This window comes from Heteronotia binoei, chromosome 13 (assembly GCF_032191835.1).
Source record: "Heteronotia binoei isolate CCM8104 ecotype False Entrance Well chromosome 13, APGP_CSIRO_Hbin_v1, whole genome shotgun sequence".
Lineage (NCBI taxonomy): Eukaryota > Metazoa > Chordata > Lepidosauria > Squamata > Gekkonidae > Heteronotia > Heteronotia binoei.
Genome location: NC_083235.1, coordinates 34372213 through 34443841, shown reverse-complemented (window position 1 = coordinate 34443841; position 71629 = coordinate 34372213). Strand labels below are relative to the sequence as shown.

The 71629-nt window shown below is 43.4% G+C and overlaps 3 protein-coding genes across 3 annotated transcripts in view; all 3 read left to right on the top strand.

Moving 5' to 3' along the window:
- LOC132581038 (keratin, type II cytoskeletal 1-like) overlaps positions 1-5089 on the top strand; it is a 19371-nt gene extending 14282 nt beyond the window's left edge. The window contains exons 5-7 of the mRNA XM_060252075.1: positions 1419-1583; positions 3209-3334; positions 4865-5089. Of these exons, the coding sequence (XP_060108058.1) occupies positions 1419-1583; positions 3209-3334; positions 4865-5089 (516 nt within the window). The remainder of the gene's footprint in view (positions 1-1418; positions 1584-3208; positions 3335-4864) is intronic.
- Positions 5090-18032: 12943 nt separating this feature from the next.
- On the top strand, positions 18033-51990 carry LOC132581762 (keratin, type II cytoskeletal cochleal-like). Its single transcript, XM_060253168.1, has 9 exons — positions 18033-18593; positions 19947-20167; positions 32777-32837; positions 36257-36352; positions 43528-43692; positions 45256-45381; positions 47453-47673; positions 50531-50565; positions 51356-51990. The coding sequence occupies exons 1-9, from the start codon at positions 18033-18035 to the stop codon at positions 51703-51705; spliced, it is 1836 nt and encodes a 611-aa protein (XP_060109151.1). The 3' UTR covers positions 51706-51990.
- Positions 51991-55887: 3897 nt separating this feature from the next.
- LOC132581772 (keratin, type II cytoskeletal 6A-like) lies at positions 55888-71429 on the top strand. Its single transcript, XM_060253179.1, has 9 exons — positions 55888-56585; positions 58577-58791; positions 62274-62334; positions 62720-62815; positions 65011-65175; positions 65934-66059; positions 69361-69581; positions 70651-70685; positions 70801-71429. The coding sequence occupies exons 1-9, from the start codon at positions 56010-56012 to the stop codon at positions 71115-71117; spliced, it is 1812 nt and encodes a 603-aa protein (XP_060109162.1). The 5' UTR covers positions 55888-56009; the 3' UTR covers positions 71118-71429.
- Positions 71430-71629: the final 200 nt, after the last annotated feature.

Sequence of the window (71629 nt, the reverse complement as noted above, 5' to 3'; positions counted from 1 at the left end):
TAGGGGTTGCAGACAGATAGTAGGTGTGAAGATACTAGTATTAATAATGAGACAGGAAACCTAGGTCTCATTTCCATCCAGGAGGATTCAGTCCAGGAGGATGCAAATAATAAATGGACATAAATCTGACATTAGAAACCACAACATTGAGTTGCTGACCTAAGAGTAGCAGTACTTTTGCAAAGGAATTTCAAAGGGAGGTTAGAAAGACAGACTGCTGAATTACAACTGACATAGAAACTCAAGGCAATGTATCCTCCTGGATTGAACTGAGAGCTAGTTTTCCTGTCTCACTACCAATATGTGCTATTATTACTTGGCATCTGAAATCACTCTACTCTGCAAGCTATAATCAAGTGTTCTAATTCCTAATCAGAGTCTTTTTGAAAGAAAATAAATCCAGATAAGAACAGTGAAATCAAAACTTTCCAGAATAAGCCTAAATAATTTCATCAATGTACATTGTACTTGTCAGAAGAATCCATCCATCTACCCACCCTTCCTCCTTCTGAAGAAGTGTGCTTGCACACAAAAGCTTATACCTGGAATAAAACATTGTTGGTCTTGAAGCTCCAACTTCATGAGTCTCCAACTTCGTTTTCTCTCTTTCTCTCTCCTCCCCCTCCCTTTTCCCCCCAAAAGAGGAGAAGCAGCTCCAGAGAAGGAAGCAGAAACTGTATGTGTGTGAGAGAAAGACAGAGAGGCTTGTCTTTGTATCTCTCTGGCAGGAAGCAGCTATGTTCTCTGTGTGCCTCTGTGTGTTAGAGAGATGGGAGGGAGAGAGGCAGGAAGCAGGAAACAAAGAGCCACTGAGGGTGCTGGTGGGGTGGGGGGGGAAGCAAGCTACCCTATGGCTGTAGAAGCAGCCCTGGAAAAGGAAGCAGGAGAAAGAAGTTGCTTGGGTTTTGAATGTGAGCCCTGCTTGGGCTGGATCTGTCCCATGGGCTGTATGTGTGACACCCCTGGTTTATAGGATCCTGTGTGAACTGGGAGACAGGAAAGGTGGCAATCAATAGCCTGATCTCATAAGAGACTGCCAAAGAAGGCAATGACAAATCACTCCTGTTTCTCACTTGCCTTGAAAGCCCCTTGCAGGAGTCTTTATAAGTCAGTTGTGTCTTGACAGTATATACATATGTACGTGTGAACTGGTTCAAATTCTTTGGAACATTTACAAAGTGTTTCCTTAACTGTGCATTTTTAGCCTGGCAGGTAAGCCTTTGGGAAATTTTTCACCACAAAAAGGACAAATGTGTCATGAACTGTGAATTACCACATTATGTTCATTTACACATCAGTTGCTCAAAATGAAGGCTAAATGAGGAAATTAGCCTTCATTCTCTACCTCATAACAGGTAGCTGATGCAGTCTCCATTGCTGTGTGCTAAGATCTGACTCAACTTCTGTGCCATCTGCAGGAAATTGCGGCATTGAATCGTCAACTCTATGACACATCCGTTGTTCTCAATATGAACAATAGCCGTCGCCTGAACATGGACAGCCTCATTAAGAGCATTGAATGCTGGTATCAGACCATTGCACAGAGGAGCAAAGAAGAAGCTAATCTCTTCTATCAGAACCAGGTATGAACAAGGGACATGGAATGGGTTGTGATACTGAAAACTCTCCAATCCTGCCATTCCCAATATCAGTCTTTAAAAGAAAAAAGTAGGAGGCAAAGAGGATACTAACCAAGCAGATTTAAACAAATTGTACTAAAATAAAATAAATGCTCTAAAATAAATTCAAGCCAAATAACACTATATTTAATTCCTGTATCTTGTCTAGTAAATGTTATTGTTTCTTAGCAGCTAAATTCATTCATTTTTCTGTCTGGGGTTCTATATATAGTGAAGTTACAGCTTTCCATTGTTGCAGGAAAAGATGTTTGGCAATAACAGCAGTCCTTAAAACCCAAAATTTCTGTCCCTATGAGAATTCCCACGCGAGCTCTCCCAACAGTTAAGGGCTAGAGAAGACAACGGGTTTATGAGTGTGATGTTCCTGTTTGGTAGAAAATGTTTTATATAGCATATTTTAAAAAAAATAAACATTAAAATAAAACTTAATAACTAGAAAACATAGGAGTTTAGAGCCTAGACTTTTCTATGTATTTTTAGTCTGCTGTCTTTTGTTTTCAGTATTTCTAATTAAGCTGAAAATTGCCCACATTTTTCATTAAACTAGGGCTGCCAAGCCCCCGGTCTGGGCGGGGATTCCCCTGCCCGGGAGGTTCCCAACCTCCCCCAACATCGCCAGTGCAATGATGTCACCTGGAAGTGATGTCATCACGCTGGCGACATCGTGCGGCAGCCACTCTAGGCATTTCTGGGGAAACTCTACAGTTTTCCTGGATGGTGTAGCCATTTGGGAGGGGAAACTCTATGTACAATAGGTACATTAAACCCTATATTAAACATATTTTTCTCATCTCATCTTTTTGTCTAAACAACAACAACAACAATGAGGATGATGATAATAATGACAATGATAATGAGGAGGAGGGCAAAGGTTAGTGTGAGGATGGACATGGGTGGAGGCCCCGAGTAAGCCCAGCAGAGGCTTTCCTTCCATGGAGGGTCTTCCAAAATAACAGAGTTGAATGTTTACAGATACAATAGACAGTATGGCACTTCCCTGTCTGCTCGTTCCACCTTTCCTGGCTGACCCAGCTCCCCTCAGCCATGGTCCTAAGGGTCCTCCCCAACCAATAGAAGCTGAGATGTCCAATGAGGCTCATCCAATGGCATTGGTGTCTGACCAAACATGCCCCACAAGGCAGTCAGTGGCCTTAGTCTTTTCTTTCTTCTACCTGCCCAGATCCCCCTTTAGACTATATTGTGCTCCTTGCAGGAAGACAGGGGCCCCTGGACTCCTCTCTGCCACAGTTCGTAGCTTTAAACTGGCATTGCGGGATTGTGGTGACTACCTATGGCAAAATAATACATGTTTTTAAGAAGATGGTTTTTATTGTGCATTGTGCATGGCTTGAATTTATTTATTCCCAGGCACTTCAGTGCTCATGGAGATGTCAGTGTGGAAGATGTTTGCTTGATTGGGAGCAGAGCCCTTGCTCAGTGGATCATGATCTTCCACTTCAACAGACAGATTTTCTGTGGCCATGAGGTAGAGCCTCTAATCTACTGGACTTTCACTGACACGAAGCAGAAATATGTTTCTGATCTTCCATCTTGTTTCTGTACATTAGATTCAGAACCTTCAGAATCAAAGTTGCCAATTCCATGAGAACCTCAAAAGAAACAACTCTGAAATTGCAGAGCTGAACAGGATGACCCAAGTATTGCAGTGCCAGGTGGATAATGAGAAGAAAAAGGTAGGTAGCTCCTTGGTTTGAGTCAGTCCTCTTGGCCTCAAAGATATTTGCTTTGGCAGTCTGAAAGAGCAAAACAAACAACTGTAATTGAAGGTAATTGGAGATAACTCACAAATCTAGCAGACAGTTCATCAAAATGAGAACTGGGCACATTAGATATGGAGTCCTTTATCTGGATGGTCCAGGCTAGTCCCATCTCAGAAGTTAAGCAGAGTTAATCAGAAGTTAAGCCTGATTAGCATTTGGATAAGAGACTACCAAGGAAATGCATAGTTACTATGAAGAAATGGGCAATGACAAACCACTTCACTTGTTGAGAAACCCTATGGGATCTCCAAAAATCATCTGCAACTTAACAGCACTCTCCAGCCCTTTCCACCAGCTTTCCACCACAGATGTGGAGTAACAGGATACAATTGTAAATAGCTTTAATGAGGGGAAGATATTGCAAACAAAACTAATTGATCTTCAACAGCATCACTGATGGTTACCCCAATGGAACAAATAGCAGCCTTCTGGGGCATTTCAGGTCCAAACAGTGACATGGGGCCAAAGCATCACCCTTGCCTCCTTTATGCGACAGTAGCATTGACAATGGCCTCCTACACACCTCTAACTCTGTTCTTCTGCACACCAGATTTTAGCAGAGGAAAAAGCATCTGGGAATTTTAGTCACATAATTTCCAGTGTCTCATCTATATCTGTCCTTACCATGGAGCATTTGTTCCTAAAAGGAATTGTACAGCATAGGCTTTCAAGCTTTCTACTTTCAAGGAATCCTTTCCATACCACAATATTTGCCATCCTGAGAATGCTGGCCATGAAATCTCTCAAGATTGAAGAGGATTCTGAGGTGTACCCTTGGTTTTTTTCAGGATACAGGCCAGGCTTTCTGTGCATGATGGCTGCTGTGCATAAACTCATTGGGCATTTTTGCACTGACCTTAATCAGCAGCGACGCCCCTCTTCACCACGCAGGATCGGCGCGGATTTCGCACTAATTGCCGCGGAGCACCCGGAAGAGCCGGAAAGTCCCGCGGCTTTTGCAGCGCAAACGGAAACCGCCAAAAACCAGTTTCCATTTGCACCGCAAAAGCCGCGGGACTTTCCGGCTCTTCCGGGTGCTCCGCGGCAATTAGTGCGAAATCCGCGCCGATCCTGCGCGGTGAAGAGGGGGTCGCTGCTGATTAAGGTCAGTGCGAAAACGCCCATTGTGAACACCCACATTCAATTCCCCTCTCCTCATTCTGCAGTCCTAGTTGGAACTGAATCCCCATGTATTTTTGCATGTGAGCTTCCATATCCAACAGCTGCATATTTCAGAGGGAAGATTAACAGTGGGCAGACAAGCTGTCTTTTAGGGAACCCAATTGTTGATTTCTTCCTTGAAGAAATTCAAGGAATTCACACTGGATCACTTTGTAAAAACCAAAAAGACACACATTTCGTTGGGATGTAGTTTAAGGTTGGGTCCAAGCATATTTGGAGGAATTTAGTATTCATTTTAGAAATGTAATCCATTTTCCACAGGTTGCTTCTCTACGTACTGCCATTAGCACCACTGAACAACATGGTGCCTGTGCTGTTAAAGAGGCCCAGGCTAATTTCACGGAGCTTCAGACTACCCTGCAGAATTCCAAAGACAAACTGGCTGCCCTCTTGCGGGATTACCATGACCTCATGAATACCAAACTGGCCCTTGATATTGAGATTGCCACCTACAAGACAATGCTGGAGGGTGAAGAGAAGAGGTGAATTTAATACATTGCTGCACCCAGACAGGGCACATGGCATTAAAAGGCTGCCAAAGCATTGATCTCAAGCCCAAATTGATTTACCTGTTTCTATGTACTACTTTTACAGATGAAAGAGGGTTAATTCACTTCTGGGTGATGTTTTCTGGCATGTGTAGAGTTAACTCATTAACATACTTCACCTAGCACTTGATAGGAAGCATCATTAGCTTTTAGCGACAACATAGTAATGCTCCTGTTTTAAGCAGATCAGGATTGCAATGTAAACACATTTACCATGGCTTTGAGCATCCATCTCAAATTCATCTTTCTGAACCTGTTTACTTGTCAAATAATCTTTCAGCCAAGACTGGATCAGTTTCAGTCTCACCTGAACCATAAATTGAGTGGAGAAGATTATAGCATTTGAAGAAGTGAGCTCTGACTCATGAAAGGTCATGGTGCAATACATATTCTTCATTTTTAAGATGCCACTGCACTTCTATTTTATTTAGATATCCTTAAACAAGACACTGGGTGTGATCAGACACTGGATATGATCTGCCATAGCCTCCCCCACCCCCAGATTTAATGTGCACATGCACATATCTGTCCCTTGTGGTGGGCTCATCCTTACCCTGTTGTAGAACAAGTTGCAGCCACATTAAATAGCTACAAGTACTTTCTGTGGCAAAGTTCTCAAAAGTTTCTAGCATGCTTCAATGATGTGCTCATGGCCATCTAAATAGCCTGGGCCTGCAATGCACTTGTGGCACACATGCAGGAGCATTTGGGAATGCTCCTCTGTTGCATGTGCGGCCTGTGCCCCTCCGAGGAGCAGAGTGGGAGGCCATGGTGCAACTCAACAAGCACCAGCTTTTTCCAAGCTGGGAGGCCACCACAGCAACTTTCTAGTGTGATCCCACCCATGGTCTCTCAGTCCTTTCCTTACTCTCCATTAGTAATATGGAAATGACTGAAGCTGCTAAAAGATGGGGACTAGGGAGGCAACATTCTGAGGGTCCTGGTCAAGATTGGAACCCCCATCACTTTTGATTTAAGGCTAAAATAAATTGAACATAAGAAGAACCCTGTTGGATCAGACCACCGGTCCATCTAGTTTAACATCCAATCTCACACAGTGGCCAGCCAGTTCCTCTGGAGGGCCAATAACAGGGCACACAGACCAAGGCCTTCCCCTGCTGCTGCCTCCTGGCGCTGGGATGCAGTGGTTTACTGCCTCTGAATATGGAGGTTGCTTTTAGTCACTGTGGCTAGTAGCCATAGATAGACCTATCCTCCAGGAATCTGTTGTGCTGCATCCATAACTACAACAGACTATGAAATAACCAACTTTTTCATTTTTCTTCTCTTGTAGAATATGTACAGGACATCCTATGAATATGGGTAAGTAACTCATTGATTCCTCATAGCATCGCTTTCTGTATTCTGAAAGATTCCCACCAATAATGTTATAACCCTACAGATCAGATGACTAATTGATACAGCAATTGAAAACTGAACTACAAAATGTTCATCTTTAAATCTGTAAAGAGTTCAGTACCACCTTTAAGAAGACTAACAACTTTTATTGTAGCATAAGCTTTCTTTTTAAAAAATTATTTTTAATTAATTAAAACATGAAAGAGAAAGCAATACATAAAGAAATATCAATGCCTCATACTCCATTGAGGGGTTCATACAGATTCTACTAAAGTTAAGGACGTAAGAATGGTAAATATAAAGTATATCATTCAACACAGTGCATATCAACATATGTTAAATGTAACAATGATATAATTCCTTTGGGATTTCCTTCTGATTAGATAGATAGGTTAGAACTGGTAACCAAATTTTCTTAAATGGAAGAAGGGCTCCAGCTGATATTGTCTGATTCAAATTAAAAGTCTAGCTAGAACATAGTGATTCCATAATTGTGTATACCACCTCTGATTGTAGCATAAGCTTTCAAGAAACACAGCTCTCTTTATCAGATGCATGGAGGATATGTAAAAACTGGCCAGAGGTGGTAAGGGGAGGGCAAAGTGGATGCAGGAAATGAGTGCCATGTAAATGCAAAGCAGTTGCAAAAGTCATGAAAAGGTAGCTAATATTACAATAACATCTGTTAATCTTAAAGGTTATTGTTACTGGACTCTACTGCTTTGCAGCAACAGACTAACATGGCTAACTCCTCTGGATCTTTAAATCTACAATCTTTAAACACTCTTAATTAAAAAAAACCCCACTGGATTTAGTGGGATTTATTTCTGAGTACAGTATTGCACTCCAAAGCATTGGTCCTAGAACCTTTCCCTAGGTGTAAGTCTCATAGAACTCAATGGGACTTACTTCTGAATAAACACACACAGAATTGGGTGTAAATGCATGATTAATTGCTTGTAATTGTAAGAATTATGGACTGCATGTACACTTCTCTTACAGCTATGGTCAACAATGGTTGTAGAATTTGCTGTATGAAACAATAATCTAAAATGGAAGTGGACATTGCAAGCCGGTTCGGAATCTGGATTTTGCTTGTAGAACCTGACAGAAGCAATTCAAGAAGAGGAGCAGCATGTGACCAGCATTGTTGCTACAGTATTTTGTTTAGCGTGGTTAGCTGTGCAGATCAGGACTGAAATTCATTAGGCATTTACTGTTATTAATCACAAGACAATATAGTGCCAAAGAGTCGATGGAAAGAAATTTTCTTCTCTGCAAAATCAGAGGATGCATTTGCGCATGCATGTTCCTGGCCTTCGTACACGATGCGACAAAACACTGCACACAGAGCTGCTGTTCCACCTTGAATCACAGTGTTTTTTGGTGGGGACAATCCACACATTTGGCATAGTATAAGATCTCAAGTGATGCATAACTTCTGTGTTGAATGAGCCCTTAGAACCATGTCAGGAATCATACATTGCAGTTAAAAGCCATCCCAGCTATAACCCTACAACATCTGGAAACCATACAACAACAACAAGAAGACCGCAGATTTATAACCTGCCCTTCTCTCTGAATCAGAGTTTCAGAGCGGCTTACTATCTCCTTTATCTCCTTCCCCCACTGTGAGGTGGGTGGGGCTGAGAGAGTTCTCACAGAAGCTGCCCTTTCAAGGACAGCTCTGCAAGAACTATGGCTGACCCAAGGCCATTCCAGCAGCTGCAAGTGGAGGAATGGGGAATCAAGCCTGGTTCTCCCAGATAAGAGTCCACGCACTTAACCACTACACCAAACTGGCTCCCCAGTTACACTTAATGAGGCTTCTGAGAATCCTCTCTGTAAATAAATACAATACATAAAAAATTAAACTAAGCCCCTTGTCTTTTTGCTGAAATTTCCATGGAAGAGTACTATGGGGATTTAGAATTTTAGAATCCTAAATATTCGTGATTGATGAAATATACCAAACATGCCTTCATTCAGTGATACGAGTCCTGTGCAGCGAAAAATGATTCCTGACTTTGCAAAAAGATATTACTTGCTTCTCCAGTTGTTCAGAATTTGTCAGGGCCTGGAAATCTCTCAGAATTACTACTGATCTACAGACTACAGAGATCTGTTCCCCTGGAGAAAAGTGCTGCTTTGGAGCATCGACTTTGCACAGCATTATACAGTACTGAGATCCCTGCCCTCCTCAAACCATGCCCTCACTAGACCCCACCTCCAAATCTCTAGCAATTTACCAACCCGGATCTGGCAATAGACTTGCCAATTCCCAGGTCCCAGCAGGGGATCCCCCCTGGTTTTGCAGGCTCCTTCCTGCCCTGGCCAGCTGGCCAACAGGGGGAAGCTGCACCCCAACAGCCACCATGTGCCTTTCCACTTCCGACGGTTTAAGAAGACACTTAGAAAGGCTTGCTTTTTAGATGCTGTGTCTGTGCCTTTACAACTAGGAGCCAGGTTGAATGGGGGTGGGGTGAGCTGGCAGAACAACATGGTTGCTCCAGGTGACCTGTGAAACTGTAAGAAAGGAAGGGAAGCAGCCCAGCCCCTCTGTTTGTTTTATAATCTTTTCAGAAGTTATTTGCATAGTAAACGGTAAACTAGAACCTTCAGGTTCCCTGTGTTAGTATGAAGAACTTGTAACTTCAGCAACTCATGAGTAATGATCTGGAGTCTGAACACTATACTTCTGTTGATACGGCCCAAAATCACATTTACCTTTTTAGCTACTGTATCACACTGCTGATTCATGTTCAGTGTATGGTCCATCAAAACTCCTAGATCCTTTTCACACATACTATTGCCAACACAAGTCTCCATCCTATAATTATGCATTGGATTTTTCCTACCTAAATGCAGAACTTTACATTTATCCTCATTAAAATTCATTTTGTTTGTTTTAGTGTTTTCCAGCCTATCACAATCAATCCGTACCCTGACTCTGTCTTCTACCATATTTGCTACCCCTCCCAATTTAGTATCAAATTTAATAAGCATTCTCTCTATTCCTTTATCCAAATCATTTATAAAGATGAACAAAACAGATCCCAGGACAGATCCTTGAGGCACTCCACTTGTCACATCTCGCCAAGAAGGTGAGGAACTATTAACTTTATACTCCAATGCCACAAGAGCTTTAAAAACAGATGACAAGGATCAAAGCTGTTATAACTCAAGCACTGTCCAGGTATAGGACACTCCGAAGAACTGATTTCTGTAGTCTGGAGACGAGCTGTAGTTCTGGGGAGTCCCTAGTTCCTACCTGGAGACTGGTATCCCTAATTCCTAGGCAATTGCAATCAGCATGTAAGTCACTTCAGGTCCCCATAAATGAAGTGAAATTTAGGGCTTATCAGTGCAATCCTAAAGACAGTCAACTGGCTTTTAAGGATGTAGCTCTATTTAGGATTGTGCTATATATAATGAGCCAACCTGGATATCTCCCATTGATGAAATTGTCCACTCTTTCAGACCTGTGCATTATACACATACCTTGCACACAGTGAACTGCATAAGGGGCTAGTGTGGGAGCTGAAGTATGTATTTCTTCTGTTTTGGTAGCCATCAGTCACACCCTTAATCTCATTATGTTTGATATGTGATCAGAACTCATTGACCTGCTCACAGATATTTTACTTTCCTTGGAAGGTTAATATAGCATAGGGAAATATACAGAATTGGCTCATAGCAAGTCCCAGTGTTGCTCCATCTCTCCAAATAACGAAAATCCTGATGGGCAGTGGCCCTCCAGTTTCCCAGATCTACATCCTTTTTCTTAGTCCAGTACTCTGACATCTTTCTAGAAGAATATATGGGACTATCAGGACATAGAGCCTGCGCATCCTTGTCTTTATTATCAGAAGAATCGCATTTGTTCACCTCTGGTTTACCTGTAGTTGCCTGTGGCTAGCAGTCTCTCCAGCAACCTTGGGGCTGCCCTGTCCAGAAACTACAGTTGCTATAGAATGCTGTTGCAAGAACTGATTGGAATAGATTGTAGGGACCATGTCACACAGTCGTGTTCCATCTACACTGGCTCCCAGTTTGCTTCCAGGTCCAATTCAAGGTGCTGATATTGACCTTTAAATTCCTATATGACCTGGGGCCAGCATACCTCCCCTATGAATGTATTTGCCTGCTCCAATCATCTTTGGAGGTCCTGCTTCAGGTGTTTCTTCCATCTAAGGCTAGATGGAAGGCAACAGTGTTCCCTCTAAAATGAGTTAGTGTGAGCTAGCTTGCAGATTTTTAGCCTCCAACTCACACATTTTTGTCTTAGCTCAGGAAAAATGGCCCCAGAGCACAATAGTTTATGCAGTAGCTCACAACTTTCATGCTAGTAGGTCACAACTTTAATACTAGTAGCTCACAAAGTAGAATTTTTGCTCACAAGACTCTGCAGTTTAGAGGGAACAGAAGGCAATCCAAGAAAGAGCCATCTTGGTCTCAGTGCCAAGACTTTGAAAATCCCTCCCCAGAAAGACTCACCTGTCTTCTGTTGTTGTTTTCCTCCAGTGGGAAGACTTTTTTGTTTCATTTAGCATACCCCAAATAACTGTTATGGTGTTACGTGTGGGTTTATATGTTTTTACTGTTTTAATTTATATATGCATGTGTAATGTGCAGTCAAGTTGTGGCTGATTTATGGTGACCCCATAGAGTCTTCAAGGCAAAAGACTAACAGAGGTGGTTTGCCATTGCTTTCCTCTGCATAGTGACCAAGGATTTCCTTGGTGGTCTCCCATCCAAATACTAATGAGGACCAATTCTGCTTAGCTTCCAAGATCTGAAGAGATCAGGTTAGTCTGTGCCATCCACATGAGGACATTATAAGGCTGTTTTAATTATGAAATGTTTTGATGTTCGCCTCATTGGGGACCCTATTTGGCTGGAAAGATGGCATAGAAATTGTTAAATAAATAATCCCCCAGCCTGCTGAGTGTTATGGCTGATCTGCACATCACATGGTACACGTGAAGGACATGTCAACAAGCATGCAATTTGTGGCCCATGCTGTCTATTTTAGGTGTGTTTGGGGCCGGATTCAAACTGGGACAGGGGCACATGTGCAGAAGGGTCTTCAGTTTTCTCACCTCCTTTCAATTTCCACAACCTGAAATGGCCCAGAGGAGCCATTCTTAATCTGGATTGAGCTCTTGCATGTGTAGGAATCATTACAAGCATGGACCACAAATATAGCAACTAACTCTCTAAATTCACTTCATGAACATGTGTCTTCCACATGGACTGTGTAATGTGTGAATTGATCCTCAGGAGGAAGACAAAGTTATCTATACCTGTTATGCAGGAGTTAAAGGCAGAGAAATGCTGTCTACACACACAGAGAGACAGAGAGAAAGAGAGAGAGAGAGGCTCAACAGTTCTTTTGTCAGTGCACAGAAAACATCTTGTGGTTCTCTGCTGTAGTTCTTCAGTTCATGTAGAAAGCCCTGAGGGAGATTAAATAGATCGTTCAGTAAAGGCATGAAAATCCCTTTGAGCCTGGCATGTTGTTGCATGGATACTTGTGGTGTTTTGTGGAATGCAAACGTCTTTCAAATATGAGTTCCCGGAAGACCAAACCCTTCAAAATACTGTATACACTTTTCTCTCTTTCCCATGTTGCTCACAAATAAGAAATTATTTTCACCAAAAACACTTTGAAGTTTGCCTTAGCTTATGTGTGGCAAATGTCATCATGGATGCCACATGCACAATGTGTTTGCAGCATGCCTGGGTGGAAGCAGTAGCAGATGTGACCTTGCCATGGCAGAGACCCAGGGTTTTTTTTTGTAGCAGCAACTCCTTTGCTGAGTAATAGGAAGCAGAGAGTGAGTATAAATGGGCAGTCTTCGCAGTGGAGGACGGTAAGTAGTGGGGTGCCGCAGGGCTCGGTACTGGGTCCCATGCTCTTTAACTTGTTCATAAATGATTTAGAGTTGGGAGTGAGCAGTGAAGTGGCCAAGTTTGCGGATGACACTAAATTGTTCAGGGTGGTGAGAACCAGAGAGGATTGTGAGGAACTCCAAAGGGATCTGTTGAGGCTGGGTGAGTGGGCGTCAACGTGGCAGATGCAGTTCAGTGTGGCCAAGTGCAAAGTAATGCACATTGGGGCCAAGAATCCCAGCTACAAATACAAGTTGATGGGGTGTGAACTGGCAGAGACTGACCAAGAGAGAGATCTTGGGGTCGTGGTAGATAACTCACTGAAAATGTCAAGACAGTGTGTGTTTGCAATAAAAAAGGCCAACGCCATGCTGGGAATTATTAGGAAGGGAATTGAAAACAAATCAGCCAGTATCATAATGCCCCTCTATAAATCGATGGTGCGGTCTCATTTAGAGTACTGTGTGCAGTTCTGGTCGCTGCACCTCAAAAAGGATATTATAGCATTGGAGAAAGTCCAGAGAAGGGCAACTAGAATGATTAAAGGGCTGGAGCACTTTCCCTATGAAGAAAGGTTGAAACGCTTGGGACTCTTTAGCTTGGAGAAACGTCGACTGCGGGGTGACATGATAGAGGTTTACAAGATAATGCATGGGATGGAGAAAGTAGAGAAAGAGGTACTTTTCTCCCTTTCTCATAATACAAGAACTCATGGGCATTCAATGAAATTGCTGAGCAGACAGGTTAAAACGGATAAAAGGAAGTACTTCTTCACTCAAAGGGTGATTAACATGTGGAATTCACTGCCACAGGAGGTGGTGGTGGCTACAAGTATAGCCACCTTCAAGAGAGGTTTAGATAAAAATATGGAGCACAGTTTCCATCAGTGGCTATTAGCCACAGTGTGTGTGTATATATAAAATTTTTTGCCACTGTGTGACACAGAGTGTTGGACTGGATGGGCCGTTGGCCTGATCCAACATGGCTTCTCTTATGTTCTTATTAGGCCACACACCACTGATGTAGCCAATCCTCCAAGAGTTTACAGTAGGCCCTGGAATAAGAGCCCTGTAAACTCTTGGAGGATTAGCTACATCAGGGGTGTATGGCCTAATATGGAAAGGAGATCCTGCTACAAAAAAAAAAGCCCTGCACAGACCTATAGGCCTACTGGTGTCTTAGTGAAGACTGCCACTAGAGCCAAACATACAGAATGGATTCTGGATTAGTTGTGATTGTGAATGTGTGGCAGTGCAAAGTGGTAAACATTTGGGCAGGTTGTGGCTAGTATTTGGTGTTTTCTGGAGAGGCAAAAGGCCCTGGATCAGCCCAGATTCACTGATGGCATATGGTGATTCCTATGACCTGATTTACTTTGGCTTGAATATTTGCTTCCCAACACTTCCTCTTGCTTACTTCTGATAAGCAGTTGTGGTTGGATCTCCTGTCTCCTCTCCCTGACTGTCAGCAGAAGCCAGCTTCCAATAGGATGGAGAAAGATACATTCTTAGTTGAGATCATGAGAAACTTGATGGGCTTAAAACTGGTTCTGAATGATGCTGGGGAATAGTGAAGCCAGTGATCAAAACCAGTTTACATTTGTGACACAAAAGCCGTGGGGCTTTGCGGCTCTTCCGGGTTCTGCGGAGCAGTTGGTGCGAAATCCGCGCAGACGCTGCGCGGTGAAGAGGGACGTCGCTCCAGAGTAAGGTCAGTGGGAAAACGACCTATGAAACAGACATTCTCTTCCCTTGAGCTGTGTGGTTTCCAGACAGATCTGGTTACACCAAAGAGTTCATTTCCTTTCTACATAAATTAAAGCCCAAGAAATGTGCATTCACTCCTGTGCTTTCAGGCACCTAATTAGCAAGTCATTTCTGGAATCCCTTCAACCCCTTTGCAGCTAAACATTCGCATGCCCACATTCCAGCATGAGAGATCTTCATGTCGGAGCAGGCTACCATGTGTGTGGCTGATGCACATTCTATTTTATCACAGTGCTCATCTAGACCACTGGTAACTGACGGGCCACATCTATTGATGCTCATTCTGTGCTATTAGTAACTGTTATACACCACAAGTCAAGTATGATGACAGCTGGATCAGAGCCAATCAGGTGAAATGTATCTAGTCTTTGAACAAATTTAGGAGTAATCATTTAGCTTGGTTAAGAAACATTTATATTTAAATTGGGTGGTTTGAGAATGCACCCTGAACCATTGAACTGACTGCAATTTATTTGAGGTTACAATAAAATTACAACACAGTTGCTGGGAAATAGGTTGATTTGAATTTAGTGGAACTCTTTTTTGAATGAGTGAATTTCAAGCTCTACTTAATGACTGCATCATCAGGCAAAGACCATAGCAGAAAAGTAAAGAATGGTTTGAATCCAGTGTTTTGTTTTGGTTTTTTGGCTGTCAAATTGTGCTAATATGACCCCATAGGGTTTTCAAGGCAAGAGGTGTTTGCCTTGTCTGACTCTGCATAGGAACTCTGGTATCCCATGGTGATCAGCCATTCAAGTACTAACCAGGCTATCTCTGCTTAGCTCCCAATATCTGATGAAATCGGGCTAGCCTTGGCTATCCAGGTCAGGGCAGGTTTGATGATCAATTTTCACCAATGGAATTAAGGGGGACAGGTGATTTTTTGCCAGTTTCCCCTCTTCCATGGCAGATCCCCAATTCTGTTGTGGTATTTCTCAGAATCTCCTTTCCCATAGAAACATCATTTTGGGAAGCATTCAGAGCTACAGCAGAACAGGGGGAGCAAGAAATTCCTGTTCTGATGGAAATCCATCAGTAGAAATCATCCCTGGATCCACATATAACATTGGACTTAACTAATAGGTGCTGGCTGTTATTTTGATTATTCTGCTTGTATTTCTCATTCTTTGATGCGTTGCTTGCAACAGGCTTTTGTTTGTGTTTTACTACAGTATTTGTTTCTGTAGTATTTTTAATTGGCTTTCATTGCTGAATTGTTTGAAAGTTAGTAAACAAATACTTTTAGATCCATAAATGACAAAGAATAGGCAAAGCACAAGACACGATTGGATTAGAAGCTAGGACCCCACATTTATCAAGGACTGTCTCATCCCATATCTCTGGTGTGCCATTTGTGGTCTTCAGGTAGCAACCTGAGAATTGTCTTCTCACTTGGGGTCACCAGTCTGGTATAAATCAGAGACTGGCCCTTTTCTATTATAGCTCCCACTCTGTGGAATGGGATCCCTGAAGAGAGGCTGGGGACACTAGAAATTTTTAGGTGGTGCCAGGGCTTTTTTTTTTTTAATAGCAGGAACTCCTTTGCATATTAGGCCCCACACCCCTTATATAGCCAATTCTCCAAGACCTTACATGGCTTTTAGTACAGGGCCTACTGTAAACTCCTGGAGGATTGGCTACATCGGGGATGTGTGGCCTAATATGCAAAAGAATCCCTGCTACAAAAAAAGCCCTGGGAGGTGCTATAAGCTTATTTTATTGGTCAAGGCTTTCAATGGATATTTGTTAGGTGGAGAGGGGGATCATTGGGGGTTTTATTATTCTGTAAGTTTTAAATGGTAATTTGTAAGCCACACCAGGCCATTAAGAAATGTAGGATAGAAATATTTCTGTGCATAAATACGGAAAGACAGCATAGTTAACATAACAGGGTCAAGTAGGGAGAACAGGTCTCCTGCTTCTGTCCCTGCCTCTGGCCCCCCTTGCTGTCCAATGCAATAGTGGGAGAAATTAGGGGAAACTATGTTGTAGAATAAGAAGTGATGCCAGATGTCACAGTGATACTCTGGCAATCTCCCCAGACTCTATGATGAAACAATAGATGTTATGGGGAGGAGTTGCTAAAGTGTCATGGTAATACCATGATGTCACTTCCAGTTATGGAACTAGAAGCAATGCCTGGCCCCATCCCCAAAAGCTAGTCTTGAGCATAATGTTGCCATTCACCGGAGTTAATCAGAGGGTGGGAAATTGCTATAGTTCTGCTTCTCCAAGCACCCCCCTCAAACCCCCAGCAATCTTTTTTCATGGTTCTAAACACCTCAGATGTTTTAACCTTTTCTTATAGGGATGGTGACCTAGCCCCTCAACTCTTTTAGTTGCCTTGTTTCCTCTATCTTTTTCAGCAATCTAATTAACACATTTTAGCTGTTGAATGACTGCAAATGACAACATGACATTATGAACCAACAAACCATAATATACAAATTAATACTGACACCAAAGCTCCCCCCCAGTTTTCTTATCAGTGAAACTGTAACTTTCCTTAAATGCCAAAACCTGCTGGCAAGATTATGAAGACTTTGATAGCAAAGTGAGTCTCTGAACCATCTACATAGGAGGAGATGGGAAGGAACAAAATTTGCATCAGCAGCCAGAAGGGAGACCTGAGCATCTGATGCTATCTTCTTGTGCAACATTTGAGGGTGGGGGGATGAAGCCATATAAGGGGCAGTATGTGCCCCACCCCCTTCTTTTTTTGACCACCAACAAGGGAGACATTCACTCCTCTCGTTAATTCAGAGGGGGCATTAGCTGGTCACCCACTGTGAGCAATGCTCCCTCTAAGCTGTGAAGTCTTGTGAGCAAAAATTCTACTTTGTGAACTACTGGCATTAAAGTTGTGAGCTACTGTATAAATTAGCTTGCTCTGGGGCCATTTTTCCTGAGCTAAGACAAAAAAGTGTGAGCTGGAGGCTTAAAAACTGTGAGCTAGCTCACACTAACTCAGTTTAGAGGGAACACTGATTGTGGGGCTGAGTAGGAATTTTTCCCCATCAGATTGGCACTAGCCTGGGTATTTCGCCTTCTGTATTCTGAAAAGAGCAACAGGCCATCCACCAGTTTCAGTGATGCCTAGTCATTGATATTTCATGTTGTCAGCAGCAGTGTGGGATAGGTTGATTGAATGGTACACAGTACACCTTAGGTGAGCACCCTGGGGCATCATTTGGGTGGTGAAGGGTTAACTCTCAGACCAGGCCTGGGACCTTGGTGACAGGAAGCCTCAACCCATAGATTCTGTGACTAGTGAGATAGGAAGCAGCACACACCTCCCTCAAACATCATGAAGGCTTGGCAAGAAGGAACTTGAGCTGTAGGTATGTGACAGCTCGCAGCTTGGAGCCAGGGTGATCTTACACATAAATCCAGGGATGCATAAACAAGAGAAGGCCTAACTCTTCTGCATCCCATCAATGTCCCACACTGCGTCTGGGTTTGGAATGGGGTTTTGGCCTGTAGGCACCGCAGATCCCCTTTGATCAATATCAACAAATAAATAAACTTGGCTCTTTTATTACCCAACAAAAGGTGTTGTCTGTCCTTATTCCAGGTCTGAATGCAAACTGTAGGGGTTAAAGACTCTGGCAATACATACGCAGATCACTCTCTGTAGGTGTGTGTTGTGTTCAATTAACATTAAACAAGTCCAATTAGACACCTGCCTCCCAGGTATGTCAAAAGCATGAATGCGCTAAATTGATTGCCTGATTCCAGATGCAGCCAAGCCCAGGTTCCCCCTAGGATAAAAGAGGCCAGACTCTGGCACTCTCCTACCCAAGTTCTGCTCTTTAGGTTTCTTCCTCCGTAGCATCTTCTCAGAGGACGACCGTCAAGATGATTCGGCAGTCCTACCACATTAGAACAGGGGGTGAAGGCGGTGGCAAGGGTTTCAGCGCATTCTCTGCCATCACCCCAACTGCCAACCGAGCAGCTTTCAGCTCAATATCTCCTGCGCAAGCAGGTGGTGGTGGCAGCTTGGGAAGGATCCATATTGGTACTGGTGGTGGAGGTGGTTTTGCCAGTAGGAGTCTTTACAATCTTGGTGACACTAGGAAAATGTCCATCAGCAAAGGTAGCAGCCTGCGCAGTGGACTCTGTGGTGGAGGATATGGTTTTGCCAGTGTATCTGGTAGCGGTTTTGGTTTGGGTGGTGGTCCCAGGGGTGGATTTGGTGTTGGAAGTGGGGGGATGGGGTATAGTTTTGGTGGGGGACTCGGTGCTCCTAGAAATTCCATAAGCTTTGGTAGCAGTGGTACCATCCAAGAAGTGACTGTTAACCAGAGCCTCCTTGCACCCCTGAAACTGGAAATTGATCCAAACATCCAACAGGTGCGAAAAGAGGAGAAGGAACAGATGAAGTCCCTCAACAACAAATTTGCCTCTTTCATTGACAAGGTAAGAGTTCCTTCAAAAATTGTAAACAAATATGGGAGAGAGAGAAGTGATGTGATTTTAGTGATATATGTGGGGATAAAGAAAGGCAGATAAAGGATGCTATGGAATTTCATGACAATTCTGGTTCAAGTTTCTTTCATATTTTATCCACACTCAGCTCAAAACTTCAGACATCTTTTCCCCCAAATACACTATACAATTTGATATTGCCTATTTCTGCGTCAGTTGCATACAGATGGTGTACAGAAGGTTCCAAATAATATATAAATGCTATTAAAGAAGTATAATGCCAAAAATAACAAAAATGACAAATTTGCCAAAGAAATCAGGCAGGACCAACATGGTCTATCAAACCATACATAACATTTATATGCACACACACACACACACACACACACACACACACACACACACACACATATATATATATATATATATATATATATATATATATATATATATATATATATATATATATATATATATATATATATATATATATACACACTTTTGTTGCTCACCCAAATAGACAAATGTACATTAAGACAAATAGAGAAGACATGTAAAAGAACTGGGGGGGGGGGGGAGCTTTTTAAAAAGTATTTAAAAAGGAGACATTTCCTCTCCTCCCTGCTTTCTGATGGCCCTAAAGCAGGGGGAGAGCCTCCAAACTGGGGAATCCCCTGCTCCCATCTGGGGATTGGCAACCCTAATGGAGACTGATTCCCATAGGATACAATGGAAAATTGATCTAGGGCTCTGGGGGGGCCCTGTTTTTTGAGGTAAAGCCACCAATTTTTCAGCACAGCATCTGGTGCCTCTCCTCAAAACACTCCCCTCCCTCTCATGTTTCAAAAAGATTAGACTGGGGAGTCCAGTTCTATAAGCCCCAAAAGGTGTCCCTATCCTTCATTATTCCAAATGGAGAGAAGGCATTTAAAAGAAGCACGGTCCCTTTAAATGTGATAGCCAGAACTTCCTTCAGAGTTCAGTTATGTTTGTCACACCCTTGCTCCTAGCTCCACTCCCAAAGTCCCCTGATATTTCCTGAGTTGGACCTGGCAACCCTAGATCACTGCCTCCTGCCTTGTTTGAAGAGGTGCTGGGGGAAATTAATCCATGGCTTTACTGCCATGAATGCTTCTGCTCATGAACATTGCCTGTTTAAAAATGTCTCTTCTTAGAAGGCACCAGAGCTTAATCACAACGTTTCAGTGCAGAAGGTCCTAGGTTCAGTCCCTGCAATTTCCAGGTAAAGAATCCCAGGTAGCAGTGCTCAGAGATCCACTGCCAGTTGAAATATACAATATTGGTCTGACTCAGTATAAGATACCTTCATATACCATGTTTCAGGTCCGTTTTCTGGAACAGCAGAATAAAGTTCTGGAAACCAAGTGGACCCTCTTGCAAGATCAAGGCTGGAAATCTGGTGCCGGCAAGATCAACCTTGACCCACTCTTTGAGGCCTACATCAGCAATCTAAAGAAGCACCTAAGTAGCTTCATCAATCAGAGGGGGAGACTGGATGGTGAACTGAAGAACATGCAGGAGCTTGTTGAAGACTTTAAAGTGAAGTAAGTGAATATTTCAAAGCTGGGAGCCAGAACTCTACTGTCACAGGTATGGGAGAGGTACGGCAACAGAGGTCATATTAATGTCCATGTGAAGGTGCCACATATGGCAATGATAATATCCACCATAGTGGGTCTCATTAAAATGGTAAAGCCTTTACAGAGTCCTCCTAACTTGTGGCAGATTTATACAGGAGTGCTGTTAAAGGCTGCTTTCAGATGACCAGTTTAAGCCGACATAGGCACTGCCCCCAGACAGATTAAAAAATCAAGTTCAAACATGCACATTTGCCTCCCATCCCGCTCCCGCACTCACCCTGTCCTCTGATGTCTCTAAGGTGGCTCAAAAAACTACCATTTCAAAAGTGGTAGCAAATCCTTCTGTCACGCATCATGTCTTTCCAGGCATCAGAATGCAGGAGTGCACAAGCAAGGCAGATTGGTGGTGTTTTTTTATTGTAAAAAAATAGCCACCAAGGGCATGAGCGCTTGAGCACATATGCACATGACCACTAAAATGAATCAGAAAAAAAGAAACCCAAACCAAGCTACGGCAATGGTGTGTAACAATCATCTGACTGCATCAAAGTGCCCCCCATGCGGGATATAGGTGACTCAGTCAGGAACGTCTGAACGGCATTCTGCTGCTCCATTTTGGGGCGACACAGTTTCAGGTGCCTCTGGTGCATGTGAAGCTGGCCATCTGTATCCAGCCAAAGACTTAACAATATTTATTTCAGTTTGGACATTCATGAGTCCGAGTTCACTTCCTGTCCTCTCACGCAGAGAATAGTTCCTCCATCGTGTGTGTGTAGCTGCGGTCACTCACACTAAATAATCCACCTTCAGTCTGCTTTCAGTGCATTATCCAACTGGGTTTTACTGTGTGAACTGGCAGAATCCAGTTGGAAAGTACATTGAAAGTCAACTGAAAGTGCATTATTTAATGTGATATTAGCCTATATGTTAAGTGCCCTCAAGCAACTTCTGACTTATGGCGACCCTATGAATTAATGTCCTCCAAAATGTCCTATCATTAACAGGCATTCTCAGGTCTTGCAAACTGAAGGCAGTGGCTGCCTTGATGGAGTCAATTCATCTCATGCTGAGACTTCCTCTTTTCCTGCTGCTTTCAACTCTTCCTAGCATTATTGTCTTTTCCAGTGACTCTTGCCTTTTCATAATGTGACCAAAAGTATAGTTATTTTTGATTCTAGAGAGAGTTCAGGCTTGATTTGGTCTAAAACACACTTATTTTGGCATTTCATGGTATCTGTAAAACTCTCCTCCAAGACCACATTTCAAGCAAGTCTACTTTCTTCCTGTCAGCTTTCTTCATTGTCTGACTTTCAAACCCATACACAATAATGAGGAATACTATGGCACAAATTAACTTGACATTGTCACCAGCAACACATCCTTAAACTTTAGAATCTTTTCTAGCTCCTTCATGGCTGCCCTTCCCAGTTTTAATCTCCTTCTGATTTCTTGGGTTCAGTCTCCCTTCTGGTGATGATGGAATCAAGGAATAGAAGATCTTGAACAATTTCAGTTTCTTAATTGTCAGACTTAAAGGCATGCAATTCCACAATAGCCATTACCATTATCTTCTTGGTGTTCAGCTGTAATCCTGTTCTGGCACTTTCTGCTTTAACCTTCATCAGGAGTCATTTCAAGTATTCAGTGTTTTTTGCTAATAATGTGATGTCATCTGCATTTCTTAAATTGTTAATGTTCCTTCCACAAATTTTCACACCACCTTCATCTAAACTAGCCTTCCTTATATGTTCTGCACATAGACTGAAGAGAGAGGGAGAAAAAAATGCATCCTTGTCCAATAACCTTTTTCTACTGGAAACCGTTCTGTTTTTCTGTATTCTGTCCTAACAATGGCCTCTTGTTTGGAATGCATCAAAACTATCAGATGCTATCACACAACCATTTCATTTAAAGCCAACCACAGCTTTTCATGAACCACACAGTCAAAAGCTTTGCAGTAATTTATGGCAAATGTTTACTGGTTCCACTATTTCATTTCATTCCATACTAGCTCATTTTGGGCAAGAGCTCACAGGAGCGGAGCTCTAGAACCTCTAAATTTTACTATGCTCTTTCTTTCTTAAACCCCTCCCCCCAAAAAAAATACTTGCTTCTGGCCTCCATTGTTCAGCACCCCCCCACCAGTGAGAATTTTGCTGAACTCTAAGATTTGACAAACTTTCTAATATTTCCCCCACAAAAAATGGGAAAATAACCAAAACATAGAAAGAAGACTGATGAAAACCTTCATCATGCCTCTATGGCCACATGGGAGAAAGTCATTTTAAAAGTATGAGGGGGGTAAAGTTTTATTATGACAATTATAATTCAAGAAGCATTTTAAGGCAGATGCTGAGCTGATATAATTTAGTACATCTTCTGGTGATCTCAGGGGTGTGTGGCATATGCAAATGATTGTGCTAATGAGCTCCAGCACCTCTTTTTCTACAAAATGACTCCTGGGTTTTATGTTTATTCTACTTTGCTGTTGTTGGCTAGAAGTATTTTCCACATACTCTGGATGAGCTGTTTTCTCTTTTGATTGGGTCTTGTTTTATAGCAGTGTCTCTTTGTAACATTTTGCTCCCCTCCTCTTTATTCTGAGTATTTAACCAGACCAAATGGATATATACCCTGACCTTGACAGCTCAGGCCAGCCTGACCTTGTCAGATCTTGGAAGCTAAGGAGACCTCCAAGAAACACCAGGGACTCTTGACCCGGAGGTAGGCAATGGCAAGCCACCTCTGAATGTCTTTACCATTAAAAACCCTACAGGGTCACCATAAGTTTGCTGTCTCCTGATTGGGGAAAAAATTAATGTATACTTATAAGCATTTGAAAGAGTGAGCTCAGACATACAAAAACTCATGCTGCATTAAAGTTAATCTTTGAGGCACTATTGGTCTCCTGTGTAATTCTGCAAGAAACCCATCTATTCCTTGGATAGGCACAAGCCATAAAGGACTAAGTCTTTACCTAGGGACTGCATCTTGTCCATATGGCAAGGGACAATGGGACAAGCCAGTGGAAGCTCTGGGATTTAACAGGCTATAGATTTGTCCATAAAATGCAAATTGAAGACTTATGGAGTCTCCCCAACTCTGAGAACTAAGGTAATGATGGGCTTTTAAATACTATAAGCTCAAACATTATTGGCCTTCCCTAATTAACCACCATTTAGGAGGTGTAGAGTGTAGGGTAAAAGGACTGCATATTTCCACCATTTTTTAAAAAATACCCTTGCTTAGCCTGATACTTGAACAAACCATATATATTCCTTCCCCCCCACCCCTTTTGTCAACCTTTTACCAGCATTGTAGCCTCTGGGTCATGTGTAGAATGCAGCCCCAACCAATAAATACTGAAGGGGATTCTAGGGTGGAGGGTGTTTCTTCACACCTGGTTATTAGGAGCTTCAGCTGCATCCTTAACAATAACAGTAAGAAACAGTGAAAATGGGCTATTCAAGGTTGAATCATACAACCACTCATTTTTGGTGTGATGAAATTGACTTTTGCAGTGATTTTTACATTGGCTAGTTTTATAAATACTACCAGTGCCCAAACATCACATTTAGGATTTCAGGTAACATGGCTGGGGGAAAGACTTTGCCTGAGATCTTGGAAACATGCTTCCAGTTCAGACTTCAACTTCATCCCAAGAAATATGCATCCATTGAGTCAAACCCGTGAATCACAATCTGGATCTGTTACATCAAGGTACTCATCATGTCCAGTTCAGCATTCTGAAAGCTACTGGAGCTATGTATGCATATGAATTGACTCTATGAGTTTTTGGGTAGCAATTTTAAAAGACAAAAGATGTATAAATCCTAATAGTTGAAGCATGGGAGCTAGTTTGAGTAAGCTAGAGTTAAATCTTCTCTTCTCTGAATGGCTCAAAGCAAACTCCATAGGTCTTCAGTTTGCATTTTATGGACAAATCTATAGCCTGTTAAATTCCAGAGCTCCCACTGGCTTGTGCAAGCTGATTTCTTCCCCTGCCCTTTCTTTTAGATGACTCTGCAGCTCTCAGCATTCCATCTCTTCTGAAACATTTTCAGCTCTCATTGGTTTGATTTTGTAAGGTTGGGGTTTTTTTTGGGGGGGGGGTGTAATTTAGAAGGTCACATTTCTGTACATACCTAAGGAGTCCCAAAAATATGCAGACATGCCTTCCTTATTTGTGATTGGCCCTGCTAAGCTTTTTTTTTTTTGGTTATTGCTTTTGTGATTACTGTAAGATATGCTTTATGGAGAGATAGTGGTTGCAATCACAACAGCAGCTTGACATGACATAGCTACCCCTCCCCTGCTGATCAAATGGGTGTGATCTAATGCACACATCTGGCTCCCATGCTCCACTCTTCCCTACTTTGAACTAAAACCTTGCACTCTGACTAAATAGCCACTGGCAAATTCTGATGGCTACCTCAGCGAAACACTTCCATGGTTGGTTTCTGGGTGTCTGATTGTCTGGGTGTGCCATGGAAAAGTATGAGCGTGGTCATTTCACTCCGCTTCTGGTGCGTCCTTTTCCCCCTGAAACCTACTCCAACATGCACTTTAGCACTCCCATAGAACATGACCAGGAGTACTTGCTTGCTTGTCTGCTTCTGCACACACAGTGAGAATAGAAAAGAACCAACCCAGTTGCAGGTCCATGGTTGTGGCACGTTAGCAATGTGGATGACCAATCACAGGCCCACAGCACTATAATGTCAACTCGGGAGTGCTATCTGATCAAAAGAAACTGCCCCAAACTCAAGCAGCTGATTTAAATCCAAGAAACTGTCATGACAACCAGCCTGTCTGACTGCAACAGTGTCCTCCGCTTGTATCTCTATAGATAAAGGAACTGAATTTACATTTTGAAAAATAACATTGAAAATTCAGGGAAGGATCTTAGAACATCTCTGATCCCAAAAAAGGAATTCTGCCCGTTTCCCCTTTCTGTTTCATAAATGTGTGATTTCAGAAGCACAGTACTATGACACAGAGTGCTGAGCAGGCAAGAACAGGAAGGAAACACGGTTTTGAAGCAGTGGCATGTATGCCCCTGACCCCACAGATGACAGGATAATAACCACAGTTTCATATCTCTGATCAGATCCTTGTTACATTTATTCCAGTCCCCTAGTTACAACTGTACCTGAAAGCTCCTAACTTTGTTTTACCTAATTTGCCATAAACTGAGCTCTGCTCTCATAGCCCAAATGCTGAGGAGATAAATCGATGGATCTCTCCCCAGTGTTTTTAAATGGGAAACTGTTGTTCCATGAGGCCCTGATCTGGATTAAGCTTCAGTGCAACAAGGGGTAGCGGAGGCAGGTTAACTTTCCCTAATGCGGGATCCCTGGCCCCCTGGTAATTCCCTTGATGACCTGGTGGAGGCCTGGCAAAACCGGCTATCCAGGGCAATCAACGAGATCGCACCTCGACGCCCTCGTGTGAGGCTGGCGCCATGGTACACCTTGGAGTTACGCCAGCTGAAACAAGGGCTCAGACAACTAGAGAGGCAGTGGTGGCATACTCGTGATGAAGCGACGAGAACATCCTATAGATCGTTTATGAGGTCTTATGAGATGGCAGTCAAGGCCGCGAAGAAAGCTTACTTTGCGGCCAGGATTGCATCTGCAAATTCGCGCCCAGCGCAATTGTTTAGGCGCCATGGTACACCTTGGAGTTACGCCAGCTGAAACAAGGGCTCAGACAACTAGAGAGGCAGTGGTGGCATACTCGTGATGAAGCGACGAGAACATCCTATAGATCGTTTATGAGGTCTTATGAGATGGCAGTCAAGGCGGGAGTAGCGGGAGTAGCAGAGTGAGGGAGATGACTTGCAGAGTGAGGGAGATGACATCCTATAGATCGTTTATGAGGTCTTATGAGATGGCAGTCAAGGCGGGAGTAGCGGGAGTAGCAGAGTGAGGGAGATGACTTGCCCGACACAGGGCTTCAGGAAAGAAAATCAGGCAGACACGTGCAACTAGTGCCAAAAGGTGTATTAACATATATACACGACAAGTGCTCTCTTGTGCAGTCTATACAATATCACCTCCACGGGCAAAGTGCTTCGCCTAACCACCATCTCACAGGGAGAGACCTGTGTGATGCACACACAGATCATATATAGTCCAAGCAGCCAATCCTGGCCGTGCTGACTCAGCAGATTGCATCACTTGGCTTCTGCCGGCTCAAGCCGGTCTGCTGATCAGGTCACTGTGACCTAGCCTGGCAGCTAGATCACCAGCTGTCATACTGTAGCTGTCAGACTGGGTTTATGTAGATTCTTGCTCCAACACACCTCCTAATCTATTTAAACCCAGTGCACCAAAACACTTTACACAGTTTACATACATGTCCACCAGCAACATTACAGTTCATATTTACGTAGCTCGGAACCCTTTCCGGAATTCGTTCAGGAACTCATCATGATTGTAAAACACATCATCGTGTTCCTGTTCAGCCAGCTCTTTCAGACGCTTGGCTTCAGCCTCCTTCTCCCTTGCCTCGCACTCTGCCACCCAGGCTTTCCATTTCTTAGCCTTTTCTTTTAATATTTCCTCAAATCCGGGTGGGTCTGGATTGACAGTCAGAGTGACATAGGGACACTTGTACCTAGCGGGACGTTGGCCTTTGGTGGACCTGGCAGACACCCGTGGCCCTGTGCTTGGACCAGCTTTGTCTTCTTCGGGTTGCTCTGTTCCCACCTCCTGGGCTGGTTGCTCTGCCCCTGTAATTGGGTGTTGAACCTCCTGACTCTCACACTTTACCTCTAGTTCCTGCATTTGAGGCTCTGCCTCCTGACTCTGCTTGTCAGGCTCTGTGCCAGCATTCGGCTCACCTTCTCCAGCCCCACTGGGTGCCACCTCCTGGGCTGGAGTTCTGGGCTGCGCTCCAACATCGTTATCGCTACTTGGCAGCAGGACAAATTGTTTCTGCAAGGAGTGCAACCTTGGCCAGCTGCTTTCTTCATTGAACTGGGCACTCTTACTAAGTGTTATCTTGCTTTTGCTATTGCAGAAACGATAACACCTGGCCCTTGGCTTGTAGCCCAGAAAAATTAGGCTCTCTGCCCGGACATCCCCCTCCCCGCTACTCGTGGAGTGGATGCCAACCCGAGCCCGTGACCCAAAGACTTTTAAAGAACTCAAATCTGGGGTCTTGTTCAACAGTAACCTGTAAGGCACATTTTTCACAGTATTACACCAAACCCTATTTTGTAAAAAAACAGCTGCATGTATGGTTTCTGCCCAATAGGTCATTGGCAGTTGTGCATCCTCTAACATGCAATACATCACATTCTGCAATACGGCCCCATGCCCATTTTCTCGGGGCGTTGCCGGGTTCGTCAGACGGTGGGCGATGCCCTTGTTCTCCAGCCAACGTTTCATCTGGTTAGATAAGAATTCCCCCCCTCTGTCGGTTTGTACAGCCAGGAGATTAACCCCTAATTGTCTCTCCACTGCTTTGACCCACTTGGTGAATGTCTTATACACCTCAGACTTATGCACCATGGTGAAAACCCACGCGTACCTCGTGTGGTCGTCGGTGGCCACCAAGCAGTATCTCCTCCCCGACAGACTCTTTGGCAATGGGCCAATAACGTCTAAATGGACTAGTTCCAGGGCTCGTGTGCTTTCCCTTGAGCTTTCTTTAGCAACAGCACACGCCTTGCTTTTGGTCTTCTTGCAGACCTGGCAATCCAAGTAACATTTGCAAGGATTTACTTTCAAACTAGGCACAAGCTCCAGGGTTTTCTTTAACGCCCTAAATCCGCAGTGCCCAAGTCTCCTATGGAGCAAATGTATACAATTATTGTGCACAGGCTCATTCGACACCTGAGCCACCTGGGCACAATCACTCTGGACCACATACAGTTTACCTTCCCTCTTTCCTGTCACAAGCAACTTTCCCCCACCTCCCAGGATTTTGCAGCAGGTTTTCTCAAATCTCACCTGGTATCCCTGGTCAAACAGTGTGCTAACACTCAACAGGTTAGACTGCAGTGAGGGTACATACAACACATTTTGCAACATACATTTCAGTGCAGGAAATTCCACATTGCCTGAGCAAACAGAATTGGCAGTGGTCCCATCAGCCAATCTCACATACTTATGCTCAGGACTGTCAATGTTTTTCAACAACTCCTTCTCGCAGCAGAGATGGCTCGTTGCCCCGGAGTCTAAAATCCAAGCAGACCCTGTGCTCTCTACTGCAGACGTGACCAGCCGGGTTGCTTCCTCACACGGGCTGGCGGTCCTCCGCTCTCGCCGCACACGCCCCCGCCTCTTCTCCCTCTCAGGGCAAGCTCGGAGCAGGTGCTGCGACGACCCGCATCCATAGCAGCGACGGACTGCAAACGCAGTCGGCTCCACTTCCTCCACCTTCGGACGCCTGCCAGCAGCAAAAGCTGGCTCATTCTTGGCTGTCTTCCCGGACACACCGATAACAGCACGCTGCCCGGCCGACACCCCCGGACAGCTCACGGCCGCAATTCTCTCTTGGAAGTCAAGCAGGTGGGCACAGACGTATTCCATGGTCAGGGTCGCTACGTCCACCGTCTCCAGAGAAGTTATCAGGGGAGTGTACTCAGGTGGCAACGACGACAGCAAAATGTACACTCTGTCGTCTGGAGCTACAGTCTTGCCTCTTGCCTCCAGCTCAACGAAACAGTCCGTTAGCCGTTTGATGTGATCTTTCACACACCCTCCAGCCGGCATAACGGTGCGGAACATCCTCCTTGTCAAGGCCATGAGGGAACCAGCAGTGGTGCTAACATGCACCGCACTCAACGCGTCCCAGGCAGCCTTGGGAGTGTCCTTCCCTCGCACATAAACCAGCTGGTCATCTCCTATAGATAGCACTATGTTGGCCAGTGCCTTATCCGATAACACAGTCTCGGCAGGAGATAAGTCAGCAGGGGGGTTACTCACGAACAGCCATTGCCCTTCACGCTTGAGGTAGTGTTGCATTCTCAGGCTCCACACCGCGTAGTTGGCTGAGGTGAGCTTCTCAACGGCTACTCCAAGCTGTTGCTGAGCCATCGTGCCGACTCCTCCTCACGGCTGGCTGCCGACGTCCCTCTGGCTCTCAAACAGAGAACGGTGGTGCTTCTGTGTCCTTCACCGGCGTTCCTCGCCTCCGGCTCTTTCCAAACTCACAGTCAGCTCAACTCTCAACTCTCTCCTCCGCGCAGCGGAAGCGTGCTGGGCCCATAACCCTGTCGGAGCGGGAGTAGCAGAGTGAGGGAGATGACTTGCCCGACACAGGGCTTCAGGAAAGAAAATCAGGCAGACACGTGCAACTAGTGCCAAAAGGTGTATTAACATATATACACGACAAGTGCTCTCTTGTGCAGTCTATACAATATCACCTCCACGGGCAAAGTGCTTCGCCTAACCACCATCTCACAGGGAGAGACCTGTGTGATGCACACACAGATCATATATAGTCCAAGCAGCCAATCCTGGCCGTGCTGACTCAGCAGATTGCATCACTTGGCTTCTGCCGGCTCAAGCCGGTCTGCTGATCAGGTCACTGTGACCTAGCCTGGCAGCTAGATCACCAGCTGTCATACTGTAGCTGTCAGACTGGGTTTATGTAGATTCTTGCTCCAACAGGCTCAGACAACTAGAGAGGCAGTGGTGGCATACTCGTGATGAAGCGACGAGAACATCCTATAGATCGTTTATGAGGTCTTATGAGATGGCAGTCAAGGCCGCGAAGAAAGCTTACTTTGCGGCCAGGATTGCATCTGCAAATTCGCGCCCAGCGCAATTGTTTAGAATAATTGGAAGTCTTACTACATTGCCTCAAGGCAGACCAAATGTGAGGGAATTAGAGATAGGCTGCGAGGCTTTCGCGAAATATTTTGCAGATAAAATCACGTTGCTCCGTCAGGACCTGCCCATCACATTGCATACAGTACAGGAACTTGAGGCTCCATGCCTGTCTTCTGATTTCGTTCTGGATCGCTTCGACCTGCTCAGCCTGGAGGAAGTCAATGGAATTCTCTCTTCTGCATGCCCAACAACTTGTGATTTGGACCCTTGCCCCTCTTGGCTGATTAAATCCTGCCAAAGGGAGCTTAGATGTCCTTTACGGGACATCATAAATAGATCCCTTTCTGAGGGGCGCTTTCTAACACCCTTGAAAGAGGCTATGTTCTGCCCCCTCCTGAAAAAAGTACAGCAGACCCGGCCGAATTGGCGAATTACTGACCGGTCTCTAATTTACCGTTTCTTGGTAAAATTATTGAGAGGGCAGTGGTGTTGCAGTTGCAGGGTTTTCTGGATGACGCTTCCGTCCTAGACCCTTGCCAGTCCGGCTTTCGCCCAGGTCATGGGACGGAGACAGTGCTGGTTGCCTTGGTAGATGACCTCCAGCGGCATCTGGACCGAGGTGGCATGGCGGTGCTGATGTTATTAGATCTGTTGGCCGCATTCGATACGGTCGACCATCAGCTACTGACCCGCCGCCTCGCCGACATAGGGGTTGGGGGGCTAGCCCTACAATGGCTTTCCTCCTTCCTCAAGGGTCAGGGACAAAGGGTGGCAATCGGAGGTGAGCTGTCCCAGAGGCACACACTAGATTGTGGGGTGCCGCAGGGAGCAGTTCTCTCCCCGATGCTATTTAACCTCTATATGCGCCCCTTGCCCAGATTGCCCAGAGGTATGGGCTTGGGTGTCACCAATATGCATATGACACCCAGCTCTATCTGCTAATGGATGGCCGGCCTGACTGTGTTCCAGGGAATTTGGACCTGGCATTGCAGGCCATGGCAACTTGGCTTAGGCTGAGTGGGCTGAAGCTGAACCCGACGAAGACAGAGGTTCTTTGCATGGGTCGTGGTGCCCTAGGGAGGGAAATACCTCTCCTGGTTTTTGACGGTGTGCCTCTGAAAGCGGCGCACTGGGTCAAGAGCTTGAGAGTCCTACTGGAGCCTTCAGTATCAATGGAGGCCCAGATAGCAGCCACTGCCAAGTCGGCGTTTTTCCATCTGAAGCGGCCAAGGCAGTTGGCTCCCTTCCTGGAGCGCTGGGACCTAGCAACAGTCATCCATGAAATGGTCACCTCAAGACTGGATTACTGTAATGCCCTCTACATGGGGCTGCCTCTGTGCCGAACCTGGAAGTTGCAGCTGGTGCAAAACGCGGCGGCTAGGCTGATATTGGGGCTCCCGAAATGGGAGCACATACAGCCGGGGCTACGCGAACTGCACTGGTTGCCAGTTACTTCCCGGGTTTGTTACAAAGTGCTGGTTATTACCTTTAAAGCCCTATATGGCCGAGGACCTGCCTACCTGAGGGACTGTCTCTCCCCATACGAACCCCAGAGAGCACTGAGGTCAGCAGGGAAGAACCAGCTGACTATCCCTGGACCAAAGGAGGCCAAACTTCAAAACACTCGTACACGGGCCTTCTCCATCGCAGCTCCACACCTATGGAACCAGCTCCCGGAAGAAGTACGAGCCCTGTGGTGCCTTGACCAGTTCCGCAGGGCCTGCAAGACCACCCTTTTCAGGATGGCCTTTGCTGGCTGAGAGACTACTGTTGGGTGACTTTCGCTACTATCATTTTATAAATGGAATTAGCACCTGGAAATCTGTATTGTATTTGGTTAATTGGAATGTTTTAAAGCTAATGCGATTTTAAATTTTGTATAACTATATGAAAATGTTGTTAGCCGCCCTGAGCCCGCTTCGGCGGAGAGGGCGGGATATAAATAAAATTTTAGTATTATTATTATTATTAATGTAGTGTTGCCTAGTAGAACTAACACACATCCCCCTGAACTATTGGTAGCCCTAGATGGGGGAAAAGACAGGCATCCTCTTTGGCTGTCTTTTTTCTTTTCCTTTTCAGCATAGTAATAGCATGGGGAGGGGGGTCAGTTTCAACCAGCAAATCACATGCACAATATGGTTTAAGCCACCTCTCTCCCAGTTTAATTACCCCACTCTGAATCAAGGCTCTGCACAGCTGTTGCCTTCCTTCTTATAATGCTGGGAAAATCCACTCGAGTACAGGGAACTCCTACCATCATATCTAATCTGCCCCCCAGGCAACACTGCAATAGACAAATGAGGCCTGTCAATTAGAGGCTAGATTAATTGGAGAAGTTTTTTTTTTCTTCCTCCAGATCACTTTGTTTAATAAGCCTTTAGGGATTTTATTGTCTACCATGAGAGTTTGTGAGTTGCCTCACTTGCTTGAATCATCTGGAAGAATTCGCTTTGCAGGCAGATTATTGCCCTGCACCTGCATTTTCTGTGGGATGCTGATGTTGTCATTCTGTATGAAACAGACTTGGACTTGGTGCCCTTTCCTCTCCACAAGTAAATAGGCTGTTGTTAGATGTGGCACACAGAAACCAGGAGAGAGGGGGAAATCTGCTATCAAGCCATCCAGTTTTAGCATATTTTGCTGCCATCCCCTGCAACCCAGGCAGAAGTCCTAATGGTGGTTTTGCACACTGTGTGAATTAGAAATAGGATATGTGCTAGGGGCAATAGCATGAAATTATTGTTGTTACTTCCTGTTTAAAGATACATTCTTGTTCCTGTAGATATCAAGATGAAATCAACCGGCGCACAACTTCAGAGAATGAATTTGTCATGCTCAAAAAGGTGAGGTTCCACGGTCCCAAGGTTATTTGGGTTAGGATGAATCTGAGATTACACACTCAATCTCATCAAATGATACTGCTCTTGACTGACTGACTTGTGGTGAAATCCTTGGGGTTAGACCAGAGGGTTAGACCTCTGCATAGGATTGCACTGTTTCTTGGTGACCTTCAAGGCTTTTTTTTGTAGCAGGAACTCCTTTGCATATTAGGCCACACACCTCTGATGTAGGCAATCTTCCAAGAGCTTACAGTAGACCCTGTAAGAAGAGCCCTGTAAGCTCTTGGAGGATTGGCTACATCAGGGGTGTGTGGTCTAATATGCAAAGGATTTCCTGCTACCAAAAAAAGCCCTGGTGACCTTTGTCCCTTGGATAGAAATGTCCAAAAAATGTGCATGTTTTGTCAGCTGTGAAGAGCAAGTACACCATGGTGGAGTACTTCCTCCTTTTCCTATGTGGTTGAGACCCCATGTGATTATTCCTTTGCATCTGTGACCACCTTGTTCTGATTTCTGAGTGACTCTTGTTAATAAACAAAAGATTAGCACGTGGAGAACCCTGCTAAATCCAGTCCCACTGAAGAATGTCAGTTGGCCTCTCACTATCCAGGCTAGATGCAAAAGAGATACAGAGAAAATGATATTGGTAGCAGCAACTGAACTGGCAGGAAGACCATTTTCTGGGAGGGGGGTTTGGTCACTGATCCATCAACTCTAATTCACTTCTCATGAGGGACTCCAGGAATATTAGTTGCTGACCAGGAATATAAACAGCTATATGGGCTTGTGCAGAGCTTTTTTTGAGCAGGAATACAGTTCTGGCTGGCTTGGTGTCATGGGGGTGTGGCCTAATATGCAAATGAGTTCCTGCTGGGCTTTCCCTACAAAAATAGCCCTGGGCCTGTGTGCAAGACAGACAACACAAAACCCTGTGTTTCAAAAACAGGGCCCCTCTAACCTATACTGACAAAACTGTGACAGTTCACTTGAAAGAAAATAAGAAATCTTCTGTAATATCATCTTGAGTAGATTGAAGTCTTCTGGTCCTTGCACCAATCTGAAATCTTTGCCTTCCTTTAGGAAATCTGAAATAGCCCTCCTCCAACTCATAGTTTCCCCCTTCAAAATACAGCAGCAGGAACTCACCAACTGTATATATGTTAACTGTTCTGAACAACTGACACACCTAGTGGTGTTATTGTTATCTGAGCACATGTTGAATTGGGAAAAGCTGTATTTAAATAATTCTCTAATTGTGGCCTACAGTACTTCAGTAGAATAGCTGCTACCTTCCAAAGCACTCTTAAAACAAGGCCCAACAAATTCCTGTGCCCATCTTGGAACTGCACTGTCTGTGAATCCTTGTAGTTCAGCTACTGTAATCTATTCATTGATTAGAATAGATTCTTACCTAAGTGACACAGCCGCTTTCTGCTTTGATGTGTTAATGTGAGAAGCTGTTCCTCACATCCTCACATTATTGCTGTAGTGTCTGGAGAGCTGAAGTTGGCATATTGAGAAGCTGAAACACAGATGCCTTCCATGGAATGAACTTGTTTAGTGAACTTTAAACATCCATGAAGGATAGCTCAATCAATGGTTATAGCCATGATTACCAAATGGAACTACCATGTGCAGAGGCAGACGCAGTATGCCTCTAGGGCAACAAAGGGAGCGGCTGCCAAGTCTCTTGCTGTGGCAGGAGATCTTCCATTGGCAGTCCTCTTTGCCCACTGCTGCTCTGGGTAGAATCAGGAGAAAAGAAACTGAGGGGGGAAACAGCAAAATCAGTGGCATCACTACATTACTTCTGGGGGAAAACTTGGAAGTGATAAGGTCGCTCTAGGAATTGCCAGAAACTCTGAGCTTTTCCAAAGGGTTTACAGGAGGCTATATTAGAAAACTCAAATTCATATTCTAGAAGTTTGAATTAGGGTTGCCAAGTCGAACCCCAGAAATATCTGGGGACTTTGGGGGTGAGCCAGGAGACACTGGGGTAGAGCTAGGGGGAGGGGGGGAAACGGCGCCGGGGAGCGTGGTGAGCCGCCCCACAGCTGCCGCCTCTTCTCCGCTCGCCGTGCTGCTCCTCCGAGATGGGCTCAGGCTGAGCCCATCTCGGAGAAGCAGCCACAGCGAGCAGAGAAGAGGCGGCAGCGGCGTGGCGGCCTCGCCCGCTCCGCCTCTGGGGTGGAAGCGGAGGGGGGGGTGGAGGCGGGCCGGGGGTGTGGCAAGCCGCAAGTCTGGGTCCTAGAAGGGCCTGGATTCACGGCTCATCATGCTCCTGGCCTGCCTCACTCTCCCCTGTGCTGCTGCCGTCTCTTGGCTGCTCCTCCGAGATGGGCTCAGCCTGGGCCCATCTTGGAGGAGCAACTGTGGTGGGCGGGGAGGGGGCGGCAGCGGTGCGGCATGGCGGCCTCCGGGCGACTTGCCATGCTCCCTGGCGCCGTTTCCCTCCTCTCCCCCCGCTTCCATTTTTTTGGGGAGTGGGGGAAGAGGGTGGAAATCCTGGGGTCCCCCGCCAGGGCGGGAGGGTTGGGAAGCCTAGTTTGAATGGTGCCCATGAGCAAGACTGACTCTTTGATCCTTGTGGAATTTGGCTTCAAAAATATTGTTTTGTCTTGAGAGTAAGCTTTGTCTACATATATAGAAACACTTCAAGTAGGTCACTGAAGAAGATGACCAAAACGAGAATAGCCATTGCCCCAGATTTCTCACATGATTTCTCTTGATGATATTTGATACAATTTGCACTTATTTGGACTTTGCAGACCTGGAAGATTATTATATTCTGTACTTACTTGAATTTGAAGACCTGATAGACTTTATTATCTTTTGTACTTGATGTTTCTAACGTAATAGGCTGTATTTTGCATTCTTTGATGTTATATTATATTCTCAATTTTTGTACACAGTATTGATTAATTATACACAATTTTTTTAACTTTATGTTTATAATAATTTAGTGTCTTATTAGAGTACATATACTGTGTGACCTTTTAGATACTGTAATCCTTCCTATAGTGCTAAATAGCCAGGCTCAGCCTAGCAACCATTGGGTGTTGGTCTGGCCCATCACAACAGCTCCTCTGCTCTCACATTTTCCCATTATCCACACTAATACTTCTGTGAAACCATTCAGTTTAAAAACATAAGTAAAACAGAATTGTGCAACTTTCCATGCTTATTTAAACATGTCTTTCAGCTTCTGTATGTGCAACAATTTCAATGTGTCAGTGCATCATCTACCCAGGTTACAGAGACTTTGGAAAGAGAAGGTGACTTGGTTTAAATAAGGAATATGGAATGCAAACCAAGTAAACTTTTTCTTTGCACAAGTGTCACATTTAAATCAGGTCTTCAACAAAATGATTACAATGACCCATAGTTCCTAGACCAACATGGTTCCTTATTGTCCTTTTCAGGATGTGGATGCTGTCTATATGAACAAAGTAGAGCTGGAGGCAAAGGTGGACTCCTTGACAGATGAACTCAACTTCCTAAGGGCCCTCTATGATGCGGTATTCACTTTTCTTTGACTTCTTGGGAAATAAAGCACAACACTTCTAAACATTATAATGAAGCTTAAGATAAAAATGTTTACAAATTATGACTGAAATTTTGTGGAGAAATAATTAGAGCTACTGTGGGGAGCTAGGAGCTCTGGATTCTGGTGGGCCTTCTGCCAATATGTAGAACAGAAAGGATAGCCAGTTGTAGGTTGGAAAATACCTGGAGATTTGGGCATGCAATCAAGGGAAGGCAGAATATGGGGAGGGGAGGGACCTCAGCAGAGTATAATGCCATTGGAGGAACCTCATTGGGGTATAATGTCAGCATGATATAATGCCACACTCCACAGCAGCCATTCTCCAGGGAAAGTGATCTCTGTAGTCTGGAGAGCAATTGTAATTTTATTTTTCATTTTTATAATTTTTATTGATTTTAACTACAAAAAGAAGAAGCAGAAGCATAGATACATAAAAAGGGGGAAGGGCATATACAGAATGGGAAAAACAGAAACAAGGAAAAATACAAATGTATCAATTATAATTCTACCTCCAAATAAAATAGCCAATTCATTCTACCTGCAAGAATAGAATTCTCCATGTATTTTACCATCTTTGTCTTTCATTATAAATTTTTTTTACTGAACTATTACTTGCAATACAAGTCTAAACAATTCTTCAACACAAATAAGTATTTAAAAAGTCAGCACAATCTCAACACAGAACTGGCTGGTTTAGCTTAACCATGTTGAAAGCACAGACAAATTTGTTAGTTTACCAATATCCTCATTAAAATAAGCATATAAAATTCATATCTTTATCCTTAACAAGCTAAAAAAACCCTACATAGTAATTTGTCTATCTCAATATAAACAGTTTCTCCAGAGAAGCGTATTAAAAACAAATCTACCAGATTACAAAATAATTGTGCTGTCTGCTTTTTTAACAATTAATCCAACTCTTATATCCCTATTGCTCTAGAAAAAACAACTTAACATAACCCAAAAATCTCACTTAACCTTTTAAAAGTCACATATCTGTTCTTATTAAGAATTCCATACCCAACTATCCACAAAGATAGAAACAGTTCAAGAGACCCTTTTCCTAAAAAGAAATCTATCTTCTGATTTATAATTAAAACGCACCTTCTCTCTCCTTATTACAGTCTAAGAAAAATATATTTATCCTTAACAGGCCAGAAATAGAACGCAATAATTTATCTATCTCATTATAGACAATTTCTTCAAACAAACATATTAGAAGGAGATCTACTAATTTACAAAATAATTATGGTGTCTACCTTCTTAACAATTACAGACTAGCTTGTAGGTTTACCCATATCAATTGCAAAAATAAAAAGCTAATATCATTATCTGTTAAAGACAAGTTTACCAAATTACAAAATAATTATGCTGTCTGCCTTCTTAAAAGTTAATCTGTTAAATATTTTTACATAAAATTCTTTTCAAAAACTTTTCAGTCCTTTAGCTTTTATGTCCATATTACAAAAAAAAAAAAAACCTCACTTAGCCTTTTAATATCACATATCAGATTTTCTTGCAAGGTCCATATCCAACTATCCATGGAGAGAAATCTAGTTCAAAAAGCCCTTCTTCCTGAAAGATTTCCACATCATGATTTTCTGGTTAAAATGCACCTTCTTACTCCTTAATGCAGTTATCCCTCTTGAAGAAAGTGGGAAAAATTCCACAGCTTTTGTCCCTCTCGGCATAGCTTCAGTCAATCTCCATTTCTGGTCTTCTTTTTTAACTGAGCCATAGGGTTCCATTTTGATTTTCTTTTGTTCGTTTCCCACCGAGTCACTCTCCATTTCAATTCCACAGACATCACCAGGTTCTCTTTAGCACTCTGCTCATGTAGATTTGAGATTTCGCTAGCTTTCAGCACAAAAGCTCCCATTGTTTCTTAATCAACTCTGTTAATGAACCAAGATCCTGCTTCAGAGAATTTAAACTGTTTAAAATATCTTTTTTGTAGAAGATTTCATTTAGCAAAGCCATTTTTCTCTGTCAACAAACTCAGTCTATTAATCCAAGTTGAAAAGTAGCTCAGAGTCCCAGATAGTCTGTCCTTCCCAATCTCCTCCAGCTGGAGTTTTGAGTGTTAGCATTTCAGTTTCAATCAGATGACAAGGAGAAATCTCTCTAACAAATATCTCATTTTGTTCAGACCGTATTGCAGCCAAATAATAGTCTCTTTAACAAATATCCAATTATAATCCAGGTCGATTTAAGTATCCATATTCAAATTAATTCAAATTATTTCCAGTACTTTAAAATGTTCTTTAGCTTTTCGAGGTCTCATTCACAGGGAAATTGGAGCTATCAACCTCTTTCCCTTCCTTTGAACTACCCGCTCGTTGAATGTAAAATGACCCATTAGCCAGTGGTATTAAAAGCACACTTACTTGCCATGTAGAATTGTCATGCTTGAGGCAGAGAAGCGATAGATCAAAAGCTTATTGAAAAGAAGAGAAGAAGGAATTGGGCATTCACCTCTTTCTGCTGTAATGGCAATCACAATGGGGGGAGCTTTGGGGCGTACAGGGAGAACAGGAACAGCTGCTGCTGCGCACCTGTCTTGCTGTAAAAGCCCCATGCCAAAAGGAGACCCCTTCAGGGTCTCTTTGGGGGTGTCACATCCGTGGCATCCCTCCACCCGCCTGATTCAGAGCTCAAGGTGACGTAACCCGGAAAAAACAGCAATTGTAATTCTAGGAGATCTCCAGGCTCCAGTGGAGGTTGGCAACCTGAAGAGCAAGTGTCTCTGTCTGTGATTCTGAATTTTTGATAAAACATAGTGGACTGCAACACAATATGGCTGACAAGGGAGAATAATTACAAAACACTGAGTGGTTCCAAGCCAAACATCCTCCTATAACAGGGTAGACAAGGCTTTTCCCCTAGACGAATGTAGTAGTTCTGGAACCTCTTAGTGGAAACAAAATTCTCAAAAAATATTTAAAAGTTCATGAGTGGCATTCATGAGTTTCTTCTTCATTTTCTTTTTGAGAGTTCCAGCACTTCTTTTTCCAGAAAAAAAGCCCTGAGGGTAGCTATTTTTGAATAGGCACTTGAGATTCCAGCGGCTTGGAGAAAAGTCATCCTGTGGCTTTAATAGAGGCTCAACAAGATGTAGTTTACCAGGTGAACTTATTTACTGGCAGGTCATATGTGTTCATTCCACATATTATGCTTTTATTATGCCTGTTGACAACACTAAAGCAGACCCAAAGGTAATGCCTTCCAGGATCTTCTGAAATATCTCTTGCTCCAACAAGATGGAGGGTAGCTAGGAAAGCTCTTTGCTTTGAAGAAGAAAGAAGAAAGAAAAGAACTGTGTAAGACAGGATGCTGGACTAGATGGACTAATGGTCTGATCCAGCAGGGCTCCTCGTATATGTTTGTGTGCTCAGCTATTTGAAGGAAGAAGCAAGTGGGCAAAAGAAACGTCGATGGGCACCATGGTGCACACTGGTGCAACACTGAAGTTCACTGATATAGAATAACTGTGCTTTGCTTTATGAGTACCTCCAAGAAGGCCTCTAACAAAATGAGACTGAAGTCCTATAACTGGAAGTCAGTTCATTGACCCTGAGTGAGGATCAGTGTCATGCAATATCAATTTTATAGTCACACAAATCCCAAAACTAAAAGGGAGTACTACACCATGACAACAAGCAATTCACTCCTGTTCCTGCAAGTCTTAATCTGAAAATGCATGGAGAAGGCTTCTCTAAACCACTCCAGGAAAATTTAAGCAGAAACATATTTAAAAAGAAACCACTTCAGAATTAGCTTCAGGTTCTGAAAATCTGTTTTTTTCCCAATGAAACGATGAAGAACAGACTTCAGATGCCTGCAACACTGCACCAACATGGTAGTCATCTTCAGCCCTTTGCCCCAAGGCAGGTTGCAGAGACTCGTGGAGGATGATAGGGATTTAAAAACAATGCAATAAAAATTCTATTCAGTGAACAATGCAGTGGATCACACAATTAAAGAACAATAAAACCAAACCCAGTCCAACACATCCCATAACCTGGATTTCACAATTAGAGAACAATGAAATAAATACAGTGTAACATTTCCAATAAACAGCATAGTGTAAAAAGGGAGGAAAAGAAACTGCCTAATATTTTCCACATCCTTATTCCCTTTATAAAAATGCCCTCCTAAACGGTTCTGTTTTGTTTATTTTATGCCATAAAGTCACATCTGTCTTAAGGTGATCCCAGGTGAGGTTTTCAAAGCATAAGAACATAAGAAGAGCCCTGCTGGATCAGACCAATAGTCCACTTAGTCCAGCATCTTGTCTCACACAGTGGCCAACCAGTTTCTCTAGATGGCCAAGAGTGGGGCAGAGACGCCAAGGCCTTCCCCTGATGAAGCCTCCTGGCTCTGGGATTCAGAGGTTCCCTTCAGCCACCATGACAAGTAGCTATTGATATATTCAGGGATTGTTTTCTAGAAAAAGAGATGCCGGAACTCTCAAAAGGCGAATGAAGGAGAAACACATGGGTGCCTCTCATTCACTTTTAAACATTTTTTTGAGAATTTTGTTTCCATGAAGAGGTTCTGGAACTCAGTTCTGCCACGTTCCCCCTGAAAAAAAAAGCCCAGGATATAGGTGTCCTCCATGAATCTGTCTAATCCCCTTTGAAAGCTGTTTATTTCTGCGGCCATCATCACTACATCCTCTTGTGGGAAATTCCACATATGAATCACTCTTTGCATAAAGTAGTATTTCCTTTCCTGTCCTTCAGCTTCGTTGGATGCCCTTGTGTCCTAGTATTTTGGGAGAGGGAGAAAAATGTCTCTGTCAGCTCTCTCTACCCCATGCATAATTTGATAAACCTCTATCATGTCCCCCTTTTCCCTCTCTTTTCTAAACTGAAAAGTTCCAGACTCTTCAGCCTTCCTCATAAGGAAGGTGCTCCAATCCCCTAATCATCTTGGTTGCCCTCCTCTGTACTTTTCCCAGTTCTGTAGTGTTCTTTTTGAGATACGAAGACCAGAACTGTACACACTATTCCAAATCAGGCCGCATCATAGATCTGTAGTGGGGCATTACAATATCGGCTGTTTTATTTTCAGTCCCTTTCCTAATAATCCCTAACATAGAGTCTGATTTTCTCACTGCATTAGCACACTGGGTTGAGACTGGGATGAGAAAAGAGATGTTCAGAGGTGGTTTGCTGCCTCCACAACATGACCCTGGTATTCCTTGGTGTTCTCCCATGCAAATACTGGCCAAGATCAACCCTGCTTAGCTTCTGAGATCTGACTAAGTCAGGCTAGCCTGGGGTATCCTGGTCAGGGCACTTGATTTTATATATTCTGCAAAATAGTAGCAGTGTTGGAGCCTTCCTGACTTCATAAGGTAAGCCATTCCACCAGGTAGGAGTAACAACAAAGCCTGTTTTGGTGTTGGCAGCAATTATGCTTATCCCTTTTGCAGGGTGGCTCCTTCAGAAGGCTTTGCTCAGATGACCAAAGCCGTCCCATCAGAGTCTATTGACAGAGGCAATCCTGTATGTAAGTGTGTCCTAGGCCTTTGTAGGTAATAACCAGGTAATGTACCTAGGCCTTTGTAGATAATGAACCTGGAAACTAATTGTCAACCAATGAAATGACTGGAGAACAAGTATAATGTACATACTACATGTAGTTCCCAATAGTAAATGAGCTGCAGTGTTCTGTACCTGCTAGAGTTTACAAGATCCATGTGGAGCATATTACAATAGTCTAGTCTCAAAGTTCCCATGGCATAGATCTATGTAATCAGATTGGCTGGGTCAAGGTAAGGACCTATCCTCTGAGTTAATTGAAAACAGAAGACAGCCTGTGTGAAGGCAATTGATCCACTTCTGCAGAGAGTGCCACACCTACACAGGAAAATCCCAAGCACCTGCTCACTTACAAATATGTAGAACTGAGATTGCTTGGGGGTGGTGAATGGAATTTACAAACATATTCTCCTAGCGTACGTTTGCTTGCAAAAATCAGACCATATTCATTTAATCTTTTTCCCATCCCACACAAGAGTCATAATTAAGGATGCTGTTACAAATTAGGAATTTTAAAAGGGAAACATAAAACAATTTGGAGACTTGATGCTTCATGTTACTTCTTGCTTCATGTTACTTCTTTAAAAATCCATCAGACAGGCTTACGTTTTCAGTCAAATTTCAAAATCAACATTTGTAAACATTCAGTTTTTAAAAAAATTCTGAAATGATTGGATGTTGTTCCTGAGGTGGGTGGATAATAATTTCACACAGTCCTGTACATGTGTGCATGAAGTGAGGGGTGACTTGACTGAGGTTTACAAAATTATGCATGAGATAGAGAAGGAAGAGTAGTACTTTTCTCCCTTTCTCACAACACAAGAACTTGTGAGCACTCAGTGAAATTAATGAGCAGTAGGCTTAGAACAGATAAAAGGAAGTACTTCACTCAAAGAGTAATTAAAACATGTAATTTACTGCTTCAGGAAGTGGTAGCAGTTACAAGCATAGACAGCTTCAGGAGGGGATTAGATAAACATATGGAGATAAACGTAAGGTATAAATAGAAGTTATGTCTGGGGCACTGATGCTCTGTATTCTTGGTGCTTAGGGGACGACAGTGGGAGGGCTTCTGGAGTCTGTCCCTGATGGTGGACCTCCTAATGGCACATGGGTTTTGGCCACCATGTGACACAGTGTGTTGGATTGGATGAAGAAGATGATGAAGAAGAAGATATTGGATTTATATCCCGCCCTCCACTCCGAAGAGTCTCAGAGCGGCTCACAATCTCCTTTACCTTCCTCCCCCACAACAGACACCCTGTGAGGTGGGTGGGGCTGGAGAGGGCTCTCACAGCAGCTGCCCTTTCAAGGACAACCTCTGCCAGAGCTATGGCTGACCCAAGGCCATTCCAGCAGGTGCAAGTGGAGGAGTGGGGAATCAAACCTGGTTCTCCCAGATAAGAGTCCTCACACTTAACCACTACACCAAACTGGATGAGTCATTGGCCTGATGCAACATGGCTTTTCTGATGTTCTTATGTTCTAAATGGCAACTAACCATCTTATTCTGGCTTCCCTACAAATGGAGACCCACCAATCTGAAGCATTTGTCCAACCCTGCTCTTTTTTTTTGGGGGGGGGGGGTGTTTTCCAGGAGCTGGCTCAGTTGCACACTCAGATGTCTGACACTGCTGTCATCCTCTCAATGGATAATAACCGAGACCTGGACCTGAACAGCATCATTGCTGAGGTGAAAGTCCAGTATGAGGACATTGCCAATAGAAGCCGAGCTGAAGCTGAATCATGGTACCAAACCAAGGTGAGTAGAGTCACCAATTGAGATAGTTTCACTGGAAGTCTAGTTCTTTTTCCACCAGTTTTTTCTTTTCATGTGACCTTTTCTATAAGTAATATAAAACCTATATCCTTTTAAGACCTTAACATGTTTTGTTACCTAACAAGAATTGGAGAAAAACCGAGTCAAGACACAGAATGCTTAAGCAAAGTCTCATGGTTCACATTTGCATGTAGAAACCAAATTATTCTAACCTGAATACCATCTCCAACATTTCCAAATATGGATGCTGTTGTTGTTCAAAGTGTTAAAGAGATGGGGAAGCTGTGAATTTGGCAATTTCCTTTTTATTAAATTATTTATAATTTCCTCAAAAATTAATGACGACTTAAGATGTATACCAAAATGTAGCGGCCATGACTACACCTACACCTGCACCCCATGTTTGTGGGGTCCAGACAATTTTCCTCTCTGGGTGCAAATGTCATTCTAAGAGTTTCCACACCTTTAGCATGCTTACAGGGTTGGAGTCAAAGAACTTTGAAGTCCATGAAGAACATCATGAATAGCCCTTTGAATCCTGGCTTTAGATTTGCTTATATTTTACAGTATCTCTTGAGTAAAAAAAATAAAAATCAAATATCAATATTTTGAAAAATAAAACATCTGAATTAAAGCTATGAAATGTTGTCACCTGTCCATTTTTTGATCAGCACTCCAAGAAATAGTTTGATTGCTAATTTCTCTGCCCTTAAACCCAAAGGCTGCAATCCAGCACAGAAGCCTACAATATCTGATAAATTAATCATGCTTAATCCTGGGGTGGATTCCTACCAGCACGTTCCCACAGAATACGCTTGTACATTATTTGGGATCCTTCTTCCTGATGAGAAGAAAAGATCTGTACTAGTTTGGCCAGTGTTTTAATTAGAGCCAGAACTGAATCTGGGAGGTGGGAGACTCATTCAAATTTCAAAGCTGACCAAACATTAGGTGTGTTCACACACATTAAATAATCCATTTAATGCAATTTGCTTTTAGATTTTACTATGTTAAATGGAAAAATCCACTTCCAAACATAGTGTAGACACCTATTGAGTTTACATGCAATGTCTTCTCAGCTTTGTGGTGCTACACTATTGAGAACTAGGAGTCAGTAACTGGCTGCTGCTGGGCTAAATTCAACCTTCTAGGGGATACCATCCCAACAGGCATCTTATGAATGAAACAAGAGGTATGGAGGGGCAGTATCTATGTGATTTGGCAACTGGCTACTTGGTGTTTGGAAATGCCATCAAGGCACAGCCAATTTAGGGTGAGTCCATGGGATTTTTAAGGCAAAAGATCAACAGAGGTGGTTTGCCATTGCCTGCCTTTGTATAGCAGCCCAGGTGATCTCCTGTCCATATACTAACCAGGGCTGATGCTGCTTAACTTCCAAGATCTGATGAGATCAGGCTAACCTGGGCCATCCAGGTCAGGGCAGCTGGCTATCTAGGGGTAGCTTTACCATTATTTAGTACCTTTTGGCAAAACTAGTTGCTGACCAGAAATATGAATTTGTCCTCTTCCTCTTTGACTTTCTAGTTTGAGGAGCTTCAGGCCACAGCAGGGAAACATGGTGATGATTTGCGTAATACAAAAGGAGAGATTTCAGAGCTCAATCGGATGATCCAGAGGATACGGGCTGAAATTGAAAATACCAGAAACCAGGTAAGGCAGTTGCTAATCAATACAGTGTCATCACCCCCTTCCCTAGAAAGCTGCCCATTAGTTAAGGCTCACCTGAGAGAGTGATCTGTTTATGGCACCGTGGTCACTGTGGCATGGAAGTCAAAGATAAGAAATGGACATGAAGTCTTTTTTTCCCCTGGTAAGCAACTGCTTGGAAACAGGATGCTGGACTGAATAGTCTCTTGAAGCAATGTTCTTTTTATATTCTTCTGTTTCTTCTGGTGGACAAAAATATGATGACATCAAAGACTGGTTTTGTTTTCCTCTACAAGCACCACTAGTAGAACAAAGCTGAAGTCTAGTAGCACCTTTAAGACCAACAAAGTTTTATTCAGAATGTAAGCTTTCATGTGCATGCACACTTCGTCAGACAATGAAATTGGGTACAGTGAGCAGTGCTACATATAGCAGTGGTTAAGCATGCAAAGCAGTACAAAGTTAGAATCCAATGGCAAAATAGCGGAATTAACAAATTGAAAGAGTAACAAGTTTGGTCTGGATAGAAGCAGTTGTGTGCATGCTTAACCACTGCCCACCAGCTATATGCTTAACCACTGCCCACCACTGCTCACTGTACCCCATTTCATCCTCTGATGAAGTGGGCATGCACACGAAAGCTTATGTTCTGAATAAAACTTTGTTGGTCTTAAAAGTGCTACTGGACTCCAACTTTGTTCTATTGCTTCAGACCAATATGGCTGCCGACCTGGATCAATGCACCAGTAGTAGTATACATAGAGTTGTTACCAAATTCTGAAAATCATCATAGCAGCAGCTCTGGGGCCCATCCTTGAGGAGACAGAAGATGACAACATAGAGAATATAAGCAAAAGCATGCTCTGTTACACACTGGCCAAGCTGTTTCCTGGAAAAGCCAAACAAACAGGGCATAGAGGCCAAAACTTTCCCCAATGCTGCCTCCTAGCTCTTGGTTTCAGAAACTTACTGCCTCTGAAAGTGGAGGCTGCCTTTACTCACCATGGGTGGTAGCCATTGATAGACCTCTGCTCCATGAATTTAGCTAACTCCCTTTTAAAACGAACCAAAATTGTGGATATCTCTAGGTCCACTGACAGTGAATTCCAGTTTAATTATCCATTGATTTTTCCCCCTCCAAGAATTAGTGGCATCCTTCACTGTCCGGGAAGGGTCTTTTCCTCATTGACAGTGATAGTGATGTTAATATTGCTTGTGCTGGAGGAGCATGCAAGAGAAACATTGATCTAGAAATCACTCAGATGCAGACGTCCAAAGAATGTCCTGCACAAAAAATCTACTAAGCCTGATTTTTTCCTGCTCTGGAAGCAAAAGAAATAATTGAGGACTCTGATCTTTGTGAAGTCCAGTTTTAGCCATTTCAATGTCATATACAAATGTCACTCCAAGATTTGAGCAGTAGTTTTTAAAGATTTTTTTTAAGTAATTCAGAAGTTTATTAGGAGTCATGAATATCTATCAGGGTGAGTTTAAAAAGGTTGTCCACTATTAATAGTCTTCTTCAGCATTGGCCAATTGCAGTTGAGTTTTAAGATGACCTCTGATATTTTATGGGGCAAATCACAAGAAGCGTGGCCAACACACTGCGACTGCATCCACACTGCACTGGATATTGTACTATTGTTGCTTTAGAGCCATCATTCACAAGTGGATTCTCCTAGCCTTGGCGAGATAAAACAGTGGTAAATGATTGCTATAAAGTAACATCCAACAATATGCAAATGTGGCTTGTGTGCATGTTAAAACAGTCACCATAATCTTTGGCAAGTATAAGGGTTCCACAGCAACAGGTCTGATACTGGAAGAGTTCTCTGAGCATAGGAAATTTGAAAGCCACTGTCAGAGCAGACTGCAAGTTCTTTAATTCTTCAATAGCTGTTGTAAAAAAAATCAATTTGATCCCCCAGTTAGCAATTCCACTTACTGCCTAGAGTTGCAGCCTAATTTCTTCAAAGACTAAAACAAAAATGGAATAATAGTAATAAAGATTTAAATTATATGAATGACAAAAAAATGAACTGGAGAAATAGAGCGATGCCCTTTACTCTTGCAGTGTGCCAGTCTGCAGACAACAATTACAGATGCTGAGGAGCGTGGGGAACTGGCTGTCAAAGATGCCAAAGCCAAGCTCCTTGAATTGGAGGATGCTCTGCAGAAAGCCAAGGAGGAAATGACTCGCTTGTTGCGGGAGTATCAGGAACTGATGAATGTCAAACTGGCCCTTGATATTGAGATTGCCACATATAGAAAGCTCCTGGAAGGAGAAGAAAGCAGGTAAGTGTATAAAGACTAATATCAATGCTGACTGCAGCTATTACTACAGACACATTGCAACAGTCAGAAAACTGGACACATGTGATGTGACCATACACAAGTAATACGAGTAGCATCTTTGGCATTAAGCCAATCTCATTGCAGTTCGGTAGTGTGAAGAGGGGGTGAGTAGGGTTGCCAATCCCCAGTTGGAGCAGGAGAACCCCTGGTTTGGAGGCCCTCTCTCCACCTCAGGGTTATCAGAAAGGAGGGGGATGGTTTGAATGTCTGCTGGGCACTCTGTTATACCCTATGGGGACCAGTCTCCATAGGATATAATGGAGAATCAGTCTGTGGGTATGTGGAGCTCAGGGGGGTTGTTTTTTGAGATAGACGCACCAAATTTTCAGCATAGCATCTGATGCCTCTCCAACTCCCTTCGCAAGTTTCAAAAAGATCAGATCAGAGGGTCCAATTCTATGAGCCACAAAAGAAGGTGCTCCCATCCTTCATTATGTCCAGTGAAGGGGAGGCATTTAAAGGGAGTGTGGTCCCTTTAAATGTGAGGACCAGAACTCCCTTCAGAGTTCAATCTTGCTTGTCACAACTTTGCTCCTGGCTCCATCCTCAATGTCTCCTGGCTTCACCCCCAAAGTCCCCAAATATTTCCTTAATTGGACCTGGCAATCCTAGGTGATTTCAATGGCTATTTGAGAAGCTGAGAATTCTTCTTCCAAGGCTGTGGATCAGTGGTGAAGCATCTGCTTAGCACACCCAGAGTCCCAAGTTCAGGCCTCAGCATCTCCAGTTAAAAGTATCAGGTAATAGGTGATGTGAACAACCTCAGCCTGCGACCTTGGAGAGCTGCCACCAGCCTGAGTAGACAATACTGACCTTGATGAACTTATAGTTTCATTCAGTATAAGGTAGCTTCATATATTGTTGTGATGTCAACGGATTCTAGTATATTCAAGCAGTGATTCTCAGTCGTTCCAGACCTTGGGGGCACTGAGCATGGGACCACTGAAGTACGAGCCAGTGACAGGAAATCTTCTTCCTATCACAGTCCTATCACAGTCAGCTTCTCAGTCATATGACAGGAAAAGCAGGGACCAGAGAAATTACCTTACCAGTCCAAGGCCCAATCAATGAGCAATGGGCCAAAAGAGCTGGTGACAGAAAACACAAGGCAAACAGTGTTAAACCCTGTGGAGGCTCCTAGGCAGTTAAAATCTCAGGGGCCTCTTGCAGGTTACCTCAGAGTTGGAGTGCCTGCCCCGCTGCCCCCACTGCAGCCTGCAGGCACCTTCTCAAAAGCCCCATTGACAAAGCTGTGAGAGGGAGAGGCAGAGGGGAGAGACAAAGGCCAAGAGGCAGAGAGAGGCAAACGTGGCAACGCCAGCAGCAGCAGCACCAGGCAAGTCGGGCAAAGAGCAGCTCAGCTGCTGGCTGTGCATGCGGGCTGAGAGGGCTGCAAGCAGGGGGGGAAACGGCTGAGGGGGGAGCCGGCCTGGGGACCTAAAGGTGTGGGGACCCATAGGCCAGTGCCTACTTGACCTAATTGTTAATCTGGCCCTGAAGGCAAAATTCACAAGAGGTACCATAGTGAGGAATAAGCCAAGAGGCAGAGCCATGGGGGAAAAAATCCTCTTTGTCACTAACAACATCACATCATCATCCTGTTGTTCTCAGCATGCATGTTTGCTTTCTGCAGAGCAGGTTCTTCCAAAAGGCAGTGGAAACAATGGTTGTTCTCTGTGGTTTAGGAGAGACTCTATGACTCATCTGAAGATTTCTGACCTGCTGCCTTAAAATATAAAAAGTATATTGCTCATACAGCATAGAAGCCCCTCCTTGAGGGAGATGAAAATTGCAACATCACTTCAGGCCTTCCCAGAGTGGATTTAAAATGTTTTTATTCCAAAGGTTCTTTGAGGAGTGAAAGAAATATAGGATATTGAAGGCAAAGATTATCTTTGAGTATGGAAAAATCCTGACATGGTGATAGTTTGTAAGATAAGCTATCCTCTTTATGAAGCCTCTTCCAGATCATAAAGTTAAATTCCAGACAAATGGTGGCTTCTTACACCTGAAGTGTCCTTATTTCAGCTTGATAATCTTCACTGAGCTTACCTTTCAGTTCCTGGGTTTTCCTCTTTCTGTGGGCACTAGTTGTAGAGCTGGAGCAATGCTTCATCATCATCTTCTTCTTCACACTTGCGCAAATGATGCCAGTAAGAAGCACCCATCAGTCATTCTGAGTCAGATGTGTTTTCCTTTGTGTTGCTGTATCCATGGAGAAGCCTCATGTATCCATGGAGAAGCCTACCATACTGTGTTTAGACTCTGGGCTGTCCAAAACATTTCTTTTCTCCTGGAAATCACAAAGGATTTGAGTTAAGTTCTTTGTAGGTATCTGATAGTTGGCTTCTAGCCTTTTTAAAGCTGCACAATGGTTTGGGGTTTTTTATGCTTTTTAAATGCCCTCAGCTTGTTTTTACTGGGGGTTTTTTAGTATTAATAATTTAAGGTGCTTTTATGGATTTATGGCATTTTTATTTGTAAAGCCACCTCAAGCATATCTCTGAAGAGAGAGCCTATAAATCCCCTAAATAAACAAATCAATCGTGGAGTTTTTTTTTGATGAGCTAGCCCTATGTAGCACACACAACTTAAAATGGCTGTGGATTGGGAAATGATGGTTGAGCCATGTGGATCTGGTGTCAGGCAACTAGGGGAAGCAATGTGAGACAATAGCTGTGAGTGACTAGGGATATCAGAACCCCCAGGTCAGCATTTGGCCTTAATAGGTGGCATCCCATGTTTTCAGTGGCCAGTGGACATGTTTTCATTCAGTTTTAAATTCCTTCTTCAACAGGCTCAGTGGAGAGGGTGTCAATCCAGTGAGCATCTGTAAGTAACCTGAATATATTTATTCTTAGTTTGTTTGTTTATTTACTCACCAGTCTGGCCAGCAAGAGTACATTAACACATAGAAGTACATTAATACATGTGACTGACTGTGCTGGTGTACACTTCTGTGTGGTGAAAGGAGCTGCAGTGTGCTTGAAAAAAATCTGAATGCATGTTGTATGCAATCACTAAAGCAGAGACACCATTGGGTCTGTTCCATCTTGGAAAGTACACATAGCAACATGATCACAGGGCCAGCTCTGCCACTAGGCAAACTAGGTGATTGCCTAGGGTGCCAACCTTCTGGGGGGTTCAAATTGGGCACCCTCCATGTGCGGGGGTTTGGTGTGCCAGACTTTAGCCTTGCCTAGGGTGTGCCAGACAGTCTAGGGCCAGGGCCCTGCATGATCACAAGGTACTAAGTATTCACTGGGACTCTGTTGCAATGGCAGGACCAGAGAAACGTCAGAGGCATTACAGTTGCCCACAATTGCCCAGATACATGGTTGAAATACATAGACCAGTGGAACAGCTAGATTTGAGTCCAGTGACACCTTAGAATCCAATGAAATTTTGGGGGTGTCAACTGCTGAGAGTGAAAGCTCCCTTCTTCAGATACATGATCTTTAAGGTACTACCGGACTTGGATTTTGCTGTTCTACTGCAGACCAAGAAGACCAATGGACTAAAACAGCAAATCCTCCTGCCCAATTGGACTGTTTCTTTAATCTTTATAGAACGTACAAAGACAGTCCTATTAGGCATCTAATCAATCTATGTTTCCTTACAGCTGTTGTCAGTTCCAGTGCTGGAGGTGTTGGCAGTGGTGGATCTGGCCTAGGAGGAAGTTATGGCAGTCTTGGAGGAGGAGGTGGAGGGTTTGGTGCTCTTGGTCTTGATGGAGGAGGTTTTGGCCTTGGAAGTAGCTTGAGTTTTGGAGGTGGTGGTGGTGGCCGCCTTGGGAGCAATGGCTTCGGAAGTGGACTTGGTCTTGGAAGTGGTTATGGTGGTAGTAGCGGATTAAGCTTTGGAGGAAGCAATTTCAGTTCTGGGAGTGGAAAAGGCTTCGGGACAGGAAGCACCTCTGGTCTGAAAATTATCTCCAAAACTTCTATCACCCAAAAGACTGTCAGAAACTAAAGCCTGAAGCATTCCCAACAACCTGAGCAAGTTCACATGTGTTTTTTTCCATTTCTGTCATCATTAGCAAGAGCTGCACTTTTCTAGTTCCCTTAATTAACTGAAATTCCAAATGGCAGCTCTGTATTTAACACAAATTTTAGTTGTAACTAAACTGACAGAAGCTTTAATATAAAATAATTACATATGCCAAAAGGAGGGGGGGAGGAAATATGGATGGATGTATCTAAAAAACTGCTTAATGTTAAGAATCTCCTACTGTAGTAATAAAAATGAATGCCTGAACATGTCTGTATCCTCAAGAATATTTTTTTTAAAAAAACCTACATGCATTTTCCAGCAATGTTAATGTACCAAAAGAGCAAAGCGGTGAATCCACCCATAATTTGATTTCACGGAAATCATAACGATTAATTATTAGCAATGGGCACAGACCTGGAAAACCCAGTTCAGTTTGGGATTCATGAACTGGGCAGCCGCAAACCAAACCCCTGAGCAAAGCCTGCCCAAATTGAACTGGTTCGGGGGCCCCCCAGCAATGTCACTTCCAAGCAGCATCAGGCATTGCCCCTGGTGCGTCTGCATGATCCAGAAGTGACACAAGTGTGTCGGCTCCCTGACACATGCACACCCCTTCCAGGTGGTATCAGGCACAGTCAATGTGCCCACATTACCTGGAAGTGACGAGAGCATATTGTGTGACACACTTGCATCACTTCTGGATGATACGGATGTGTGTGTGGAGGGGTGGCACCTGACACTATTCGGAAGCGGTGCGTGTATGTGGAGGGGCCGAACTCCTGAACCAAACTGAGCAGAAGGTCAGGGAGTGTTCAGGGAAGGCTCCTTTCCCAAACTTTGGTCCAGGATTCACAAACTGACCAAAGTTTGGATGAAACTTTGGCTCAGGTTTGGGTCTGTGCCAATCCCTATTAATTATTTTCTGATTTTTTAAAAATGTACTTACGATACATACTCAAAAATGTTGTTTTTGGAGAAAAATAATTTAGAGTTTTATATGTAGATTTGTTCTGTATGTAAAACGTTGAGGGTCTCAAAGATCTGGTGTCTAGTGAATACTCAGGGGCTCTGATACGCATGTGGAACTTTGAGTGGCTATGGGGAGTCATTCTACTTTCCCCAATCTAGCAATTCCTTTCAGGGCTCATATGAGTACATGGAGCTTCCTTAACCTTCAAGGACTTCCTTCTTTATTCACATCAGTAGAAAGGGAAAGGCACTGTAATTTTTAATTTTTCAACATACTCTCTGAAATACTGCATCTATGTTCCAGAGCCCTGTGTGCACATTTCAGGGGCCCTAAAGGTAAAGGCAGTCCCCTGTGCAAGCACCAGTCATTTCTGACTCTGGGGTGACGTCGCATCACAATGTTTTCATGACAGACTTTTTATGGGGTGGTTTGCCATTGCTTTCCCCAGTCATCTACACTTCCCCCCCCCCCCAGCAAGTTGGGTACTCATTTTACCGACCTCGGAAGGATGGAAGGCTGAGTCAACCTGGAGCCGACTACCTGAACCCAGCTTCTGCCGGGATCGAACTCAGATTGTGAGCAGAGAGCTTGGACTGCAGTACTGCAGCTTTACCACTCTGCACCACGGGGCTCACTAGTTCAGTGGCCCTAAACTGGGCCAAATATTTTAGAATGCTCCACACACATCAGAGCTCTGAAGATGCTTAGGAACTGGTCAATGGGCCACCATTGAGCAATCCCAAACATGTACCCTACCACTGAGGTCAGACCCTTCACAGCAGTTGCAAAATGCAGTAAGAATTTCAAGTCTCAATGTACAGGGCATGTGTGTATTCAGTGGTCAGATTTGATTTTGACTTTTAATACTCTAATGCTGGCCCCTCCCACACTGGATGAAGAAATGGCCAGAAGGGACAGCAAAAGTGGTTTGCTGAGAACACCCAAGGAGTAAGGCTCTCCCAAGCTCCTACAGTTTTCCAAGATTAGAGCACCCCCTTGCTACAATCTAGGCTTGCCCATGCAACTGAAGTGTCGCTCCAACGAATATTAATACACAATAACATATTCTTAAGTGAGCCTCAGGTGCAAATGACTCACGCTATTGGCAGCATGCGGTGACAGGAATGCCTGGAAACGAAACAAATTGTGCAAACACCTTTTAGATTTTTCCGATTGCTATGAGAAAAGAAATTGGCTTTTGATTCAGGTTCTATCAAGTCTTCCGATAGATTGGAGAAGTGGAAAGAAGAAGAAGATGAAGAAGCTAACTAATCTATTAAAGCGATCACTTTTCAACAATGAGACGATGCTGATGTTCCCATCATGCTGATGCCTTTCAGCTATTCAGTCTCTGGGCTTGTATCTCACACGTCTGACTATGCAACTCCTTCTTTCATTGCAAGCTTCTGCAATCCTAGTCTTTCTGTGCAGCTCTGCAGAAAGCTGCAATGAAACCAGGGACATCAGCATCATGGAAACATGCTGATGGTATCAATTAATGTGTTCCTCCAATTTGAGTAGCAGAGTGGGTTCCGTGGGACTCCAAGGTGGTTTTCCATCCAAATGTGAAGCAGGTTGAGACTTGCTCGCCCTTGAATAAAATAAGAGCACCCTGTGCTCTCAAACCATGCTTGCAGCCACTTGAACATGACACATTCAAGCCAAGGAAGCAGATTCAATTCAAGATACATGAGCTGACATCACAGTCCAACTGCTAAGTTATGCTCTTGGCATTTTATTGGGAGCTCAGAAACATTTCAAAGGGATCATATTTCTTCATTCTATATTACTTCCTTAAGGTTTCTGCATTACTGAAAATCAAGATACAGTACAATTACGGAAAGGACATGCACATAACGAAGTCTCACAACTGAATGGTTTAAGAATTAAATGTCCATTAAGAAACTTATAACAGCGAGTCGGAGATGCTGATCGTTAACTTATTTTTCAGGATTTCCTCCAAAAACCATAACAAATCTTTTAAAACCACAAAGGCAGGTTTTTAAACAGAATATTTAATTGATAATAATAGTAATATAAACATCGGCTTAACCCAACATTCAGCCCCTGCCCAACAACGCAATGATTCTGAGGGAAAATATTATTAGAATTCACCTGAATTCTGTTTCTAGTCTCACAATGCCAGTTATGAACACAACTTCCAGCGCACTTGAAATCTTTGAAATGCCCTTTGAAATCTTACACAAAGATAATTAACAGCATATGAAGATTGTTCCTCTGTTACAGCTGAATGTTTGGGTCTCCTAAGGCAATGGAATCCAGTTGGATGGAGTGCTAGATTCTGCTCTGAAGGAGAATCCAGTTCTAGCCCCTGCTCTGAGTAGCCTCTTTGCATAAATCAGAGGGTAGCCCATCTTCTTCAAAGGACCCTAACAACATATGCTTTGCATGAGGAAGATGAGGAAAATAAATAAATAAAATCTTGTGCATTTCTACTGAATGGATCTTAGGTAGAAAGGTGAGGAAAGACCTTTCCTTGCCTGAGATCTTGGAGAGCTGCGGCAGTTGAAATAGACAATGCTTGCCTCAAAGCACTGAAGATCTGTCTCAGTCTGAGGCGCTTTCATTATCCAATCTAATTCATTGGGAAGTCAGAAATTTATGAAGCATGAAACACTATACACAGTTTTTAAAAGTTGATTAAATACACAATGGAGATCAAACTGTTGTATATGGCAAATCCTTCATACCCATCACTGCCTGAAAAAGACCAAAGAAGGAAACCAAGTTGTGCCTGTTTTAGCTCCTGTCCTTTCTGAAGTCTCACTGAAGACCTTGGAATGGTGGAGTAATTAAAATCCACATAACATGCTGCGGTGCTCAGGTCTTACAGTATGGTCCTCTCCCTTCCCTTGAGCATACAGAATCTTAACATGAAGAGTTGAAAATCCCAAATATGCCAACACTGTGGTTATAATCTCATTTCCCATTTCTTTGTAATTTATGGCACACCCTCCTTGAAAAAGGGAAAATTCCTATTCCTTCAGTGCCTCCCTCCCTGTCTGCAGACGATGTCTCTCCCCCTCCCCACCCCCGCCTTCTTACTGTCAAGTAGGTGTGTTTAATGAGACAAGTTGCTGCAAGGCAAGCCTATGAACACATCAGATTGCCTTGAATCTCTTGCCAGGTTTTTTTTCCTCCCCCAAGCACATAAAAGGGGAGATTTCCCGCTCCTCTATATCAGAGGGGTTCTGCCTCCTTCGTTCTCTGCTCTTTCTCTGAAGCTCTGCTTGTAGCCCAAACCTTTCCTTGCATTTTTTCCCATCCCTCTCTGAACACCACCACCATCACTATGAGTCGTATCTCCTATAGAACATCCTCTGGAGGAGGCAGCAGGGGCTTCTCCTCTGGTTCTGCCATTGTTGGTGGCAGTGGTGGTGGAGGCGGGAGATCAAGTTTTAGCTCATACTCTGTTTCTCGGGTTGGAGGTACAAGAGTTGGAGGTGGAGGTGGTGGCTATGGACACGGTGGTGGCTTTGGCAGTCGAAGCATGTACAGCCTAGGTGGAAACAAACGAATTTCTTATGGTGGAAATTACCGATCAGGTTTCGGTGGTGGTTATGGTGCTGGTGGAGGGGCTGGATTTGGTTTTGGTGGTGGCGCAGGTGGTGCTGGTGGTGCAGGTTTTGGTTTCGGTGGACCAGGGTTTGGAGTTCCTGGATCTGCCTTTGCAGTAGGTGCTCCAGGTTTTGGTGGAAGACCAGGGTTTCCCATTTGCCCACCTGGTGGAATTCAAGAGGTGACTGTCAACCAGAATCTCCTGCAACCACTCCACCTGGAGATTGACCCAGAGATTCAAAAAGTGCGCACACAAGAGAGGGAGCAGATCAAGACACTCAACAACAAATTTGCCTCTTTTATTGACAAGGTAAGTACACAGATTAATTGAATATTGGAGAGTTTTACTTCTTGAATATTGGGGGCTTTTCTACATCTGAGGGGACTTATCCCACAGTCAATTCCTTCTCCCACTGCAGTGGTTTGAGATTACTTATAACATGCAAAGAGTGGTTGCTTCTCCATGATGTCACAGCATAAGTAGGGATGGATAAGAATGGACCAGTGACCTTTTTTTCTCCCCTAGAATGGTTATGCACGTGCAATTGTTAAGTTGTTAAGTTACTTTATCCTTTATAGCAAAGATGGCTGTATAACATCCAGGCATAATGTCTCATGATGACTCAGTGGTACAGCATCAGCTTTGCCTGCAGAAGGTACTAGGCTCAATTCTCTGCATCTCCAGATAAAAGGTTCTGGTAGTAGGTGATATAGGAGACCTCTCCCTGAAATCTTGGGAAGCCACTGGCAGAGTAGCCAATGCTGACCTTGATAGACAAATGGTCTGAATCAATTTAAGGCAGCTTCATGTGATCAGTTTCTGGGAAATATGTGGCTTCCAGCAATATAGAAATGGGCATCCTTGTTTTATGGTATAACTGATGCCACACTAGTCACCATATAGGGAGAAATGAAGACCTGACTACTTTAATTATTAAACAGCTTCAAGAAATTGTCCCCAGTATTCTGGCCTGATGCCCTTAAGCCACGTCTGTTTCCCAAAAGAATGTGCATCTTCAAAGCAGAGAAAACCCACACTAGTATAGTAGGGATGTCCCTGCTTCAGAAATTGAGGGGGGAGGCCAGGGACAAGAACTTTATTCATGAGCTGCAATTAAAATACTGTGGAAACTGCAATTGCTTCAGAGTCTATGATCTGTGTGAATCAACTGAGTAGATTTAGAAAACAGATTATTTTGTCCAAAAATTAGACTTTTCATGCTGCTTGGTAGTCCTTTGTTATTTTTTGTTATTAGTTATGGTTTTGGTAATAGTTTGTGTGATAAAACACGTCTTTGTTACATGCTTGGCATTCAGAGGAGCCAATATGATGGCACAGCTCTTCTTGGAGAAAAGGAGAAGTTTTAAAAATGCAATAAATTTATTTATTTATTTTATTTCTTTGGCTTATATCCTGCCCTCCCTGCCGAAGCAGGCTCAAGGGCAGCTTACATTCCATAAAAAGTCATATAAAAACCAGTATCGATATAAACCTCAATCATAAAAATACAGAATAAATGACATGCACCAAGGGGAAATGCATTTTAAAAGGCATGCATATGTCAGTCTGTTTCATGTCGCTTGGAGAAAAGTTAATTTCCCATTATACTTCTGACAAAATTTCAGTAGACACCAACTGGTGTCCCTATTAGCCATCAATTAAATTATGTTGGTCCATGTTTGTAGAGGAGCTGGTGATAATGTTTCAGTCCCCAAACAGGGATTGCTAGTGTTCCAGAGCACTTTTCAAAATTCTATCTGTACCTTCTCTATCCATTCTCTTTGCTGAACAAAGTTTGAGTCCAGTGGCACTTTTAAGACCAACAAAGTTTTGTTCAAGATATAAGCTCTCATGGGCACACACACTTCTTCATGAAAGCTTATACCTCTAATAAAACTTTGTTGGTCTTAAAGGTACTATTGGATTCAAACTTTGTTCTGTTGCTTCAGACCAACATGGTTACTCACTTCAGTCATTCTCTTTGCTTTTATCCTTAGCATTTTTATCCTTCGTTATATATTATCCTTTGGGTTTTTTGCATGCTCTTATGTAAACACATGGCTCTTTAAAGAGAGAAGCAAAAGAAAAGTCTCTGCCCCCCAGGAGTTTGAAATCTAGATTGAAAATAGATGTATGTAGGTGACCTTTCAGCTGGGGTTTAAGACTAAAGCTCCATAGAAGAGTGGTGCTTTTCATCTCTCTCTCTTACACACACATACCTTGGACAGCATCCTTTCCCTTCCAGTGGATGCATAGTTTGCTATCCAATATTACCAACCCTTCCCTCTTCTTTCTTGCAGGTCCGATTCCTGGAACAACAGAATAAAGTCCTTGAAACCAAATGGGCACTCTTACAAGAACAGGGGACAACTGTTCGGCGAAACACCATGGAACCCCTTTATGAACAATATATCACTAATCTTAGGAGGCAACTTGATGGTTTAGTGGGTGAACGGGGAAGGCTGGATTCAGAACTGAGGAACATGCAAGATATGGTGGAAGACTACAAAAACAAGTAAGCCTCTTGTGTCCACCCCAGGTTGCATGACAGGGAACATTCTTTTTTATTCTTATGTGCATTGCTTTCTAGATAGACAGACCAATCTTTTGCATGTTTTGTCTAAATTCAAGTAAAAGCATATTGGACTGCAATCTTAGATAGGTAAGAATGTGCATATATAAACTGGCTAACACATTCTAGCCTGCTCTAAAGTGCAATATGTATATATATGAAAGGAAAGGTCCCCTGTGCAAGCACCAGTCGTTTCTGACTCTGGGGTGATGTTGCTTTCACAAAGTTTTCACGGCAGACTTTTTACAGGGTGGTTTGCCATTGCCTTCCCCAGTCATCTACGCTTCCCCCCCCCCGCCCCCAGCAAGCTGGGTACTCATTTGACCAACCTCGGAAGGATGGAAGGCTGAGTCAACCTTGAGCGGGCTACCTGAAAACCCAGCTTCCACTGGGGATCGAACTCAGGTCATGAGCAGAGCTTAGGACTGCAGTACTGCAGCTTTAACACTCTGCGCCACGGGAAATCCTGTACTCTTCCCCTGCATCCCTTTGATTTGGCAACAAGTTAAGTTTCCACCTTATTGGCCAGAGTGAACTGTATGCTGGTCTAAAGACCATATTAAACAACTACTGATACTTGTTAGTTAGGCGGGTATCTGAGATTTAAATCTTATACCAGGGGTGGCCAACAGTAGCTCTCCAGATGTTTTTTGCCTACAACTCCCATCAGCCCCAGCCAGCATGGCCAATGGACGGGGCTGATGGGAGTTGTAGGCAAAAAACATCTGGAGAGCTACCATTGACCACCCCTGTCCTACTGGTATTGCTCCAGACAGACTTTGCATCACTAATGTGTTCAGACTAGCTGAAAATTACATAGGTCAGTAAATTATATCAAAGTTATTGCTTGCATCTAACCAAACCACTTTTCTGGCCAAGGCTTGGCAGGGGTCATGTCTACAATATGTACCAGAGTACTGAAAACATCAGACATACAGCCATTTCTTAACTTCTGTTCACAGCATTGTAATATTGTGCTGAAATCCATGTTGATTCTTCCAAGCTCCTTCCCAGCATCATCTCTTCTTTTTTGAAAGTCATTTACTGGAAGACAAAATGAATAGAAAGCCTGGCATCAAAAGCTCTTACAAAGAACCTGCCAGATGCAAATCCTTCCTGTCTCATTTCTAGTGGATGCCAGCCCTACCATGTCTACTTGATGGGTTGACTGGGCCTGAAGTCATGAAATTTCATGAATGCTTCTACAGTAACAAGTTCCTTTTGCTAAGCCTAGCTAAAGAAGTGTGGATTAAATTAAATTCTTGGCATGAATTAGCACTACCCATTCCAGCTGTAGCAAAATTAAGGGTTGGATCCAGCCAGCTTTTTCATTCAATCTCACTTAATTCCCTTCCTTACTACAGCCACCACTCCACATGGTTTTTGCCCATGCAAGTTCCATGATTCCCAGCATAGTCCTTTTGTGATCAAGGGGACACTGACTCCTCTTCTTCTTTTTTTTTTCACTAGCAAAAAAGTTAGTTGGATTCAACCCATAGTATTTTAACAGCTGCAGCCAGTAACAACCAGGCCTCTTTCATAGATTTCATAGCAACCAACGTGAGTTTGACCCAAAGCATAGATTGGACAAACAGCTGCATATACCCACATAATATTCATGTTTCTGATTACAGCATATCTTATTAACTTTTAAGTGTATACCTAAAATAAATGTAATACAGGAAGCAGCCCTTGCTGTTCTTGTTACTGATGAGTATTGTGATCTACCCATATTGGTCAACAGAACTGATCTGTTGGGTTCAATGTCTCTGATCCACTAACTTGGATCAGTTGGTTCCAATGACTCTTTCTGCTAAATCTCCTTCAAGTGGAAAAAAGATCTTACCTGATAGAGTCTTAGTGGAAGGAAGTCACTGAAACTTGTTCATACAGTAGGCTGTGTCGTCCAATTAATCTCATGCCAAAAAAAGGACCAACCATTTACCATCCCCCTCCACCCATGTAGCCATACCATTGAGTGTCTCAAAGACAGACCATGTGCCCACTTAGACAGATAGTTCCAGCAGAACAGATAGTTCCACACTGCTGAAGAAAGCAAGTCATCACATCCTGTAGAAACTAGCAAAGAATAGGACAACTGGGAATATAGCTCTCCTCAGACTTTTTCTTCTGCATTATTTCAGTTTAACAGTCATCATGGGAATTATGAATTGTGGGAATGGTAGCTTTGTGAGGGTACTGAACATGGTCAATCATCGCTAGATCTGATCTTAGTATTCTCTTTCAGGACAGAATGATAGATAAACTAGGTTAAATCTGTAGTAAAAACATGACATTTAAGTATCTATACAGTTAAAGAATAATAGAATGCTATTGGGTTGGGTTGGGTTGGATCCAATGGAAAAGTTCACAGAAGGGTTTGGTGTAGTTGATCTTAGCTTTCCTTCTCCCTTCTCAAGAAGCCTGCTGTGACTGAACTGGTGCCTTCTTCATCTTCTAACAACTTGTATCAGCTGAGGAGGGAGAATTAGGCAATTTTACCTCACCTACCATTACTGCAACACATCCATTTGGTTTGCAAGGCTCCCTGATCATAGAATCATAGAGCTGGAAAGGACCTCCATGATCATCTAGAGATCCCTTCCAACTCTGATCCTTAGAAAAGATTTTCAAGCTACTGGGGGAAGGTGGAGAAAGATCTCTTCAAACAACCCTTTCCTCCATGAAGTTTCCAATGAATCCAACTCTTCATATCTGACTTGATATTTCAGAATATTGATTCAAAAATAAACTGACATTTCCCAGCAAGCTACTAAAGAATGAGGGTGGTTTCCATCAATTAAAAATTGGACACTTCTGCTAGTATCTACCTGCAGTTTTATAGAGAAATGTATCACACATGAGAGGAACTTCAGATGGCCAGACGCTCATGTGATCGTTTTCTACCATATTTTTATCTCACTCTCCTCCAAAGAGCTGCCCCCTTCTTCATTATATGCTCTCAGAAATCCCATGAGGCAGGTTGGACTGGGAGAAAAAGAATGCCTGACTGACAGCCATCCAGTAAGCTTCCTATCTGACTGTAAATTTGGACCTATATCTCTCTGGTCCTAGTCTCTAACCACTATGCAACACTGGCTTTAATTATAGTCACCCATGGAATCCATGGTCCTGTATATCCATCCAGCAGTCCTAATGAAAACTATGCAACATGCAGATAGAGTTTCTGCAAGTTCTAATAACTTGGAAGTAAAATGGGATTAATTTTCGAAAGTATACGTGGAAATGGAGCAGCCAGTCTCCATGGACCAAATGGCATGGGAGAACATTCACAAAAAGTGGACTGAAAAACAACCTACTAGTTGGCTGATTTGGCTGTCATTATACTCATGTCTCCTCTCTCTATGATAGGTACTTGTATTGAAACATGCTGATGAAGTCTTTTCTCTCGGTTGTTTCAACAGATATGAAGAAGAGATTAACAGGCGTACAGGTGCAGAGAATGAATTTGTTGTGCTGAAGAAGGTAAGGATTATTTTTGTAATATGCACCCACTTTATACTAGGTTATATCAATGGCCCAACACCGCCCCAAATTGGTAGTCCTGAATTAGCTGATACCAGAGTCTCTGATATACCATGATAGCTAAACCCTTCAGTTTACCACGTTAATGTTTTTTTCTTCCAAAGTTAATGTTTTTTCTTCCACTCTCCCACTGCACTCTAACTCATAAGGATCACAAGAATCACACAGTCCTTGTGTAGTTTGACAGATAATTAGAAATTAGAGCCAACCAAATATGTGGAATACAGAATTCTTCAAGAGATGAAATGAATGGCAGGACTTGTTCAGCTTCTGAAAAAAAAATGGTCTTTTTGAATGCAAATGATTTTCCCTATGTTTTCTGCAGGATGTTGATAGCGCCTATATGAACAAGATTGAACTTGGCGGCAAATCAGACTCACTGACTGATGAAATTGAGTTCATGAAAGCACTTTTTGAGGCGGTGAGCATCTGACTTTGGGTACCCCATATTTCTATCCCCTAGAGCTGGAACTAAACATATGAAATCACACTCCTGATCCATCTAAGCCAGTAATGTTTAGTCTAACTTACAGCTCTTCTCAAGGACTTTCCCAGCTCTGTTAGCTTGAGGTGCCATGGATTGAACCTGAGACATCCTACCTGCGTAGAAAGCTATGTTTTTCTTCCAAGGAGCTCAGGACAGTGTATGTGGTTCTTTTTTCTGTCCCTACAACAGCCCTGTGAGGTATGGTAGGTTAAGAGAGGATGACTGGCCCAAGGTCAACCAATAGGGACACCAGCCTCCAGGTGGGACTTGGGGTCTCCTAGAATTACAGCTCATTTCCAGACTACTAAATTCAGTTCCCCTGGAGAAAATGGATGATTTGGAAGGTAGACTCTATGACATGCTATGCTGTTGAGGTTCCTGTCCTCCCAAGGCTCCACCTCCAGATTCCCAGAGTTTTCAAACCTGGAGCTGGCAATCCTAACCCCACCTTCTGCTGGTGTCTGGGGAGGACCTGGCAGTCAATGAGTTTCATAGCAAGCAGGGTTCTGAGCCCAGGTCTCCATTCTTTTATCCCAACACTGTAAAGACTGCACCTCATTGTCCTTTGGGATATACGTGTGTACTCTTCTGTGGGAAATTTCAAATCATATTCCCCCTCCTTTGGACATGTCGCATTTCCCAGTGAGTTCTTTCCCCCTCCACCCACCTTTTTACTTGAAGAGACAAATGGATTTTTAGGCAAGTAGAGACGCAGTGACATCAATTATCACATCTTGTGCAACATAAGCCCGATTTCCTCCAGCTATTACGGGATCAAGACAAGTGAAACTGTATTTGACTAAATCATCTCCTTTGGGACAATGTCTAGTCTGAACTTGAGGACTGCCAGTAGTAAGAAATCCACCCTCTTCCTTGGCAGGCTATCTGAGTCATCTTAATCACTCTGATTGAGAAATGTTTGCAATAAATTGAATCTGTTCAGTCTGCGTTTACCTTTCATCTACTGAGTTAGGTAATCACAATATTCTGCCATAGCACCATGGAGACCGTGTATGGGACGTCACAGACCATTTAAGTCTTGGCAGTATAAGAACATGCTTTCAAATGGCATAAATGTTGCAGCGTGGACCCCTTCTTTCCTGTCATCTTTGTACAATACATTCCAGTGCATCAGAATTGTTGATTAGGTTGCAGATTTCAGTAATGCCAAATTGAATAACCTGCACAATGATGCTGTTTCATTGGTGCCAGCATGTGAAATGTCAAAGATTCAAAATGCAAGCTTCCCAGGGTCCTTTTCATGCAGGTTTTGATAACAATCAAAACAAGTACTTGAATTTTGGAAGCCGACTCCTTTGTTAAGCAAAAGGGCCCTGAATTATTGTAGCTCAGGCAGAACTCCTAGAGTGGCATCCATTTCTGAGAGATAATGCAAATATTTCAGAGGAAATGTAACCAGTGGCTGAAGATGCACATCAAAAGATAGTCCAATGAGACTTCAACGAACGCCACAATTTGAGTGGGGATGTCTAGTCTGTAGCTATGCTGGCTCCATGATTGGAAAGCAGTTTCCAGTTTAAGCTCCCTCTTGTTGGATTAGGATAATTGTCCCTATAACAATGCATGCAACTGGTTCAGACAAGTCCTGTACATTTGGCTTTTGAAATACCACTTTGATGGATAGTTCTTTTTTAATTGTTGAAATATTGTTGATGAATTTAAAAACAGTAACATTATCTAGTAAGCTCCTAACATAATGTATCCCTTCTTTGAGGCCCTCTCTTTTTTGCTGGTTTTCAAGTCAAGAGACATCCAGAGGTCATTTGCCATTCCTTGTTTCTATGGTAGAAACCCTGGGTTTACTTGGCTGTCTCCCCGCTTAGCTACCAATATCTCACCTGCTTAGCTACCAATATCTCACAAAATTAGGCTAGCCTGGGCCATCCAAGTTAGGGATTCAAGGTCCCTACACCCAACCAAGTAAGCCCAGGGAATGTTGCAGAAAATGTTGAGGCCATATTCAGGCTAGGAGGCTTAGTTAAGATTTTCATTTTCTGAAATAGTTTTCAGCAGTACTCTGACCAGATGTGACTTCAACTGTCTTCAGAAAAACTGCCCTCATTCTGTCCTCTACGTATCAGCTGAGTCAATTTGGGTCTTCCTTGCAGGAATTAGCTCAGATGCAGCAGCAGGTATCTGACACCTCTGTTGTGTTATCGATGGACAACAACAGAAACCTAGACTTGAACAGCATCATCGCTGAAGTCAAAGCACAGTATGAAGACATTGCCAACAGGAGCCGAAGCGAAGCTGAATCATGGTATCAATCCAAGGTAAATGGCTTTGCCAAGAAACTAATGGAAGATCTATAGTAATCACAAAATTTCCAATCAAAAGAAATTAGATGTGGATTCAGGGGACATGAGTACAGGGGGCATCCACTTCCACCTGTCCTGACTTACCCAACTGGACTTTCTCAGGTAGATACTTGGGTGGTGAACTGGCCCTGGTTTTATCATGTTGTTAGCTGTCCTTCTCTTGCTATTCAGAACTTTTCCTATGATTAGATGGGAGGAAATGGCTGTCTAAGGCAACAGACATGGGAGTGTCAATAATTTTTGCTGCCCTTTGATGTGTTCCAGCATTTTTACTGGCAGTATGTGTTTGGGGGCACTTAGATGTCCTGTTTGAAGCCCACAAATGTGTGACAGAGGTCTATTTCTGCTTAATTTCTCTTTCGAATGACAAGCTTCCAGTCCTCACAATCTATTCCCACAAGAACTTCCTTGTGAAAGGCTTTTGGAGCTGCAAACAGGGGGCAGAAATAGGGAAGCTGTGGAAACCCTTTTATGCATAGAAATTATAGGTGGGATCCACAATAACTTTCATCTGAGTAGGAACTTCCAGATTTGGCTATCTGATCTGAGGAAGAGTCTCTTCTCATTAGCACAAAGTGATACACCAGACCATGAAGGATGAGATCACAGTTCCCCCTTCCTTCCCTGATGTCTCTATGCCGGTGAGATTTCCTTTTCTTCACCATGCTAACCATAAATTTTGCATTCTATGCCTTTTTCTTCCTGAACATCAGTATGAAGAGCTGCAGGTCTCTGCTGGGAGACACGGGGATGACCTCCGCAACACAAAGACAGAAATTGCAGAACTTAACCGGATGATCCAGAGGCTGCGAAGTGAAATAGACGCCTTGAAGAAACAGGTACTGGGGAGACTTTGTGTCTGGTTGCATTGCATTTTGCACATAGAGGCCTGGGACATGTGTTTGTCAGTTTAGCAGATGGACAATCCTTTCTTCCATACAATCATGTACAGGCAGCCATTTGTTGTGGGAGAACCAGGCATCTTTTTTCAAGGGAACATGCCACACAGAGAGAACAGCAGAATGTCAGAGAGAAGACTAGATTAAACCCTTTTCATACATATGCTATTTTATGTCGGGAGTTTTGTGCCACGCAGAAGCAATGAAACATACATATTATTGTTGCTGTTACCACCACCACCATCATCAATTTGACTTACTTAATCACCCCATCCTGGCCTAGACTGGGCTCTGGGTGATGTACATCAAGTAAAAACACAAGTTAAAAATAAAAGTCAATACACAGGCAAAACAACATAACAATACAAATTAAGCAATAAAATTTCAACACAAAAAAAATCAAAATCTCCCTCCTAGCCTAATACAATTCAATCCAGAAAGCTTTCTGCCACTAGCCTGTGCCTGCTATATAAGAGACCCAGTGCATCAAATAAAATGTTGACTTCCAATCTGAGAGAGCCAGGTTCAAATCCCCACTTGTGCCATGGAAGCTTGCTGGATGACCTTGGGCCAGTCACACACTCTCAGCCTAACCCACTTCACAGCGTCATTATTGCGACAGTAAAAGAGAGGATGGGAGAAAAGCATTGTAAGCCTCTTTGAGGCCTCGCTGGGGATAAAAGAGGGATTTTAAAAAAGCTTATTATCCTAAAATGTTGTGCTGCAAAGAAACCAAGCTGTAAGGTTGGTTTAATTACCTAAATCTGATTTTAATAATTTTTTCCATATAACCAAGCTACGTCTCCTCAACTAGTCTGTAGTGCCATGCTGATAATCATCCAGATAATATTGTTCTCATGGCATAAGCACCACAGGGAAGCTATGCAAAAGCATAGAACAAAAGTATGACTTGTCTGTGCAGTGCCTCCTGGGCACTGCAAATGAGATCAGGGATCTCTGCCATTTCCCCTGAGGTATCGCTCTGGCAGGCAGTACAGAAAAAGTGGTTCCCACCATGGAACTCTCACACAAAGTGTCCAACTGATTCCTGGCAATATATTAAACCCAAGATTAATAAAATGTTAATTTTCTCTAATGTCAGCATAGACAGTGGAAAAGACAAGGAATTAACCTCTTTATTATATGGTCAACAAACCTTTCTTCACTTCACAGGTTTTTACTGAAATAACTCCATTTTGGTCTGTTGCTGTAACAAAAGGCCAGCTCACCCAAGTACCAGAGGTGTACAACAAGGCTGTGTACTCACTTCCTTTTCTGTTAACCTTTGTTTGAGCAATCTGTTTCCGGTTGGAAAAAAGCTTATTCCTGTCCTCCAAAATTAGCTATCAGTAAAAGCCAGACTACACATTATAGGTGGGCATGGGACAACCCAGGCAATGGCCACCAGTGCCTTTCAGATGAGAATTTAGCAGTTGAAAAATTGCTCCCAAAAACTGTTCCAATTGATTCTGATCAGGAACATGATGCAGAGGCACTGTGCAGTCTTGACTCCCCACACACACCTTTTCAAGTGCCAAAATACTCGTTTGGGAGGGGGTGGGCTGTTGAAAATTATAATAAAAGTTATGGGCAAGGAATATCACAGTGGGCAAACAGCAGTTTCAATTGCATTTCTCTAAGCCTGGTTTTATAAATAGCATTTCCACCCTCTCATGTAACCAAGCTTTATCTGATAATGTCAGATTTAATGCAATTCTCATTGTACAAGAGCCACAGGATGTCTACACAAAGACTTCAACAAACCAGTTACTCGCTTTATAATGCCTCTCGGGCATCGCAAATGAAATCAGGGTTCTCCTCCTCCACTTTTCCCTAGGTAGTGCCAGACGTGTAAAATGGGCCACACCCTCCAAAGTTCATCTAAGGAGACCCAGCTTCCATTATCCAGTCTTCAAATATTACTGCAATATTAATTGCCATTAACATCACAATAAGCAATACAGAAGACATAAAATGCTGACATTCGGGGGTGGGGAATCATTCCAATGTGGTATTGACTTCTGGAATAATTCCCATGGAAGTGTCCATGTCAAAAGCCATTCCACTGAGCCAGAAGTGGTCTACAGTAATGGACTTGCACTAGCATGACACTTACATAGGGGAAAAGTGGAAGATCATCCTTGATCCCACCACTGCATGGGTGGCTCTACTGTTTGTGCACTCAGTTCACTACTGATTCCGCTGAATCTGGAAAACTGAGCAGCTCATGCAAACATGAGTGCACACATGAGAGCCACATGAATAAGTGAAGCTACCTTATTCTGAGCCGCACAATTGGTCTATCCAGGTCAGTGTGGTCAACTATGATTGGCAGCAGCTCTCCAGGGTCTTGGGCAGAGGTCTTTCGCATCACCTACTACCCGATTGTTTTAACTGGTGAGGCTGGGGATTGAGCCTGGGACCTTCTGCATCCCAAGCAGAGGCTCTGCCACAGAGCCACAGCCTTACCCCTAAGAACAAATGCAAGACCCTAGTCTATTTGTGCCAGATGGATGGAGATGCTTTCCCATCTGATTCCTTATGAAGTGGCAAACACCCTTATGGCATCTATGCCTCTGTATCAGCACTGGATGTCACACACACAGACCCCCATGATTATCTTTGTTGAAACATTCTCCCCCTCCATATTCATGCACATTCTATTGCAACAATTTCATTCATTCGCTTCATTCACCTGCCTTCCTCTCCAGTGGTTACCCAAAACTCCTCACCTTTTTTTATCCTCACAAGAAACCTGTGAGGTAGTTTAGACAGGGAGTGTGCAACTGGTCCAAAGTTCCCCAGCAAGTTTCCAATGAGGAGCGGGAATTCAAACCTAAGTCTCCCAGGTACTCATCAGAAACTCTAACTACCATACATGTGTAAGCCTCTGCAGGGTCGTTTCTGAAAGTATTCCCCAGATCCTAAACATTAAGTAGGAACCTCTCCATAGAATTCTGTTGATATCATTTGGCAGACGTGAGGGAAAGAATCTCGTTTTCCAGAGAACAAAGCCTTGAATAGCACTGGCTGTTTAGTGGAAGAACAGGGATAATTTCATTAACTGTTTCTATTGGCTCCTGATCAGTATGACTGAAAAGAGAGTTGTATCAAACTGTATATTCCACTGGTTTAAAGGGAATGATTCCCAGGATTGGGAAAGGGGAAAGATCAAACAGTGATAACAGTCTTGAAACCCATTGATTCATTGCATTAACTACTCCATTGTCCTGGTTTACAGTGTGCCAATCTCCAGGCAGCCATTGCCGAGGCTGAGGATCGTGGGGAACTGGCCCTCAAGGATGCAAGGCAGAAACTGAATGAGTTGGAGGAAGCCCTGCAGAAGACAAAGCAAGAACTTGCCCGGCAGCTCAAGGAATACCAGGAGCTCATGAATGTCAAGCTGGCCTTGGATATTGAGATTGCCACCTACAGGAAGCTGCTGGAGGGAGAAGAAAGCAGGTTGGTGGGGGCTCAAGTGTGAACAGCCATCTTGTGAAAAGTAGGCTTGGTAGTTTTGCTGTTGCTCGGCCCACGTTCTATCAAGCTATTTCTTTTCACATTTTCCAGCCCACAAGCATTCAGGCCATTCATACAGCTTCCCTAGAACTTCACCTTCTTCTCTGCTCTACTCTCAAATAGAAACTCTTTATTGCACTGAATTTGCCCCTGGTCGGTCTTTAAGTTTGTGTCACTGTTTACTTGATGCACCTCATCATTTCTTTAAGGAACAAAATCAAGGCCTTGATCCAACTGTACACATAATGGGTGAGATCACAAGAGAGATTTGGACCAATTTAGCCATGCCTCCCCTCCAGATTTAATGTGCATGATCACATGCACACATCTGCCTCCCGAGTCCCGCCTGTTCTTACCTCGTCTTAGGATGGGCTGGGACCGGATTAAATAGCTACCGGGTACTTCCCAGTAGCAAATCTCTAAATCATATATCGGGTGTGTTTCCTGGCTGTCTGAAAGGCTGTGTGCTCCTCATGTGCATGTGCGGCTGGTGCCTCTACCAGCAGCGAGGAGGCGGGCTGTGTGAATGCCTGGGCACGCATCAAAGAATACCAACTTTTTTTTTGTCTTCTTGTGCTGATCAGTAGGGGCACTAGGCCCAGCTCTATTGCTGTTCCCTCTCAAAACAGCTGACTACTACTTTTCTAGCAAGGCTCTCTTTGTGCAGCCCTGGCCACAAAGGATTGGGCAAAGGAACCCTTGGGCAGGGCATCTGGTTGTGTGTGTGGTTCTTCTTCCAGGTACTTGCATGTAGAAGCCTATTTCTACACACACATGCATGACATTAACAAAATTAAAACAAAGATGCTTTTTTGTAAAAGAAGTTTAAGAAAAGATTCACATGAATATGTGACAGAAAAATCATTGGTAATCCTGTTTTCCTGAGAAAACAGTACTACTTCTGAGTTCAAAATAGATTCATGATTACATTAAATAGACAACTAATCTGCTGAAAAGCTGAAGCATTTGCACAAATTTCTCCTAGTAATCTTTCCTTTCTTTCTTCTACTAGATTGTTCGGTGAAGGAGTTGGAAACGTGAGCGTCTGTAAGTAGCTCTTTCCTGTTTGTGACTACTTTTTTTTTTTAAAAAGGAGACTTTAAAGACTGATTATTCTTTTCAAGGAGGTGGAAAGCTAACTTTTTAAATACATGTTTTCCAGCTGTGGTCAGCAGCTCCACTGGATACGGCGGTGGAAGCCTTGCCTTAGGAGGAGGCGGAGGAGGACATGGTGTTGGTCTGGGAGGAGGACACGGCATTGGTTACGGAGGTGGCAGCGGCTACGGTGTTGGCGGCGGCAGCTACAGCATTGGAGGGGGAAGCGGGTTTGGCTCTGGTTATGGAAGTGGGGTCAGCGTGGGAGGCGGCAGCAGTTATAGCACTGGAGGAGGCCGTGTCTCCTCTGGGGGTGGGGGTGGAGGAAGCTCCAGTGTGAAAATTGTATCAAAAACCACCTCGACCAAGAAAACAGTCTATTAAAGGTTGACCACCACCCCCAACCTGAATAGGAGCACATTGCCATTTTGCAAGTGAAAGCCTCCAATCCGTTGTGTAAATAGCTTCTCAAAGCTCTTCCCCTCTGATCTTTCACCTTTTCCATATAAGGCTGGCCATTACATAGGTCCAGATGTTTGAACCCTAGTCTAGTGAGAGATTTCCATGGGCAGAGACAGGCTTGCAGTTGTGGATCAGCTGTACCCAGTTGTGCACAGTTGGATAAACAACCACAATGTGTGAACCCCATGTGTGAACCATGTTTAGTATTCTTCAAAGAAAGATTTAGGAGAAAAACAAAGTTCTCTGTACTCAGTGGGAGAAGAAGGGAAGCACATATTGCATCCCTAGGGGGAAATGTTAGAATGGGCTCTCCATGTAAATTGTTTTGTAGATTCACACAGCTAATCCAAGAACAATGCATAACCCAGTGTCTGGGATCCAGACTAAATTTTCCATCAGCAGAATGCAACTTTCCTGTCTTGCCCCCTTCCAGC

Excerpts from the sequence above, each read along its gene's own strand:
- LOC132581762 (XM_060253168.1), top strand. The coding sequence starts at position 18,033 with ATGATTCGGCAGTCCTACCACATTAGAACAGGGGGTGAAGGCGGTGGC. Across the intron at positions 20,168-32,776 it reads GTTGAAGACTTTAAAGTGAA|ATATCAAGATGAAATCAACC; the intron begins GTAAGTGAATAT and ends TTGTTCCTGTAG. Across the intron at positions 47,674-50,530 it reads CTGGAAGGAGAAGAAAGCAG|GCTCAGTGGAGAGGGTGTCA; the intron begins GTAAGTGTATAA and ends CTTCTTCAACAG.
- LOC132581772 (XM_060253179.1), top strand. The coding sequence starts at position 56,010 with ATGAGTCGTATCTCCTATAGAACATCCTCTGGAGGAGGCAGCAGGGGC. Across the intron at positions 65,176-65,933 it reads AATCATGGTATCAATCCAAG|TATGAAGAGCTGCAGGTCTC; the intron begins GTAAATGGCTTT and ends CCTGAACATCAG. Across the intron at positions 70,686-70,800 it reads AGTTGGAAACGTGAGCGTCT|CTGTGGTCAGCAGCTCCACT; the intron begins GTAAGTAGCTCT and ends CATGTTTTCCAG.